Source organism: Aythya marila, assembly GCF_965140915.1.
Source record: "Aythya marila genome assembly, chromosome: 25".
NCBI classification, from domain to species: Eukaryota; Metazoa; Chordata; class Aves; order Anseriformes; family Anatidae; genus Aythya; species Aythya marila.
Window position 1 is genome coordinate 2410951 of NC_139066.1, and position 71301 is coordinate 2482251.

Below are 71301 nucleotides of genomic sequence, written 5' to 3' on the forward strand. Positions count from 1 at the left end.
CTTTTCTCTACGTGGCACAAGGATTCACTCAGGAGTCATCTCAGCCAGAGCTGCAAGGGGTGACCACCAGAGACTCTTTTAAAAGAAATGGGAAGCCAGCAAGCAATGCCTTTTATAAGAATAAAGTAGCACAGGGGAGAGATGGCTTACAGGGTTTTTGTTGAGAAGGCCAATAGGGTATAACCAATTCTGACAACCGAGTCAACACTGGTGGTGGGATTCAGCTAAGGATAAATGCAAGGAAGTTTGAAAGTCATTTGCTGCTCCACCTTGTGGAACAGGTTGTGGCTTTGAGCTAGCATCAGGAAAGCAGAGGTAGACTGGTGAAATCAGTAGGCTTTTCATGATGAGTGCTCAGGTAGCCGCAGGGGCCTTGAGTCAATAAGCCTGTGAGTATCCTCATTCTGCTTCCCACTGACAGTTCTTGTTCTCTTTCAGTCATGTAGGAACACATGAGTACAACTAGTGTCCAGCTCAGGGTATTTCTTTTGTTCCGCTATCCTAATCAACCCTTTCCAAGTCCCCCAGGAGCTACCTGTAGCTGAGCAGAGAAGGCTTGTTCCTGGCTCTGACAGCCCCTTTGGTGTCCATGTGCTTTCCTGAGCTGAGCTCAGCTGGACCCATATTCCTCAGATTTTTCCTTCCTGTTCTACAAGCTGTTGACCAGCAGAAGGTTTGTCAGGACAGAGTAACGGGGACTGAGGAGAGGTGCAACTTCTCCAGTGGGGTATGGCTAGGCTTTTTGTAATGGGAGGAAATGCTGTGTGAATCTGGCTTCACCAAACTGACCTTTGGCTCAGGAACCAGGCTGTCCGTCCTACCAAGTGAGTGTGGAGCTTTCCATAGGTGTTCCATATGGGACTCTTGATACAGATATTGTTTCATTTCTAATCTTAAGCCTCACCTTTGTCAAGTGAAATGCTTTCTCTCCCCTTGTAGACTCTGAGACTACTCTGGGTGCAGTATTTATTCATTCTGCTCATTCTGCTCATTTATGCTCATTCTGCTTCCTGCTGACAGCTCCTGTGTTCTTTTTTTCATGTAGGGACACCAATGACTTGAACCCTTCCATTAAGAGATGGTGCTTTTGTAATATAGCCATGCCTACCTGTGAAATTTCAGGTAGGGCAGACAGCTTTGTCCACCAGAGCTCTGTGAGGCTGACCATTGCTCTTCTGAAGAAAGGCCAAAAGAATAATGCTCCTTTTTGCATCCAATCCTCTTCCCCCTTGTACATGAGATCCCTGAGGAGATTGGTCTTGGTAGCAGTGAAACTCGTGTTCGGTTCCTGTACTAGCTGTAGCTGTCAGTGTTAAAACTGCACTAATGGCAACTGTTACAGATTGCTGGGATGTGTGATTGCTTTTGTACTGTTTCTAAAGCCTATGCAGACTCTCTGCTCCTGCACATTTAAGCAGCATCATTGGTTTCAGCTGCAAGAACATGTATGCCTATCTCAAAGGACACAGCAGGAATGCCATGATACTGGAACAGCTCACGTTGTTTGAATGACCAGTGAGGAGGTGTCCAGGAGGGATCCCCTTATCCATAAGATGCTGGTCAGACTCCATCATGGCACAGGTGCAGGCGTTCCTTGTCTTCTTCCAGGTCCTGGTTTGTCAAGGCTGGAGATACTCCTGGCTTCAGTTCGCTGCTTTTGATGGGAAGGAGCTGCTCTCCTCAAGTTTCTTTGTAGAGTCATTGGGAAGAGAGCAGATGTTTTTTGCTGTGGTGTGGAAGGGCTCTGTTAAAACGTGGAACTACAGAGTACTGCTGGCAACAGGAAAACTCCTAGTTGTGCAGCCCAGTGAGTGCAACTGGTGCCCAGCTTGGGATATTTCTATTGCTCCGCTATCCTAAGCAGTGCTTTCCAAGTCCCCCAGGAGTTACATTTAGCTGTGCAGAGAAAGCTTGTTCCTTGTTCTGACATCTCCAGGGGTGCTCATGGCTTTTCCTGAGCTGAACTCAGCTGGGCCCTTATTCTCCAAATTTCCCTTCCTCTTCCTCAAGCTGTTGATCAGCACAAGGTTTGTCAGGACAGAGAAGCAAGAACTGGTGAGAGGTACAACTTCTCAAGTGGGGGCTGGCAGGGCTTTTTGTAATGGAAGTGCTGTGTGACTGGGTTCAACTACAAGCTGACCTTTGGCTCAGGAACCAGGCTGTCTGTCCAACCACGTGAGTGTGGAGCTTTCCATAGGTGTTCCATATGCGATTCTTACTACAGATGTTGTTCCATTTTCATCCTTTACCTTCACCTTGGTCAAGCTGAAATGCCTTCTTTCCCCATGCAGGCTCTTAGGGCTCCCTAGGCGCAGTATTTAATGACGTTTTGGTTGGTTGGTGCAAAGCTCCACTTGAGGTCTGCATGCCCTTGGGAAGAGAAACCTGTGTGTTGCTGGGAAGGGTCTCTGCCCACCACACAAAGGGCTTCCTCATTATGGGGGTATGAGAGCATTAGTGTAACGGCCTTTGGTGCTGTGAGTAATGTTTTGAACAGGCTCATCCTTGGAGCTGGAACAAAACTTTGTGTAAAACGTGGTGAGTACAGTTACAGGGCACTTAGCCCTGTATTGGGAAGAAATACTGTGTGACTAGCTTCACCAAGCTAGTTATTAATTAGCCTTGCAGGGGAAGGAAGAAATAGCCCAGACAGTAATGTTGGAGTGTAAGTTTTGGTCTGATTTCCTATGAGTGTGCACAAGCCTGTGCCTTTTCTCTGGGTATGGCAGTGCTGCAAGATGCTGTGGGAAGAAGGTACATCAGAGCAGAAATTTGTCCCTGGAACAGAGGGGAAGCCTATTTACAAAAGCATGTCAAGGACAGTTAGTTGCTTTGTGGCATAGACAGTGCATGCTCGGTGGAGCAGGGGCCTGAGCCAAGTCCTGGTGTTTCTGAGGCAGCAGAAAACCCTGTTTATATAATGCAGCAACTGGAAAGATGAGATTCAGTGATGGAACGTCACTGATTGTAAAACATCACGAGTACAAGCACCGAGCACACAGTAGCACTTTGTAGCAAAGGAGGCTACCAGGAGTATGCTTTCACTTGACTTCTTTTAATCAAACTTGTGTAGATGCTGACCAAATGCATTGTTCACAGCTCTGCAGAGCTGTTCATGAGATGCTATCTGAACGTGCCTCAGTCTGCTGCGGTTCTCAAACCTTGTGCTTTTGCAGTTGCAGGGCCACCCGTGATGTGCTTTCCATCAGAAAAGGCACATCAGAAGCAGCAGTCCTGACATCTCACGGCTGTCTCTGAAATGCATGGATTGCCTGACATGATGGTTTTCCACATGCTTTGTGCACAAAAGCAGTGCCACACACATGGTCCCCCTGATTCTGGGCAAGAGTTACTGTAGGTGAGATTTGTTGCTTGTGGGACTTAATAATTACAAAATGAGGCATGGAACGCTCCTCTGAAAAGTGCAATTGAGCTAGGGAACAGATTTTCCTTTATTGCAGGTAGTGGCCCTGCACTTGAGCCTGTTGTGTCAAGGAGCTCTTCTGTGGACTGGTTCCAGGTGCTTTGTTCTTGAGATCACATGCAGGGCTTGCAGAGACATTTTTTGTAATGAGACGTTCCACAGTGTATACGATGCGGGCAAAGTCACTTTTGGAAAAGGAACTGTGCTTTCAGTTGTACCAGGTATGCAGAAAATCGTTCTGAAAAACAGAGCTGCTTCAGTTTTGCCTTGTTCTTCATTTTTTTGGGGGGAAGTTTGGAAACGCAAATGGGCTATTCTCCAGGAATCCTTAGGACTTGGTTCCCCACATGTCCCAATGCCTTGGGCCCCCTGCAGTTCTTTATGGCACCTAATCTCCTTTACATGCCTGTTTCTTTCTTTCCCTTTGCACTGTCAGACGGGTTTCCATGCACCTTGTTGTGGATTTGCCTTTGTGATGACAAAATGAGCTGGGCTTTTTGTAATGGGAGGAAATGCTGTGCGACTATGGGAACTACAAACTGACCTTTGGCACAGGGACCAGGCTGTCCGTCCAACCAAGTGAGTGTGGAGCTTTCCATAAGTGTTCCATATGGGACTCATGCTGCAGATGTTGTTACATTTTCATCCTTTACCCTTAGCTTTGCCAAGCTGAAATACCTTCTCTCCCTGTGCAGGCTCTGAGAGTGCCCTGGGTGCAGTATTTAATGAGGTTTTTGGGTGGTTGGAGCAAGCCTCAACTTGAGGTCTGCATGCCCGTGGGAAAGGGTGACCTATGTGTTGCTGGAAAAGGTCTTTGCCAGCCATATGAAGGTCTTCCTTGTTATGGGGAAATGAGAACATTTGCTTAATGGTCTTTGTTGTTGTGATTGCTGACTGGGAGAGGCTCACATTTGGAGCTGGAACAAAGCGCTGTGTGAAGTATGGTGAGTACAGTTACTTGCAAGGCAAGGCAGATGTAGCCCAGATGGTAATGTTGGAGTGTAAGTTTTGGTCAAGCTCTCTTTGAGTGTTCACAAACCTGTGCCTTCTCTCTGATTACAGCAGAGTGGTGGGGTGTTTCGTGAAGAAAATTTGTCAGAGCAGAATTTTGTCCTTGAAACAGAGGGAAAGCTATTTATAAAGGCATGTCAGGGGTGATTGCTTTTTGGCCATGGGCAGTGCATGCTCAGCCGGGCTGGGTCCCAAAGCAATTCCTGGTGTTTCTGAGGCATGTGAGAACACTGTGTGTATAATGCAGTAGTTGGAAAGATAAGAGTCTGTAATGGAATGTCACTGACGGTAAAACACTGTGAGTACAATCACTGAGCACACAGTAGCACTTTGTAGCAAAGGAGGCTACCAGGAGTATGCTTTCACTTGACACCTTCTTTTAATCAAGCTTGTGTAGTTGCTGACCAAATGCTTTTTTCATGGCTCTTGCAGGGCTGTTCATGAGATGCTATCTGAACGTGTTTCAGTCTGCAGTGGTTCTCAAACCTTGTGCTTCTGCAGTTGCAGGGCCACCCGTGATGTGCTTTCCATCAGGAAAGGCTTTGGCTCTTGACAGAAGCAGCAGTCCTGAAATCTCACAGCTGTCTCTGAAATGCATGGATTGCCCGACTTGATGGTTTTCCACATGCTTTGTGCACAAAAGCAGCGCCACACACATGGTCCCCCTGATTCTGGGCAAGAGTTACTGTAGGTGAGAGTTGTCACTCATGAGGCATAAAAATTACCAAAGGTGACAGGGCATGCTCCCCTGCAAAGTGCAATTGGCCTAGGATACGGATTTTCCTTTATTGCAGGTAGTGACCCTGCGCTTGAACCTGTTGTGTCAGGGACCTCTGCCATGGCCTGATTCCAGGTGCTTTGTGCTTGAGATCACATGCAGGGTTTGCAGAGACATTTTTGTAATGAGATATGCCAGTGTGTATGATGACCGCACAGTCACTTTTGGAAAAGGAACTGTGCTTTCAGTTGTACCAGGTAAGCAGCAAATCATACTAAAAATGAAATTGTCTTTTCCTTTTTGATGGCAAGACAGTGGACTGCGCAGCAGTACTGTAGAGTCAGGTGGAGTGGGGGTACCGGGGAGATGCTTCTCAGTTTTGGGCCCTGTTACATTCCGTGAAGCCAGACTCTTAACCTCCACTTGCAGCCTAGGATCCTTCAGACCCATCTTACCCTCTGCTGCCCCTCCTAGCCTTGACACTGTTTGGCTCAGCCTTGAGGACAAGTGCCACTTCTGCAGGAGCTGCCTGGGCTTTTTGTAATGGGAGGAAATGCTGTGTGGCTCTAGCTCTGGATATGTCAAACTAAACTTTGGCTCTGGAACCAGGCTGTATGTCCAACCAAGTGAGTGCTCAGCTTTCCTGTTTATCCTTTGTCAGATGTCCATACATATCCTGTGTTTCATCTTGTAGACATCCTTGTGGTATCCACACCTCCTTACAGAGGGGAGGGGGTGTGTAGACACTATTTCATTTGTTTTTCCATTGCAAGCCACTAAAGTGTCCCTGAGATAATGATCTTTGATGATATCCCCACACAAGTGGGCAATCACCATTGAAACATGCTTTTTTGCCTCAAAATCTAATTATCAATTTTTTGTCTCGTTCTTCATTGTTTTGTGGGGAAGAACATTGGGAACACAACTGGGCTATTCTCCGGGCATCCCTAGGACTTGGTTTCCCCATAGGTCCCAGTGCCTTGGGCTCTCTGCAGTTTGTTATGGCACCTCATCTCTCTTACTTGCCTGGTTCTTTTCTTCCCTTTGCTCTGAGCATTGATTGCTATGTGTGTCTTGGATAACTGATGCTTCAGACAACTTTGGTGTTGTACTTACATTGTTCCTCAAGCTCTCCAGGAGACTGCAAAAATAAAAAAAAAAAAAAGTGCATGCAAGTGGTGGGTGTCTATCTCTGTAACATCTTAGAGGTGTTTCAATACCTTTTAACTGTAATGTAACATAAAGGTAGGGTTTGGGAGGAAGACAGCCCCTATTGCCAGTGTTCTTTCCTGAGCTGGGCTCTTCTGGTCCCGTCTTTTCCATCTTCTCCTCCTCGCCCCCAACAAGTGGAGTGGTGCATGGTTTGTCAGGAGTGTGCAGCACTGAATGGTAGACAGAGGATCTTGACATCTGCTGAGACAGTCAGGACAGGGAAGCAGGGACTGAGGAGAGGTGGTGTTTCTCAAGTGGGGTAGGCTGGGATTTTTGTAATAGGAGGAAATGCTGTGTGACTATGGGAACTACAAACTGACCTTTGGCTCAGGGACCAGGCTGTCCGTCCAACCAAGTGAGTGTGGAGCTTTCCATAGATGTTCCATATGGGACTCTTGCTACAGGTGTTCTTCCATTTCCATCCTTTAACTTCACCTTTGTCGAGCTGAAATGCCTTCTCTGCTCTTGCAGGCTCTGAGAGTGTTCTGGGTGCAGTATTTAATGTTTTTTTTGGGTGGTTGGAGCAAAGCTCAACTTGAAGTCTGCATGCTTTGTTCCCTGACAATCCCCCAGTACTGACTTTCCTGAGGTCATATCATCTGTTCAGAGCTTCCCTCTGTTGTGTGTGGTTCCTTGTCAGTTGTGGGGCTTAACAATTTTCTAAGGCAACAGGGAACACTCCTCTGAAAAGAGCAAGTTGGCTAGGGAATGGATTTTCCTTTTTTGCAGGTAGTGGCCCTGTCCTTAAGCCTGTTGTGTCAGGGAGTTCTGCCATGGCCTGACTCCAGGTGCTTTGTGCTTGAGATCATGTACAGGGCTGGCAGAGATATTTTTGTAATAGGATGTGCGACATTGTGTATTATGCGGGCAAAGTCAGTTTTGGAAAAGGAATTGTGCTTTCAGTTGTACTAGATACTCAGAAAATCGTGCTGTAAAACGGAGTGGCTTCCCTTTTACCTTATTCTCCTTTTTTTTTTTTTTTTTTTTTTTTTTTTTTTTTTTTTTTTTTTTTTTTTTCCTGGGGTAGAACTTCTGAAAAGTAACTGGGCTATTCTCTGAACATCCCTAGGACTTGGGTTCCCCACATGTCCCAATGACTTGGGCTCCTTGCAGTTTTTTATGCCACCTTGTCTCCCTTACATGCCTCGTTCTTTCCTTCCTTTTGCACTGTCAGACTGGTTTCCTTGCCTCTTGGTGGGGATTTGCCTTTGTGATGACAAAGCGAGCTGGGCTTTTTGTAATGGGTGGAAATGCTGTGTGTTTGGCTACAGCAAGCTGACTTTTGGCTCAGGGACCAGGCTGTCTGTCCTACCAAGTGAGTGTGGAGCTTTCCATAAGTGTTCCATATGGGACTCGTGCTACAGATGTTGTTCCATTTTCATCCTTTACCCTCAGCTTTGCCAAGCTGAAATGCCTTCTCTCCACTTGCCTGCTTTGAGAGTGTCCTGGGTGCAGTATTTAATGAGGTTTTGGGTGGTTGGGGCCAAGGTTATCTTGAGGTCTGCATGTCCTTGGGAAAGGGTGACCTGTGTGTTTTTGGGAAGGGTCTCTGCCAGCCATACGAAGGGCTTCCTTATTATGGGGAGATGAGAGCTTTTGCATAATGGTATTTGTTACTGTGAGTGCTGACAGTAATACGCTCACCTTTGGAGCTGGAACAAAGCTTTGTGTAAAGCCTCGTGAGTACAGTTACAGGTATTACTTATCCTTGCTGGGCGAGGCAGAAATAGCTCAGACAGTAATGCTGGAATGGAAGTTTTGGTCAGGCTTTTTATGAGTGTGCACAAGCCTGTACGTTCTCTCTGGGTATGGCAGAGCTGTGAGGTGTTTTGGGAAGAAGAGATGGTAGGGCAGAAGTTTGTCCCTGAGTGGTGGGAAAGCTATTTACAAAGGCATGTCAGGGGTGATTGCTTTGTGACTGTGAACAGCCTTAGATGAGCAGGGGCCTGAGATGAGTTCTGGCATTTTGAGGCACAAGAAAGCCATATGAGCTGCTTGGGTTTTTTGTTATGGGAGGAAATGCTGTGTGGCTATGGCTCTGGATATGGCAAACTGACCTTTGGCTCAGGGACCAGGCTGTATGTCCAACCAAGTGAGTGCTCAGCTTTCCTGTTTATCCTTTGTCAGATATTCTTACGTATCCAGTGTTTCATTCTGTAGACATTCTTGTGGTATTTACGTCTCCTTACAGAGGGGAAGGAGTGTTTAGGCACTATTTCATTTGTTGCTGCCAAAGTATGCCATCAGAGGTGTCTCTCAGATAATGATCTTTGATGAAATCCCCACACAAGTTAACAATCACCATTGAAAGATGCTCTTGTGCCTACTAATTTTTTTCTATGTGGAGAACTTCTTCTATTGAGATAAAGATGCTGTGAACATGGTGCTCTAGGCTGCTGATAGTCTGGGAGGGTGCAGAAAGTGTGGTGTTGTTTAGGGAGATGGATAGGTTGACCGTCTTGTTCATTGTGCCTGTGTATGGCTCATGGGGAATGCGTAATGGAATTCAGTTCTATTCCTTACTTGGGTCTTTTAGCTATTTTGGGTAGGTCCAGGCTGTGCATGATCCAGCTGTTTCCTGCTAGTCATGCTAACTAGCTCTGATAGGTAGACTGTTGTTCTGAGTGTAACCAGAGAAAGAAAAGCTGTGGATTAATATGATAGTAGTTTTCAGCCTGGATATCTTGTGGGCAGTGAAAGTAGGAACCTTATGTTTCTGAGCAGATAGCTTGCAGTGAGAGGACTCCTGAAAAAGCCAAGCAAGTGAAATTGCACACCATAAATCCACACTGCAGAAACCAGCTGGTTTCCAGCTGAATCTCAGCATCCCACTTGCCTGGAATGTAAGTAAAGAGTCTACGATACAGCCTGAGTGGTGGCAGTGTCATCTGCTGGAATCTGAACCCTCTGGGTTTCTGTCAAGTGCTGTGCTATTGTGACAACACCCTCAAATTCACTTTTGGCTCAGGGGTTAAGGTTACCCTCTTGCCAAGTAGGTGGGTTAATCCCTGTGTGTTGCAATTTCACTCCACAGTCATGTCCTGGGGGCTGTGTTCCAGGAGAGAAAAAGTAACTTCAGCCCTCAGGAAATGCTGATTTTGTTGCTAAGTAGATGTTAAAAATGCTTTTTTTTTTTTTTTTTTTTTTTTTTAAATGTGTTTGTGTGTGTTTTTGTGTCCACACTGCTATGTAACTCTTTAAATTGAGAAAAATCAAGAAGTCTCCTTAAAGATAAGTCCAAATGTAGTTGACAAATTCCTGCCAAATTTTGTGCATGCTCATTGTAAATTTACAGGTGCATAACTCCTAAAATACTTAAACATGGGGAGGGGAAGGATAAAAGGGAGTAAGAAGGAGATGTCTCCATATATCAACCTTCATGAAACCAAGAGCTGATTTGCTAAAATGTCTTAACTGTCTTGAAAACATGGGCCAAAAAAATAATAAGAATAAAAAAAAATGACATGATATGCAGTATCAAAGTGGAAATTAGTGTTTATTTATTCATTTATTCTATTATGTTAGGTCATTACCAGAGCACTGCTCTCACCTAATATAATGGATTCTAGATGTGTTTGAAGCACTGTCTTACTTCTCTTACCTTCATTTGAAAATCCCAAGATGCAGAGTATCCAAGAGAGGAATAGCAGTTTGATTAGGCATTTAAATTCCCATAATCCCATCTTTCCATGAAGGAAGTGCTGTATTTTGTTTTAAATTTCCTGTGATTAGATCACATAACCTATATTTGTAGCCATGGATGTGATGGCTGCAGGGATGGTTTTTGTTGGCTTGTTTTTCATTGTGTGAATGCTGGCTATACCATCATCTTTGGAAAAGGGACAAAGCTTCTTGTGAAACCAAGTAAGAAACATGGTTATATGTATTTGCAGTTTTTATTGTAGATTTAGATTTGAATAGCAGAGTGGCTTTTAGCATCATGACTTGGCAATTAAAGGAATGTTAGTTGATGATAGAACTGATTTAAATTACTGTAGTCATTCTTGCATTATCTGCCCATTTGATATATCATAGAAAGATACAAACAAACAAACAAACCATAGACGGACTGATAAGAAGATGGTTTTCATCAGTTACTCTGACCCTAGACCACGGTCATGTTGTTCATATCCCTTTTTGCCATTCCAGCAAACAAGGCTTTGTGGTGCAGCTATTGAACCACATCTAACAGTGAAGTCACCAGACCTTTTTTTGTCAGTAGGGATCTTAAACAGCTTCATTACTAATGGTCTATTAGCATGGCTCAACAAATTACCATACTTTAGTGAATCTCTGTAACTATACCTGTACATGCTCTTAGCAAGCAACATGTGAGGTTTTTTTGAAGTTTAGTGTTCATAAAATCACAAAATTTGGGAGGGACTTCTGGAGAACATCTAGTCCAGGCCCTTTGTCCAAAGCAGGGTCAACAAAAAGAAGTTTCTGTTGACATGGACATCTCTGAGTGGAGATTCTGTAACCTCTCTGTGAAATCTGCTCCAGTGTTTAACCATCCCCTCAATTATATCTTTTTCCTTAAGTTTAAGTGGAATTTCCCATTTTTCAGTCTGTGCCAATTGCCTGTTGTCCTGTTACTAGGCACCCCTGAGGAGAGTCTAGTTCTGTTTTCTTTACTTCTTCCTATTTGGCATTTATACCCATATAACACCTCCCCCTCCAAGCTCTGTCTTTTCCAGGCTAAAAAATCCCAGCTCTCTCTCTGTCTCTTTCTATGGCAGATGTTTCATTCCCTTAATCATCTTTGTGGCCCTTCACTGGACTTGCTCTAGAAAATCTGCATCTTTCTTGTACTGGGGATCCCTGTCAATCACATTAGTGTTGTATTAGATAACCTCAAGAGGTCCCTTCTAACCTAAGTGATTCTATGACTCTTTGGGCTGCGGCAAATTCTCATAGTTTCCCTGAAAAAAAAAAAAAAAAAAAAAAAAAAAAAAAAAAAAGCCTTATCAAAATGCCCACAGTATTAATCATATCAAAGGGGGAGGAGAAAGAAAGAAAATTCTGTGCAGTGTTTTTTTCTGATCTTCATGATGCATATCTGAAACCTTAGATGGGAATAGAACAAGACTGGAATTTGTGAAAAATAATGTATATGAATGCATTTTTTTCTAGGCAGAGAAAAAGTGAACATTGGCTCCAAATTCCAATTTCACAACTGCAAGTAGACAAGACTGTTTTTTTCAAAGGCTGTTTTTTTTTTTTTTTTTTTTTTTTTTTTTTTAATGAAATGAGATGCTAAAGTAAGGGCATTTTTTTCCTTCTGAATTTAGAATAATCTGTAGGAGAAGATGAAAAATATGGAATATCTGCTGTTGTGCTAGTGAATGTGTCATTGAGGGCAACCAGTTATGCAGTTGTCTTCTCCACTTCTCTTGATAGTTGGACTGTTACCTTCATACACTAAGTCAGTGCTCACAGATCTTGCTGTTTGTGCTAGAACTGGATAAATACTATGTGACCTCTTGATCTGGTGGTCAATGCTGCATTATTCCATTGCATCCAAAATGTGAGGATTTTGTGTCATGCAGGTATTACCTCTATTAAGTCTCAGCAAGAATGGCCTGAAAAAGACATAATGCTCTCTATTATCTTGTCTGTCTACTGGTTGTATAGTTGAAATGCCTGGATGGCAGGTATATCCTGCCAGGCTCTCTCATTCTTTCCTTTTCACTGTTGGATACCCTGAGCTCTTGATAAAGACATATGGATGTTGGAGGGTCCTGTCCTACAGTTAATATGATTCAATTATTATTATGTAGGATAAATGTTCAAATAAACCAAAGTAAGCTGACTTTTATTTTTCATTTTATAATCTCACTAACAGATTTATTTATTTATTTATTTATTGTATTCTTCACCTTAGATTTTGGTTGTATCTCTGTAGGCTGGAAAAGAACAACAAAACTCCACTGCCTCTATCCTCATGCAAAGACTAGCAATGTTGTCTCACCTTGCTGGTCAACTGTTGAGAATCTGTTAATAAGTTGCTTAGTGCCACTGTAACATCAAAGCTCAAATTTCTCTCTCCAAAAAGTGGAATTTAGAAACATGCATACAGGGATGTTTTGAACCTCTTTCTTTGTCCCTTCCCCCCCCCCCAAAAAAAAAAAAAAAAGAAAAGAAAGAAAGCATGTGTATGTCGAACTACAGTTCTCAATCTGTTGAAAGGTGATAATGGTGCTATTTAAAAACTCCAGTATATTCTTTCCAGCATCAGTAGAAGTGTGACACTGTATCCCAGCTGACATTTAGCTGAAACTAAATTCTTTATGATTTTCTGTAAATGACAACCAAACAATGAAACGTAATAGGTTACATATTCATTGAAATTTTGTTTTTCCTCAAAATATTGGTGTTAGTAACTATTCATATTTACTTAAGAAAGTAAGAGACAAAATGATCTCTGACTTGTAGATTGAGAAGGAAACAAAGAATTTGGCTTGGAAAGTATGTTTTTTTTTGTTGTTTTCTTTCCATGTATGCTTGTGTGGGAAGCTTCATATAACTATATGAATACTGGGTCAGGAAATAACTTCATTTTTGGTAAAGATATAAAACTGTCATTAAAGCAATAAGTATTTGGACCATTGCATGGAAAAATGATGACAATGGGAGTCCAGTTGTCTCAGCGCTTGTTAATAGTTAGATAATCACCATGATGTAATGAACACACACAATGTTCTTCAGCAATAAAAGATGATGAGGAAGTAAAGAAGGATGGGTGGGAAGACCCAGATACTGAGAAACCATATGCAATGACTAACAGCAAGCATTATATTTCGGATATAACAAAGGAATCTACATACAGTGTTCCCTGCTAACTAAGGAGTAGATACTCCAGTCTCTGACGCCTGAGGTGACTGTATTCATAGCTAATTATTCCCATGCATGTGAACATAGGGAAATGTATTTGGCAAAAAGAGGCTGGAGAAGATCTGTGGAAATGTGTCTAGGTGTCGATAGGTTTTCTCAGAGGTAGAGACATGGCTGAAAAGATTATCCCATGCCTTCTCCATGTTGCTTGCCCTTCAACACCCACCTAGCTGAATGAAGAGAGCCATTTTGTAAGGACCTGTCACACAGTGCTGATTCTGGAGGATGGGGAAAATACACATGGGGGAGTGGAACAAAACTTCTCGTTGCACCAGGTGAGCTGTCTGATCACTGTTTCAAGAGGGACTCATAACAGGGGATACTATAATATAACTTCAAAAATAATGGTACAGTGGCTCTGTAGAGAAATTTGGGATGTTATACTATTCACTGGAAAGAAGTTGGAGACTTTCTGTTTAATCACTGTGCACTAGAAATGCATCTATTCTGGGGAAAGAAAGCAAGTTGAAAATGAACAAACAAACAAACAAGTGAAATACAAGAACAGAGATGTGAAAAAATATAATGGCCTTTGCTGAGTGGTGCAGGTTTGGGTTTGTCAGGGATGGAGGTGTCAGGGCAATTGCCTTGTGGCTCTTCCTTTCGGTGTCAATGAGACTACAGTGTGAGGAGGAAGACGAATGAGTAAAGGGCACAGAAGTAAGAAAGAATGCATGCCAAGTGTGTGGGGTGAGAAATTAAAGGAATATAAGGATAAGTGCTCATAATTTGTGTTCCATTCTTTTTTCTTGAGAAACTAGGACAGGGATGGATACAAAACTGCAAATGGTCAGAGTTATTATTCATTGTGTAGGAATATATCTTTCTTGGAGTTAGCAGAAGATACGACATGTGAAGCAAACATGATAGTCTGTGACATATAGGAGAAGAATCTGGTCCAAGATACTGATACTGTTTTCATGGCACTTCCTTACAATATATGAACCTGGAAGAAAAACTGAGTCTCATGGTCTATTGAAGCAATCAGGGCAGAGAAAAATTATTTACATGGACTGGGGTTGATAGGAGTGTACAAAGATTTTTGCTATGGCAAATAACACAGTGTGTCTCTGGATACCTACAAGCTAACCTTTGGAGATGGAACAAGGCTCATGGTAAAACCAAGTAAGATCTCTGAGTTGTTTAGCGGTCTGAAAAAAAGTAAATGTTCACTAAAAGAGTAATGAAATGCAGTTCAGATGCATGTTGTTGCCCAAAAGTAATGATAATGAACTCACAGTTACTATAGTATCTACTGGATACTCTAGGAAGATAAAGATGGTCCTCAGTGCAATTATTAATTATTATGATAATTGCTTGAATTTGGAGACATACTACACAATATTAAGGAATGAAATTTTAATAAATAAATCTTTCCTCCTTTGAATATTGTGAATGCGTATACTCATAACTGACAAACTTGTCTGAGCATTTTAATCAGAAAACTCAAGGTGGTTTTTTTTTTTTTTTATATTTTTTTTGTTTGTTTTCATTAGTAATTAAATCTTAAGCAAATTTTCAAGTACTGTAGATTTTTCAGGAACTTTTTACTTAAAAAATAAAAGCTATTTAAGAAAAGAAAAATACTTCTGGAGAAAGACTGTCAAGACTGCTTTCCTCCTTCTCCATAGGAAGAGAGTGAAAAGAATTAAAAATAGTTCACCTGTGTCTCAGATATTATCTCTGCTTTCTCAGAAGTTAAATCTCATTTTCTACTTGGGATGGAGAGCAAACTTAATTATGGTCTAGGTTTTGCAGGAAGAATGAGAGTGTGGTGTCACTAATTATTGGATTTTGTTCAGATATTAAGCAATAAATTAATTATGATCTCATTCTCAATTTAATTTGCAAGCTCCTTAGCAACAGAAATCTCCTATGGATTGTGTTCTTTAAGGAGGGATTCTGGGCTTGACATTAACCAGTGAGTGAGGTTACAATGCATTTTGATCCAATATCTATTTTTATATGAATGCATTTTTCTAGTTATATAGAACCTGGTATACAGAGCTTTCACCATGCTTAGCCAGTTTTTGTCAGGTAAAACTAGCTAATCCTACAAACCGGGAGCATGCATTTGGACACTGACAGTTAAATTACCCAAGTTCGTCTCCAACTGCTCAACTGCTTTCTTGTTGTGATATTCCCTTCCCCACTTCCTACTCCCTTTTATTTATTTATTTATTTATTTATTTATTTATTTATTTATTTATTTTTAGCTCAGGTGCAAGCGTCCATGAATTCAAGTTCTGATATTTAATGTTTCTGCATTTTTTTTCAACTCTTCTCACAATAGCCATATTATCCAGGTTCTTCTGATATCAAGGGCAATTTGGGTTGTCTCTGGTTCTTAGCCGTGTTCACAATGTAAAACCTAAGAATTTCCTGAATACATACTGAAAGCTCAGTGATCGATGGTAGAACAATTTCCCTACCACAAAGAAATTGCATACTAAAAAGCATAATTTCTGCTTAAAATCTAAATGGCAAATTTGCTCTGACATCACTCTTGATTAATCTAGATGGCAAATCCAAGAGAATGTGATGATGAAGTTTATACTACGCCATCAGTCACTAGGTGAGCTGTGAAGTAAAAGTATTTACTTTTTAGAGATGAATCTGGTGACTGTGAGACAAAGTAATTGATGGGGAATGAGGTGAAGAACAGATTTGTGATGCATGTGGTTTTCCGGAAGCAACTGGATAAATATGATATAGGGGAATATTAAAGAAGAGGAGTTTGAGAGTTTGAAAGGTGCAGTACATGATAATAGTGCTTCATAAAGGGAATGTGAAAAGAAGGTCAAAGGGAAGTAAAGTCCTAGATAGGTGGTTCTGTCTAACTATACCAATAAATGGGATTTCCTTTGGTGGAATATTTCATGGATGAAGGTTCCATTCAATGCCACTCTGGATATTGTAGAGGCCTGTGCCATTGTGTAACTACGGAAGTGGTAACAAATTTACATTTGGATCTGGGACAAGACTTCTGGTTCTGCCAGGTACATTCATCCAGATTTTTTGCCTAATTTGCAAACTAGTTGTTGTTACACATTAAAATCTGGGAAATGGCAGCTCTCAAATTTATGGTAGCCAGAGGTTTCACCCTAACTGGTTGAAGTTGTTCCAAGGCGGCTGTCCAAGAATTATTCTTTGTGCTTACAATGATCTTCATTCAATTGCATTCCTATAATAAGCTAAGACAAAGACCAGTTTTGGTGTTCTGTCAAGTCACATGCATTTCTTCTGTTCTAAGGGTAAATCCATTTAAATTCCATTGGCTTCAAGCAAAGTCATGGATTATGTGTCTGGTGTACAAGCGTTGAAATACAAGAATGGCTATAATACTTAGAAAATACCTACTTATTGTGACTATCACCATTTTATCTGGTCTTTACTTGTAGCAGAATCCCATCAAGAAACAATATACTCATAACATTTTTAAATATTAGTGTTGGAATGGGAACTGAGCTGTCTTTTAGCTGGTTACTGTGATATAAAGATATGGTGTTATCCATACATTCTGTAAGTGTACATGACTGGGACTTGAATCCAGATTTATCAAGTTGTAACAGCTACAAGTCCATACTTAATCCTTACTTCTGCTATTACTTATCTTACTAAGTGAGGGTGTATGAATCCTGATCTGGTAAGATTTAGAAGGCTCAGATACTTTTGCAACTCGCTGTGAGGTTCTAAGATCTGGATAGGATCTCAGTGTGCTGTTAATTCCAGGGAGAAGATAACTATAAGTACAGTCAAAGGCTTTCTTGTAAAGTTTTCCTGGATAAATAAAAGATAATTCCTGTGAATTATGGGGGTGAAGAAGGATACAAGCTGACATTAGGAAAGGAACCTTGTTGATGATCAAACCAAGTGGGTAACAAACAGTGAAATGTTAAGGAGAAACATTGGACTGACAGGAGATGGTCCTAATTACATGGCACACTGAACAGGGATTTTAGGTGATATTACTGATGGAAAAAAAGCATATTATTCTACTATTGTCCCACAAAGTGCAATACACAATTCTAACCAATGAATGAGTGATTTTTCACTTTATCCCTCTGTTCCTGATTATTTTGTTTTAGATTTCTGTGGTACTTTTAGAGTGACTTAAATCAATGTGCTTAGCTACTGCTCCCTCAAATTATTCTCTGCTCTAGAATGGCTGTATGATCTGATTGGCAGTATGAGTTGGGAAAATCTGTCTACATTTTTGTAGTGATTGGCATCAGTGTGCCAATCAGGGATATGTGAAACTGGCGTTTGGAGCTGGCACCCAACTTCTTGTTATCCCAAGTAAGTTTCAGCTTTCTGTATGATATTAACACTGGGATTGGTAATTACTTTTAGGGTAGGTGGACTAGGGATTACATGGAAGCACGTTCCCAAATTATTTTAGACTTCCCCTGATGAAAATCAGTTGGAATAGAGGTGCTGCCTTGGAATCCAAGGATTGCTTGTGTATGGTGTGGCTGTGAACTGCTGCAGTAAAGACCAGCTAGAGAAGACTGTCATATTTTCTATAGTTTTCTGTTGCTAAAGATTTTACACAGGCTTAGTAGTCACAGCATAGTGCAGTCATGCATAGAGAGCTGCAACACATTTTACATGCTGCCAAATGCTGCAAAAGAAGTTTAACACATTTACAGACTTTCTGGCTACTAATTTCAGACTTGATTTGTGCATCTTTAAAATAATAATTATATGGTGTCTGGGAGTTATTCTGATTAGTGGCCTAAAAATTGGATTTTCTAACTCAGCCTATGTCAATATTTGTTAGTTTTAAAATGCAAAAGTGAAGTCCCTTCCATATTCATATAAACTGATACTGCAGTGTGAAGTCAGTTATTAGAAAAGGGACTGAACTTCTTGTGATGCTTTGTAAGTCTTCGTCCTTTTCTCAGTAACATTTCAAAATGCTTTAGAAACCTGAGAATACATAATGAAGTTTCATCTAACTTTGTGCGTCATCTTCTAGTAGAAAGTTTTCCCACATATTTTGGATGAGGAGCCATTGAAATATGCACCTGGTAGGCAAGAATTTATTGCAAAGGGTTAATATTGAGTGGAAAACTGAAAGATACAGTATGTTTGTCTTTAGAAGAGGGACTAGATTACAAGTCAGCTCAGGTGAGTAACATCTGGAGGACAGGCTATAAAGATGGAAGCAGTGACTACCAGTTTGTGTTTCTAAATAGATCTATTATGGAAAGATATTATGGAGTCGTTTTGGAGGATGAACATAGACTCTAGATGAGGAGGAAAGGGACTAGAGAAGGCTGAAAGAAAATTAAACTAGGATTATTTCTCAGCATGTTAGGCAAAACAGAGTAGGAACCTGGGAATACTGCAGATGAGACAATCATCAATTTCTTAGGCTAGTGTCATCAGCATATCATTGATCTTAACTTTGGAGTCTTGTAAGACAGTTTGAAGGTTTATGCAGTAAATATGAAAAGGAAAATATTAGCTTGACAGGGCTAACATTGTTACACCGACACCGGTCTACATGTTTTCCTTAGATTGAAGGGAAAAATTCATACACCCCTGGTTTCATGTTGAAATCATAGTTTCACATTGCATCAGGAGTAAATTTCCCAGGTGACTTAGACTATGTTATTTTAATGATTTGAACTCAGTGTCTGGGATATCAGAGCTAGGAGAGTAATTTTTGGAAATGGCACAAAGCTATCTATCTGTGATCCCAAGTAAGTTATCTGATTAAAAGTGAATTAAATAGAGTGATTAAATAGAGTGATTAGGGAAGGTTATTATTTAGGTGTGAAATACACATCTATATGTGAGGCATCCACAAATATAAGATTGAAAATTCTTCTGACTCTCTGGTAACAACATAAAAAATTATCTTCTACCTGTGTTTAGGCAGGGATTTTCGGCTGATACTTTTTTCTTACTTACTAAACATTTTTTATTTCCTGATACTACATGTATTGTTATTCTATAATTCAATAATGTACTTGTTTGGAGTTGACATTTGATTTTTCTTCCAGAAACTACATCTCTAGAATATAAAATTGAAAACAGTTTCCAACAGTTAAAATTTGTGCTGGCTTTGAAAGAAAAGGCATGAAAAGTATATGGTGAAAAAGACAGAGGCTCTCAGGAAGTTAATGAAAGCCTCTTCAAGTCTTCATGTTTTCAAAGACAATTATTACACAGATGGGCTAAGCCATTGCATTCACTTGTGAGCTTTAAATGATCAAAGACTCTCTGTCAAACTAATTCCAGTCTGGTCAGCAATTGAGAGAGTCTTCAAGGGAATGGGTAATTAGATAATTCTCTATACACAATAGTGTGTTAAACCAGTTCATGATTTCTAATGCATCCTGTTTGAAAAAAGAGGCACAGGTCTTCGTCTGATTGGAACAGGCTTCTACTGCTCTCTCCCTGAAATCTCCCGATTTCTGGAGTTGGCTATCTGAGTAGACTGGGCGGGAATAGTACTCCTGATAGCTCCTGTTCTTCCACACAGAAGATATCCTTCAGTAAGGATGAAATTAGGCAGGGTGGACAGCTCAGAATATCATTATTTACTTCTCAATATTTTCTGCAAATAAAGGTAATAGACATCAATGCAACGTTTCCAACATATCCACCAATGCATTAAGACAATGACATGAAACGTATATCACAGTGCTGTGGTTATAATAGCTTATATTTACCAAGACTGCTATCTGCAGACTTTCATAATGGTGAGCAAATATGCAAAGGAATGTATTGGGAAAAAGCCTCCAGTTACGGAACAAAGTGAGCAACCTCTCTGAGCAAGAATGAGAAATGAGCATTTTTCAAAGTTGGTGCTGAAGCTGCCAGCAGAAACAGATGTGCTTTTCATAATCTGCTCAAGATAAAAGCATAACACAGATAGTGAGAAAAAAAAAAGCACTAATTTGGAGAGTGGTGCATAAGTAGCTCTTCAGAAAGCAGAGCACTCACTATGAGAGAGAAGAACATCTATCAGTTCCTCTTTTCTTTTGTATCCCTGTACTCCATGGTAATGATATATCATGCTTCATCTGTATTATTATTATTATTATTATTATTATTATTATTATTATTATTATTATTATTATTATTATTATTATTATTTTAAACAGGAGTCTCCCATACAGCTTATTATCTGATTCTATCACTGAAATTTATTTTCAAAAGAATAACTGTATTGCATGGGGATTATTGGGCAGGTGAGTTGAGCTGGGGAAGTCAGAGTATACACTAGACCATATTCTGCACTGCTGGGAAAGAGACAGTCTCACTGGGTTTTTCAAAGCCTGGACAAAGCCCATACAGATGAACTGCAATTCAGGAGAAGACTCAGAGAAAAATACCACTGGGCTTTGTGGATAAGGTTTTTCTGAGGTGGTATTAATAAAGTACAGACATTTTTTTAAGGTGCTGCCAGCTGGCAGTTGAACAGATCAGAACAGTTTCTCTCAGTGGTGGAACAAGAGCCTGTGCTTGGATAAGATTTTGAGGTGGTTTCTAAAAGCCAAGATTTTAGTCTAGATTTCCCCAAAGGGAAGAAATTAAAACTTCTTCATCTGGGACTAATCTATCTTTACTATTTCTACAATACTTAACAGTGTGGTGTGAGAGCAGGGACTAAGCAAATGTTAATCTAAACTCTGAACCTTATCCAGTAACCCTTTCTCAGTTTACAGATGTGGTATGAAGCTCAGGTTCAAACTTGTGGTCATAGAGTCCAACAGAAAATGCATTCAGAGGGCTACTGAGAGACCCATATTTACATGTTGGCTACAGTATCTCTTTAATGATGTTTTACTTGTTCATCACTAGAGTACTGCAATACTATTAACATTTTATTATTATGATTACTCTTCCCCAGACACATAACTTCTCATAGCAGTGAAGCAAGAAGAGAGAGAGTGCTCTCTGCCTGTTCCCAGAACACATCCCCCAGTGCAGTCAGGCCAAGATCCTAAAGGAATCCCAGGCTGCAGAGTAGAGTTGAACAAGCTGTTACAGAGAGGAATGCCTAGGTTAGATATCAACATCTAGGCTGTGGGTGGCCACATGAGTATCATTTGAGATGCTCTAAAGATCCTGTCTGACTCCCTATCTGTGGCTCTAAGACAGCATAAGTCTCATGTAGCTCCTGCATTACCTACTATGGATGCCTTCATTTTCTAAAGATGTCCTAGCGCAAGGTCCTTATGATCAATCTCCCAGTGGAATCATGTAGTGACCTCCATACTTATGTGTCTGTACATCAAGATTCAAGGAACTATGACTGTGTAATCTCACCTAATGTCTCTTCTATTCTTCACTTTCAGAGGTTGTTCCATCTCCTTCGGTCTACAGGCTGACCACTAAAGATGATGAGGATTTGGAAATGTGCCTTATCACAGATTATGCCCCTGAAAACCTTAAGGTTAAATCAAACTCAGATTATAGAAAGACTCAAGCTGTTGTGGAGGTGGCAACATCCGAGAATAAACAGGAAGCAAGCTACCTGACAACCTACTGGGCCAAGAAAGATAAAATGGAGTGTGGTGCAGAGGATGACAGTGCTGGAAAATTAGAAGGAAAGGATCCTGAAAGCGGTAATGTCACTGTTGGATGTGCATTCAGGGTTAGAGGCAATCTGGTCTCTGTCTCTCCAGTATGAACAGGACTTGTTCACATCTCCCAACCCTGCAAGCAGTACTGAACTATGCTCCCATGCTCTAGAAGAATCTTGTCTTGTTGCATCTGTTTTCTTTTGCCTTCTTGATAGAAACAAGATTAAAGCTCAGTATGCTGGTACAGTCACAACAGAGAGATTTCAAAATCATGCCATGGGGGATATAAAGCTTGAAATTCTTTTGTCTGGTGGGACACTAAACTTTAGATCATATTAAATGCTAACCCTGAAAATAGCAGACATTAATATTTATTGGATGGTTTAAAGGCTAGAAACTATAATTCAGTTCTTCTAAGTAGAGACATCTTAATGAACTTCTGAAGTCAATTCCTGTTATTAATTTAATATATTGTTACTATTTGCAGGTGCCAGCACTGTCTGTGTAACAGGGATGTCACCACACTTCAAGACAGGTATGAACACAGCATTTTAGGAGTAAAATTTAATTAAAGGAACTGTCTTCCTCCTCCCTCCCCCCCCCCCCCCCCCCCTTTTTTTTTTTCAATGTTCCCTGTTTTGAGCAAAAATCATACACTGGGAATTTTTTAAAGGGCTACACAGGATTTAAATACAAAGGCTGGAAGTCATTGGGTTGATGTAGACTTCCAGATCTGAATCGGTAATTTAAAGTGACCTCTGTAGCTGGTACCTACATGGTCTTGCAAGGTGTTGCCAAACAGACACTGCTCACCCTATAATGGTTTAAGGCACAGATACATCAGCTTCACTGAAAGTTTGCTGCATTTCAGATTTCAAAAGAGTTGTTTGTAGTTTTGGGTGTGCAAACACCTAATGAGCCAAAAGATAAGCAAGTGGTTTCTGCAGTATGTGTGCACTGAGCAGGCTCTGCTACAGCTTGTGGCTATGGGAGTACGCTACGCTGCACTGGAGCCCAAGCAATTGCTGTTTGTGCTAGTTCAAAGGACCTGAGCCTGCCTCTGCTCTGCTCTAGCCTTGTTTGCAGAATAGCTGTACTTTTGCAAATATGCAGCCTTGCTGAAAGAGAGGGAGAGGAAAAACAAAACGAGAGGAAAAAAAATAATAAAAAAAACACCGAAAAACAGTTAGCCAAATGTTTCCAAAACACTACTTCAGAAAAATACTCATCAGTAAACTTGGCTGATTTGACAAGTTGTTTCAGAGAGGTTTTCAAATGACTTTTTGATAACAGCTCGTTGCTTTTCCAATATAGAACAATATTTTTTTCTGATGAAAATGACTTTGTAACTATGAATAATAGAACATTCTGATAGACTCTTTTTTCTATGGATAAAATTTAACTTGTTTTCCTACTGCCCTCAGAAAATTGGGAGAGAGAAAGGAGGGACTCTTCCTGCATCTGTGGTTCATAATACGCTGTTATTTAAAAACAACTAGATGGTTAGCAGTCATCCTTACTGGAGAACTAATGTTTGCTGAATGAAAGCCTGGCCCTTGAAACAGTCTGTCAGTTAAGTAGTCCTGCTCACTGTCTCATTAGGTATCCTATAAGCTAACACAATCATGCAAAGTAGAACAGCTTCATTAAGAAGTATTTACATGTCTGTCTGGAAGTCAGGATATCCCAGTGCTCTTGTGACTCTCATTCCTTGTTTTACAGATGAAAACCTGAACATGCTATCTCTCACACAGCTGGGCTTGAAAATAATTTTAATGAAAGGAGTAATTTTTAATGTGGTGATGACAATCCTTATGTGGAAGAAAAAAGTGAGTATGCAAGGGAAATGGTAAGACTTCTGACAGAAAATACCTGTATCAGTTCATTAGCTATGAATGTTCCCTCTGTATTTTACACACTCTGTTCATACACCTTTTATCTATCACCAGTAAAATCCCTCCAATTCTTTGCAACTCATTACTTGGACCTATCATTGTTTTCTCCACTACATGAATCTATTTACCCTTCCTTATCCACACACAGATTTAACTTTTGTCTTCTTTCTAGACATCTCTCTCTCCTATTCCTACAACCTTTTCTTCCCTTGTCTGCACTCATCCATCAGATTCATCACCTGGCCATTCTCCAGCAGTGAAAGTTTGATGGTCATTGACTTTAAGACCTAATATGTTGCTTCAGGTCTACAATTATGTAGTTGTGACTGTACCCCAAATTTAGTATACCTTTATTTTTTGTTACAGGAATGAAAGTAACCAGTGAAGACCTAAGTACCAAAAAATCTGCTGAGAATCTTTACAGGAGCATCGGGTGCAAGAGGGAACACAGGCCAGGCGTTCCTCTTGCAAGAGATATCACATCATGTTTTCTGTACATCAAACCAGTCATTATAGTCTAAATTGCTTTATTTGCATTTTTAAAAAGCTACGCAGAGATATGCTTACAATTTTCAGCATTGTGCTCTCTCACAGATCTGATTCATTTAGCATGACGATGACTTTTTTTTTTTTTTGGCTGAAGAGCAGATTGCTTCCCAGAGTATTCATTTGCAACTGAAATGGCAAAAGGAGTCTTAGTCAGGGTGCTATGCACCATTTCTTTTCTGACTTTTGCTGTCCGAGCAAGGTGTTCCTCCCTCTAACCCCACCCCATCCCCCCTTAAATTAAAAAAAAATGCTGCTAGGTCTCCCAGAAGTCCTTAAATTAGTAAAATTCTTGCTTCTCTATCACAGAATAATGCTTTTTGCCATTTTTTTAAAGTCTACCTGGCCTTTGGATGCTATTAAATAATCATTATCAATAATAAGAAACTTGTTTGTCTTTTGTATCTCTTGTTGGAGGAATTTGTTTTGCCCTTCAGATGAGTTTTAGGATGAGAGATGGCTTTTGGGGTGAAGGAGGGAAGGGGTGCCAGGAAGAGCAGAACACAGCTTAGCCCCCAGGGACTGCTTGCAATAATGGGCTTGATCCACTCCGGAGGAGCATCTACAACCTCCCTTTTCAGGACATCCACTTCCCTGCTGTGTTGGGGGAGAATATCATGGCTGGCTTAGAGGTGTGTGTGGGGGAACAGAAGCGTGCACATCCCCTCCAAACCTAGGCACTGTGCTATGTGAAGACAATGGTGAAATACAGCTTTCCAACAGTGAGAGGACTAGGAAGTGGACCAGGTTCCTGAAGGCACTTGTCTACTCCTACGGGAAGCACAGCAGTCTGTAATATCCTGCCCCTAAATGTCCTCTGTTCTCAATTTTCATGGTAGAACAAGGTATCTGCTTTGCATTAATGACATTACTGACATTGGTCTGAGTCTCCAAATTCGGGCTCTCAAAGTCAAGACTGGAAAGCAAATGTTCTCCCTTTGTGACAACAGTCTCTCCATATTCTAAAGCAGCAAAGATTCCTCTGGAGAAAGAGACATGAAAGGTGCTTGGAAGGAAACATAACCTCCCTGCAAATCTTGAGCTTTGCTTGTACCTCACACTAAGCCCAAACTAAGTGGCAGGGAAAAGCCTTGCTATGCTGGGTGGCATGATTCTCTCTCAGAATATTTCTCACCTCAGTGGATTCACAGCCATTACAAGGACCTCTGATTTTGGGAAGGTTCATACTTAAATGCATTTAGTCAAAAGTCCTGGTGCTTCGTATGTTAAGGGCCTCTCTGTGCAGATGGTGTTAGCACTTCTGCCGTGGTATCTGAATCCACAGTTCCGAGCAGCAGCAAAACAAAGTCTCCCTGAGCTCCTGCTGTGGTGCTGCCACCTGACCACTTTGCAGACGGCCTGTTGCTGGGTGACCGTTACTGACTTCTCCTGTCCAGGAACAACTTCCAATATTGCAGGTCTAAAACTCTGATTATCTTATAGAAGAGATGTTCAGGGACTCATTTGTTTGACTCCTTCACAGAACAGTCATTCTCATTTTTAACCAGCTGTAAAAAGCCTACAGCTATTTAAATCCCAGCCATGCCTTGAACATTGCATTTTGCCTATGATGAAAGCTGCTGCATCACAGAGAAACAGCACTTAATGAAGCTGCCTAAACCATTTTTGAATTACAAAGCAAGACCAGTACCATGTTCACACATTTCCAATTGACTAACCTCATTCTGAAAACCTTTAGGGATGTGGAAAATAAATTCTTCACACTCCTTTACCTTTAACATCACTTTTAAAAATATTAATATCTGTCTCAAATCTTTTGTATTGCATTTCAAACCCTTTCCTAGCTGTAAGGTGAGGGGATGAGCATATAGCTAAAGCCGTGTTTTGACTGAAGTGACCCTTAACATGTGATCTTCAAAGCATTGAATTTGTAGGTCTCGTTCAAAGATGCTCTCTGAGATTAGGGTTTTGATCCTCTCCCACCACTGATGCTTACACCCTCTCCCCCGTGTGGTTTCTTGTTTATTTCAAGAAAGAAAAACCACAGTGCAAAGCAAAGGCAGGAAATAACACGGTAAGTAACAGGATGTGGAAGAGGGGGTCTCATGGCCCATTTGGGGCAGGAAAGGACACACCACTAGTTCCATGACGCCAGTGCTGAGATCTGGGTCACCTTTTGATAGTCCCCTACGCCTTACCGCAGAAACCTCTTCCTCTGTAAAGTAGAGTGCAAAACAGGGGTTGGGTGTGGGGGGGGCAATGCTGGTGTGGCACGTGGCAGGGAGGAGAAGCATGTGAAATAGGACAGCAGACGTTAGACCACAAACCAAAGTAGAATGAGGTTAAGACACCCTCCCTTCCTGCCTCCTCACTGTAACCTTATCTTGGGTGTGTGGGGGGAGTTCTGGGTACAACAGGAAAGACTGAGCTATGCAGAGCACAGGAAGGGGAGAAAATAAATAATTGGGGGGAAATTGGGGGGGGGGGGGGGGGGAGGGAAGGCAGCAGCAGGGAAAGATCTTACAAGCATATAAGATTTCAGAATGTGCTGATATGATACATCTCTGCACCCTCTTATACAGGCAGTGACTCAATGCAGGAAAATCCTTCCACTTCTGACCCAAAAGACAAAGGCAGAACATGGCAGAGCCCAGAATCTTCTCATATTGGCAGAGAAGATGGTGCCATGGTCCACCTACGCCCTCCTCTGTGCCAGCTGATGCCCCCTACTATCTACTGATGGGTAGGACGTGAATTTGTATCTTTTCTTGGGATCTTGTTGGAGAAAACACCCTGCCCTGTGCTTCTCATCCCTCACTAAACATATCCCTGTATAAGAAGCAACTTTCTTTCTTGCCGTTTTCTACATAGTCCACAAGGACCTCTGGTATCATCTTTCTAAGGAGCAGAGTTTGAAGACATACAGACTTGTTGAGGCTCATTCAGGCATGGAAGTACCTCTAATAAAACTTGAAATCTTGGGCTAGTTTATGGTAACTAGAGGCACTGAAAACCACTAAAACTCAGAGAAAAAAAAAAAAAAAAAAAAAAAAAAGAAACCCCACAGAACAAGGTTTCTCTCTTTACACCACCACGTACTGGCCACAGGAGGGCCCCAGCCTCAAGCTCTCCCTGAAGCCAAAGCATGGGTAGACCACTGCAGAGACCCCACAGGGAGGCACTCGTGGCTTGCGAACAGCAGCAGCTGCTCCAGTATGTTCCCTGCGCACGTTCCTCCTTCTGTGAACTCGTTGGCTCTGTCTGCCACAGGCCTGTTTCAGAAAGGGCTCTTCTTACAGGAAAAAGCCCAGTGGCTCATTTACAATTCCCACATGCTTTCGAGTCTTCTGTGATCCCCATCACCCTAACATCAGAACATAGTTGGTATCATCACCATAAATAAGCCCAGCCTAATGCCTGGGGGGCTGTGGGTCAGAGCTGGCATGAATTGTTCCCACCACAGACCCAGACAACACCCTTCAAGACAGTAAAGACCCTGCTTCTTCATACCTGACTACTCAGGACTATTTGGACGCCCGTGCGTCACACTTCTACTGTTTTAATGGCTGCAGCACAGCTGGAAATGCTAGATGGAAAAAGGTGGTAAACAGGTGCCATAATCCAGTGCTGAGATGTTGAAGCTATTGAACCCCATGTTTTAACTCCTGGATGCCAGCAGTCAAGCATTCCTTTGTAACATCATCTTGTATGTGTTTTTGCTACTGTTTCAGCTGCTGACCAGACAAGACAAGCATGAGGCAGGATCAGTAAAATGACAGAGCCTCAAGCTTGAAGCTAACCCAGGTTAATTCTTCATCCAACAATCAGGAAGGAATAGCTAGAGCTAACATCCTACCCTGTGCCTATAATTTGATCATCACAGGGATCTAATTTCCATCACAACTAAAAAGCAATTGGCTTCAACCAGATGCTAGCTGAGGCTTGAGAAGGCAATGCTCGAGGGCTAGGGCCATTGAGATTAAACATTTCACAGTACCTCAAAAGAGAAACGAATTTCAAGATTCAATCTGAGGAAAACCTTCTCCATTGAGCCAGGACAGCTCAAGTGCAGCTCTGTCCCAGACACTGACATAGCCTAGCAGCCCCTTCCAACATCCTTGGGTTTATCAGCAATTCAGGTTGCAGAAAAACTAACTTTGTCTTAGGGTGGTTGTATTACTACCAAGCCATAGTGAGCCTGTAAGCCCAGTTGGTGCATCCAGCTGTGCCCCATGTGATGCTGAGGGATATTGGAGGGCCCACGGGAATCACAGAATGGCCTGGGTTGAAAAGGACCTTAAAGATCATCTAGTTTAAACCCCCCTGCACTGGGCAGGGTTGCCAAAATGGATACAGGTGGGGATGGCTGAATGACACCCCCAGCTTCCTTCCGTTCATCTCTAACCACAGTCTAAACAAAGTTTTCTGCAGCTTTGAAGCCTGGGGTTGTGTTGGCAACATACTTTCCATAAGATAAAGGGCAGATGACATCTGTGTTTCCATGACAACTTGCTTCCAGTTTCCCCCAGAAACTGGGGCACAAAATAAAAGCCTAGGGGGTAGAGAGGGAGAAATGGAGAGAGAGAGAAGGAGGGAAAAACAGGAAGCCATGACTGAGGGAACTTGGGCATAGGAAGAAACTCTGTATTTGTCTTCAGCAAGGAAAAGTGTGCAGTACTATGAAGGGCTTTATTGAACTAAACGATTACAGCAACTGAAATGAGGCAGTAGACCCTTCCATAGAACAGTCTGTAGCAAAAACTTTACTCCCTGCTTCCCCTTCCTCACCATGGAAGCAGTTACAAGTCTGATGGGGAACAACACTTCCCTATGACAGGTTTTAACATCAGAACCCCAGAGGAATTCGAGACCTGTAAAGAGAGAAAGACAACATGAAGAATGCATCTGCAAAGGGACAGAAAATGCACCACACGCTCCAAACAGCTTGTGGCCTCTTTGCAACTATAACAATAGAACATGCTGTGCACTTTCTAGCATCAAACTCTCCCTATTCTTAACTTTTTTCTCAGATCTGCTGAGAAACTTCAGACTCGGACAACAGCCATACTATGGCCTCCAAACAGGACAACCATCAGGGACAGATACCAGAAGTCCCAGCCCGCAGAGACCCTCCTTCAAGAAATAAAGGCGTATTTCTCTTATAAAAGAGAAAGATGGGTAGATTTCTGTGGCACACCTAGCTAAGCTGCCTTTTAAATGTGGAAAGACAAAAAATAAATTCACAAAATCAAAAGGCACTAAATTCTTGCTCTATAGCACCGTAGAGAAAAATGGCTTAACTGTTCCTGTCCTGGAAAAAGCCAGGAGGTAGACTTCTGGTTTCACTATCTTTCTATTTTTTCCCCTACTCTACAAAAATAGAGAAATCGTGTGCTGGTGTTGCCCCTTCTGTGGCCCCACAGATCAGTACCTTACAGTCTCTTCAAGAGTTCAGCCAACAAAATTAATAACGACAAGGTGCAGGATAGTGTTGGCAAAGAGAAAATCGGCGAATGCCCGCTCTGGTGAAATGCCTTGGAACTCGCCTTTGTTCTGCGGGTTTATCTGGATCCGGAGGCAAACTGTAGAGAGAAAATGAGAGATCAGAGGTCACAAAGAGAAGCCATGGTGGGAAGTATAGCCTTGTTGGGGCAGTCCACAGGTCGCTGTTCCACCAGCATACAAGAAAAGTCGACTCTATCTTTCTTATGAGACAAGATCACTGCCAGGGGATTTGCATAGGCTGATGTGCAGTCAGCACTACACAGCACTACAGGGGGTGTCCAAATGAGACCTGAGTGGAACAGACTTATAACAGGATGGGACAGGCACAAAAATGGGGAAAGCAACACTCTACTGGGTACACTGGGCAGGGCTGCAGGGAAGAAATGTGCTTTTTAGGGTGCATTATCAGAGAGCAACATCTTTAAGCAGTCATTGCTAGGTTTTGGTTCACCATAGGATGGTTGCTACAGAAAAATATCAGTACAAGAAAGCAACCCTGCAGAAAGGGACTTGGGGATTCTAGTGGACAAAAACCTCACCATGAGCCAGCAGTGCTGCAGCCCAAGAGGCCAACTGCATCCTGGGCTGCATCAGAGGAGTGGCCAACAGGTCGAGGGAGGTTACTGTCCCCTTCTACTCTGCTCTCACAAGGCCCCACTTAGAATCCTGAATTTAGGTTTGGGGCCCCGAAAATGAGAAGGATGTGGATCTGTTAGAGCAGGCCCAGAGGAGGGCCATAAGGATGATCAGAGGATTGGAGCACCTCTCCTATGATTAAAGGCTGAGAGAGCTGGAGATGTTCAGCTTGCAGAAGAGAAGGCTCTGGGAAGATCTCACTGTAGCTTTTCAGTACTTAAAGGGGGTTTATATAAAAATTATGAACAACTTTTTGCTTATATGGATAGGACAAGGAGGGAATGGTTTTAAACAAAAAGAGGAGAAATTTAGATAAGGATGAAATTCTTCACTCAGAATTCACTCAGGGTGGTGAGGCACTGGAACAGGTTGCCCAGAGATGTTGCGGATGTCCCATCCCTGGAGGTGTTCAAGGTCAGACTGGAAGAGGTCCTGGACAACCTCATCTAGTGGGTGACATCCCTGTCCATGGCAGGGGGGAGTGAAACTAGATGATCATAAAGGTCCCTTCCAACCCACTCCATCCTATGATTCTGTGATACAAGATGGTAAAAGGGATGAGTCCCTGATCAACACGGAGAATGAGGGACACCCTGTGGCTGGTGAGGAGCTGGGCCTTGTGGTGCCCATGGGCAGATCCGTGCAGGCTCATCATCTGCTGAAGAGCATCCTCCTGTGACGCACAGCATCAGGCCTGGCCCGCTGGGAGAGGTCACAGCTGAGGGTGCTCTCAAGATGCAGCAGCTGCAGGGGGACAAGCCTGGAGGTTGCCAAGAGCAGAGCTGTGTGCTTTAACATCAACAGGGTGCACCCATGGCTGCTAAGCAGTATGGAGCTCTGCAGTTTTCAGATAGCTCAGAACATTTTATGTTGCTATAGCAACTTCCTGGTTGCCAGAAAGAATTGATAGAAAAATACCGAGTACCAGGACTCAACAGCTGCCAGAAAAGGCTCAGAGGCTGCTGCAGAGGCTCCCTGGGCTGCCGGGGTTCATCTGGGGATCTCTAAGGGGCTACTACAGTCAGTAAAAGAGATTTGTCCGTTTCTAAGAGAACTCCGAGCTCCAGGGGGCTTGGCACATTGTTTGTGGCTCTCAGGTTGCTGAGGGACCTTAAAACATCACCATGGTGAGTGAGCAGAATCACAGAAATATAGAGGTTGGAAAGGACCTCAAGAGATCATCGGGTCCAACCCCCCTGCCAAAGCAGGTTCCCTTGAGCAGGCTGCCCAGGTAGGCATCCAGACGGGACTTGAATATCTCCAAAGAAGAAGGTTCCACAACCTCCCTGTCAGCCTGTCCCAGCGCTCCATCACCCTCACCATGAAGAAGTTCTTTCGCGTATCGGTGCAAAACTTCCCGTGCTCCACTTTGTGGCCATTGCCCCTTGCCCTGCCCCCACAAACCGCCACTGCCAAGGGGACGCCCTGGCTGCCAGGGGAAACCGCGCAGGGGCCGAGGCGAGCGCAGGGGCCGCACTGACCGCCGAGAATGAAGCTGCCGACGGCGGAGATGAAGCCGCTGAGGAAGGAGTTGAAGGGGAAGGTGCCGACGCCGAGGCAGTAGCCGAACTGCAGCGCGCCGGTGAGCAGCACGTAGAGCAGGTAGGCGTCCAGCACCTTGAGGCGACTCGGCGTGCCGCTGCCGTACTCGGCCAGGAAGCGCCGCACCACCGAGCCCACCGAGCCCGCGGACCCCGCGCCGCCCGCGCCCGACCCCGCCGCGCCCGACATGTTGAGGTGTGAGCGAGCTGAGCTGGCCGGAAGCAGCGCCGGGAAACACTTCCGGGACACAGCTGAGAAGCGCAGGCGTGTGGCCTCCCTGCAAGCCTAGTTCTGCCCAGGGAAGGGCGGAAGCGAGGTGTCAGCAGACAGTGTACGCATGCGCACCAGTCCACACGGTAGGTCGGGCTGGGGGGGGGAAGTGGTTCTCAGCTGGCGCATGCGCTGAAATCTTATTGAGCCCAATGCCCTGGCGGTTTCCAGGCGCTAATGAGAGCCGACGGATATTTTAAATAATAATACTAACAATACTAACAATACTAACAATACTAACAATAATAACAATAATAACAATAAAGACAAGCCCTTGGGGAACATACCCGGGGCAGCAAGCACATGAGCCATATGGGAGCAAGTGCCCAAAGACTCAGGCTGCCGGAGCCATGCCTTGGTGTAGCTGAAGTGACACAAACACACTTGGCAGAAGGCAGGGGCTTCCTGCGTGCCCCTCTGCTGCTGCGGCAGCCCCTTAGTATCAGCTGTCAGAGCACCCCTGCTTGGGTGTGACAGGGAAGCTGGAATGAGTAAAATAGCAGAAAGACTTGGCAGGAAACTTCTCTTTCTGGCCTCTTGAAAAGTTGCTTTTTTTTTTTTTTTCTTTTTTTTTTTCTTTTTTTTTTTTCTTTTTTTCTCCCTTCTCAAAACTAAAAGAAGCTGTCTTGTTTTGCTCTCATTTGTCTCATTTTTGTTCTCTCCATCATTGTGGTTCCTTCTCTTTTTCCAGGGGGAAGAAAAACGTAATCTAAAGAAGCCCAACCCCGAGACCTAGACATTTAATCACAACTGTTAAAAGCTAAATTAACTAAACTAAACTACTAAACTAAACCCTTGCAAGGTCAGCAATACAGAGCAGAGGTTTCTTTACCAGTCCAACCTTAAATTACCATGTTACAGCCTATTCATCCTCCTTTCTCCCAAGAATCCCCCTTTCCTCGTCATGAATTCCTTTGATAAGAAGACTGCCTGTTTCCTTATTTCAAGTGCCCCAACACAAAGCCCATCAAAGAAATGAAGAAATGATAGAAGTGAGCAGGAAGACCAGCAGCAGATATCTCCAGCACCTATGCAGTCTATGCCACCTCACAACCAAAGACACAAGCTATGATACCGCTCCTGCCCTATCGACTCCTCAGCCACAAGTGACTTCACAAGCACCGGCTCAAGCCATGTGCATATGTTTTGGTTTAGGTATTGATTTGACTTATTATTTTTATTATTTCTAGAATGCTCTGTAGTTGTTAAAGAATGTATCTCCTTGTAGCCTAGCTTCCGTGGTCATCACCCCTTGTTATGACAGGAAGGTAATAATAAAGTTTGTAGAGGTTGTATTTCTGCTGATCCGAATACTTAAACTCCAGAAGTCTGGTGGCCCAAATACAAATAAAATTGTAGTTGTAACTGGAGGCAAGTGCTGATATTTGTCATCTGTAATAAGAATCATAGAATCATTAGCGTTGGTAAAGACCTCCAAGATCATCTGGTCCAAACATCCCCCTACCACCAATATCACCCACTAAGCCATGTCCCTAAGCACCACGTCCAACCTTTCCTTAAACACCCACAGGGATGGTGACTCCACCATCTCCCTGGGCAACCCGTTACAGTACCTGACTACTCTTTCTGACAGGAAATGTCTCCTCATTTCCAACCTATACCTCCCCTGGAGCAACTTGAAGCCATTCCCTGTACTATCATTAGCTAACTGAGAGAAGAGGCTGACCTCAGCTCCACAACACTTCCCTTCAGGTAATTGTAGAGAGCAATAAGGTCTCCCCTGGGATCCTCTTCTCCAGACTAAACAACCCCAGTTCCCTCAGCTGCTCCTCATAAGACTTGTGCTCCAGACCCTTCACCAGCTTTGTAGCCCTTCTCTGGACATACTCCAGGGCCTCAATGTCCTTCTTGTAGTGAGGGGCCCAAACCTGAACACAGTACTTGAAGTGCAGCCTAACCACAGCTGAGTACAATGGGACGATCATCTCCCTGGTACTGCTGGCTGCACTATTCCTGATACAAGCCAGGAAGCCATTGGTCTCCTTGACCATCTGGGCACACTGCTGGCTTACGTTCAGGCGAGCATTGACCAACACACTCAGATCCTTTTCCTCTGCACAGCTTTCCAGCCATTCTGCTCCGGGCCTGTAGCATTGCATGGGGTTGTTGTGTCCAAAGTGCAGTACCTAGCACTTAGACTTGTTGAACCTCATGCCATTGGCCTCTATCCAACAATCCACCCTACCCAGGTCCCTCTGCAGGGCCTTCCTACCCTCTGGAAGAATGACATCTCCCCCAACTTGGTGTCATCTTCAAACTTACTGAGGGTGCACTCCATTCCCTTGTCCAAACGATGAATTAAGATAGTAAAGAGGATGGGCTCCAATGATGACCCCTGGGGAACACCACTGGTGACCAGTCACCAGATGGATTTCACTCCGTTCACCACCACTCTCTGGGCCTGATCAGTTTTTAACCCAGCAAAGAGTGTACCTGTCCAAGCCATGGAAGGAGATGAGGTTGGTGAGGCAGGACTTGCCTTTCACGAATACATGCTGATTTGGCCTGATCCCCTGGTTGTCGCACATATGCCGTGGGATTGCATTCAAGATGACCTGTTCCACCACCCTTCCTGGCACCGATGTCAGGCTAACAGGCCTGTAGTTTTAAAGTCCTCCTTATGACCCTTCTTCTACATGGGCATAGCATTAGCAAGTCTCCAGTCATCTGCGACCTCTCCAGATGACCATGTCTGCTGATAGATGATGGAAAGTGTCCCAGCAATCACATCCACCAACTCCCTCAAGCACCCTCAGATGGATTCCATCTGGTGCCATGGACCTGTGACAGTCCAGGTGGAGCAGCAGGTCTCTAACTGCTTAAAAAGGCAGGGATCTCCTGGGAAGAGTCCAGCAGAGGTTCACAAAGATGATATGGGGCATGGAGCATCTTCCCTATGAGGAAAGGCTGAGAGACAAAGGTCAGTTTAGCCTGGGGAAAAGAAGACTGAGAGGGGTCTTAATAATGTTTACAAATATCTTAAGTGTGGGAGGCAGAGGGATTTGGGCAACCTCTTTTCAGTGGTTTTGAGGACAGGACAAGGGGCAATGGCCACAAAATAGATCACAGGATGGTCCGCACGGTCACAGAATTACAGAATCACAGAATTTCTAGGTTGGAAGAGACCTCAAAATCATCGAGTCCAACCTCTAACCTAACACTAACAGTCCCCACTAAACCATATCCCTAAGCTCTACATCTAAACGTCTTTTAAAGACTTCCAGGGATGGTGACTCCACCACTTCCCTGGGCAGCCTGTTCCAATGTCTAACAACCCTTTCGGTAAAGAAGTTCTTCCTAAGATCCAACCTAAAACTCCCCTGGCGCAACTTAAGCCCATTCCCCCTCATCCTGTCACCAGGCATGTGGGAGAAGAGACCAACCCCCACCTCACTACAGCCTCCTTTAATGTACCTATAGAGAGCAATAAGGTCGCCCCTGAGCCTCCTTTTCTCCAGGCTGAACAAGCCCAGCTCCCTCAGCCGCTCCTCGAAGGACTTGTTCTCCAGACTCCTCACCAGCTTCGTCGCCCTTCTCTGGTCTCGCTCAAGCACCTCCATGTCCTTCTTGTAGCGAGGGGCCCAAAACTGAACAGTACTCGAGGTGCGGCCATTGCATGATGCAAAATAACTTCTTCACAGTGAGGGTGATGGAGCACTGCAACAGGCTGCCCGGGGAGGTTGTGGAGTCTCCTTCTTGGAGATATTCAAGTCCCATCTGGACACCTACCTGGTCAGCCTGCTCTAGGGAACCTGCTTTGGCAGGCGGGTTGGACCCAATGATCTCTTGAGGTCCCTTCCAACTCCTACAATTCTGTGATTCTGTGTGATTCTGTAACTGTTTCCAACTGTACTGTGTGTGGGGGTTCTTATACTCCTCGTCCCAGACTTCCAGGTCAGGAGGCTTAATACCCTGAGGATAATTGGTCTGACTACAGAAGTCCTTCTATGTTTGTGAACAGTAGTTCTAGCTGGGAAACCTCTCTGTTAGGCTCACTAGCCACCTGAGTCAGGAAGCTATCTTCCACGCACTCCAGGAACCTTCTAGACTGCTTCCTCTATTTCCAGCATATGTCCGTGGAGTTAAAGTCCCCCATGAGAACAACTGCTGGTGATTGCGCGACATCCGCCAGCTGCTTATAGAACACCTCATCTGTCCCTTCATCCTTGTTTGGCTGTCTATAACAGACCCCCAGCAGGATGTCTGCCCTGTTGGCCATCCCTTTATCCTTATCCATAGAAGTAATAAACAAAGAAAAAGAAGAGATATCAAAGTCAGGAAAGATAACCAAATCCACTGGCTAAGAAATGTAAAGACAGTAAACAAGCTTTACAGGAGAAATTACTGATGTTACCAGTCCAAAAGGATTCAGCTCTTGTTAGGGCAAACATAAATCTACCTTCTCACCTAGCTGTATTTAAAGAACCAAACAGGAAGAATATCTCAAAAAACAAATAAACAAACAAAAAAGTGCCATCCCCACCTCCACCACTAAAAAAAAAACCAAACAACAAACACACACACACAAAAACAAACAAACAAACAAATAATAATAAAAAAAAACACAACAACAACAACCCTCAAATATACAAACAACACACGGTGTTAACTTGTCTATATGTTACATCACAGTGGTTGTTACACATTGTTATGATCTCTTTATCAGCGAGTGCAGACAAAAAACACGGGGGAGTGGCTTTAAAGCAAAAGAGGGTAGGTTTAGATTAGATATAAGGAAGAAATTCTTCTGCCCTACACTGGGCAGCTGGGAGCGAATTTGGTTGTTAGCCAAGGCTAACCCACCAGAACCGAGTGGAAAGAATGCACAGGCAAAACCAAGTGCAGGTACTGGTGGACTGGAAGACCCTGCCTGTGTTGGAATATCTGGGTTTCTAATAGAGAAAGGTACTATGTAACATGCATAAAGCATAAACCACTTGAATTCAGAGTCATTCATTCATTTGCACAATGCTGATGCATCTGGGCAACAATTCAGTCACTTGGAGGGTCTACTCCAGCTCTCATGGGTGCCTCCAGGAGCTAGAAAATGCCTTTGACATGCTCTCCTTCAACGCTCGTTTGACTTGATTGTTCCTGAGTGAGTAGATGTATGGGTTAAGCATCTGAGTCACCACGGAGAAGAAGAAAGAAAGAACTTTGTCAGAGCCCTGCCCACCCCATTGCGCTGTGCGGTTATACCTGTAAATAGATGTGCTGTAAAATACAGTCACCACCACAAGGTGAGCTGAGCAAGTGGAAAATGTTTTCTTCCTTCCTGAGGAAGATGGCATATGTAGGATGGTGATAATAATGCAACCATATGAAATGACAGTTATTGTTAAGGTACCTGGCACAATGATAATTGATAGGATAAACAGCAGTCCTTCAATGAACCACGTGTCTGTGCAGGACAGCTGCAACAACTGTGAAGCATCACAGTAAAAGTGGTTCAGGACATTGGGACCACAGAAAGGCAACTGTAGAAACATAATGGCAGGAGAAAGCATCAGGAGAAAACTCACTGCCCAGCAAGCCAGGACCAGTTGGAAGCAAAATCTGTTGTTCATAATAGTCGTGTAGTGCAAGGGGCGGCAGATGGCAACATACCGATCAAAGGACATTGCCGCCACGTGGAAGAAAGTGCAGGTACCCAAGCAAAAGAAAAGCAGCATCTGAAGAAAACAGCCAGGCAGGGAAATTATTTTCCTCTCTGTCAGAAGGCTGTAGAGGGTGCTAGGAATGAATGTGGAGGTGAATGTGATTTCCAAAATGGCAAAATTCCTGAGGAAGAAGTACATTGGAGTCTGAAGAAAATGGTCCACAAGAGTGATGCTGATGACAGTAACGTTTCCAAACAGGATCAAGAAGTAGGCAATCACCAGAATCAGAAAGAGGATGATCTCCAAATGGCGGCTGTTGTTCAGCCCCAAGAGGACAAATTCCACTACTGTTGTGTGGTTCATTGAATCTTCATTGCTAGCAGAACATGAAATGACCCGTTTTGAGAACTAGTGGAAAACAACAGGACACAAGTCAATATGGTTTTACCATATACCAAGCCTCTTAGCCCTAAAAAGAAATGTGGAGCTAGTTTTGCACTCAGATCTCCCAGATTTTATCTTGTGTCTTTGAATCTGGTTTCACACTCATTTCAGACTCACTTCAGCTATTTCTGAATGATTAAAAGGAGTACCAACATGAGTTTACGGGGAAGGCAAGCACATCTTAGACAACAAATAGCCCATACCAAACTTGCCATCTGGTTTTCTCTTTTCAAGTGCAACTTACAAAATATTCAAGAAAAGGGTAAATCTGAGTGAGAACACTATGACTATCCTGATCACACTACTCCCATCAGTTCTTTCTCCTTTGGTGCACTTGGTGTCAGCAAAACATGGGCGTTTATTAGCTGCATCTCATGGCTGTTTCTCCAAACAAACAAACAAACAAAAAAAACCACAAAACAAACACACACAAAAAACACACACACAAAAAAAAACAAAACAAAACAAAAAAAAAACACACATGCAAACAGAACACCCTCTTCCCCCACATTATCACATAAAGTATAGGACATCCTTTTTTAATACCACAGATGGACAGACATTATCTGGAAGCTGAGCTTGGTCCCTTAAAACCAGAGACTCCCTCAGTAACATCTTAAAGCTTTTACTTGAGTTTTAAAAATGAGCCAGTCATTTTTCCAAGCCCTTATCCATTTCTTCTTTCCCTATCTCCAAAACAATCACACCCAGTCTCTAAGAAGTGCTCCAAAGAGTTACCAATATATCCACAGCAAGCCAGAATGCTTCAAAAAGAAGTCTAATTCTGATGTTTCTCCTCTATGTAGTCTGACTTCCAGCAAATAAATTTCCTCTTCTCAGCTCCTTCTTATAATGCTGTCAGTATTTTACACTGTTGTACTTCCTCACTGCGTCAAACCTCAGGGACCAATTTGGTATCGAAATCTGCCAAATACCTTCTGGGAAAACACTTCTGAGAGTTTAAAGAACAGCAAGAACATAGTCGTTCCATAGAGAAAATGAGGTTAGAAAGCACCCCTGGAGGTCCAGTCTCCTGCTAAAAGCAAGCTAACTTCCAAGATGGACAAGGTTGGTCATGACTTTATCTACATAAGCTTGGATATCTTCAAGTATGGGGATCCCCCAGCTTCTCTGGGCACTGCCCGTGCTTCACCATTTTCATTGTGAGGTGTAATTTCCTTCTGTCCAGTGGAGGTTTCCTTGTTTCAGCCGTGACTCTTGTTCTTTCACTGTGCACTGTGCACAGGCATACGTAATCTTGGAGGCTGCGGTAAGGAGAGAGAGATGGCTTACCCATTACTGCAACAGGCAAAACAGACCTGATTCGGGGAAGATTACTCTTATTTATTGTCAATTAAAAATAGAGTTGGCTGGCAAGAAACAAAGACAGTACTAGAACATCTCTTGTAGAATCCCGTGCCCCTCTTCTTTGCAGGTTCTGCTTCACTCCTTCAGTCCTGACTCGTCCCTGCCAAGTGACGGAGGAGGGGTGGGAATGGGGATTGCGGTCAGTCCATAACAGCTCCCTGTCTGCCTCTTCTTCCTCACACTTTTCATCTGCTCCAGTGTGAGGTACCTCCCACAGGATGCAGTTCTTCATGAACTGCTCCATGAGGTGCAGGGGGGCAACCTGCCCCATCCCTGGATATGTTGATGGTCGTGCTGGATGGGGCCTTGGCCAACCTGATCTTGTGGGTGGCATCCTTGCCCATAGCAGGGGGTTGGAGTTAGGTGATCCTTATGGTCCCTTCCAACCCAAGCCATTCTAGGATTCTAGGATTCTATGATCATGATCCTCTCCATGGGCTGCGGGGGAATCACTGCTACATCACCTAGAGCACCTCCTCTCCCCTCTTCTTCACCGACCTGGGTGTCTGCAGAGTTGTTTTGCTCACATTTTTTCTCACTTCTCTCACACATGTGCTGCACAGCAGTTTTTACTCTTTCTTAAATATTTTGTCACAGAGGTGCCAACAACATTGCTTATGGGCTTACCTATGCTTAGCAGTTGGTTTGTTTTGGAGCCAGATGGAAATGTCTGTGTCCCCAACAGGGACAGCCTTGTTCTCTTCTCACACAGGCCACCCTTGCACCTTCACATCACTGACAAAACCTTGGCACATAAACTCACAACGCTCAGTACACCCCCTTTTAGAAAATTACGCAATAGCTTTGGAAGCAAACTGGAGCAGTTCAAGGGTTTATAACTCCAAGCTGTCTGCATCCATGCTCCAGTCTGAGGTAAGTGCCTACCACCTCCCAAGCAGTCATTCCGGTGCATCATTTCATTGCTCCATAAGCCATGTCTGCACAAAGTCTGTGCAAGCTCTGTGCAACCGACTGAGCTTAAAAAGTCTGACTTTGACTCATCAAAAAGGCAACCTTTCAAACAAAGCTATAGTGTGCCTCTATTTTGAATCATTCTTTAAAGCAACCATTTTTAAAGCTTTTCCTCTATTTGTCTGTTCCCAGAACTATATTTGAGTCAGGGCTCCCTCATCATTTTCTGGAGGGCTTCTTCTATGTCAGTCAGTCCCCAGCTTCTACTGTTATATTTCCTTTTTTTTTTTTTTTTTTTTTTCCAGAATATATACCACTCAACTTGGGTTTACATATACAAATCTCCCCAAAGATGCTTGACTCTCTCTGATACTGTGTACACAGTACACACTGCCTGCAAATGGTGCTTGAATGGACACTGGAGCAGGAAAGTAAGATACCAAATAACAGAGAGTTTCAGGAGTGCATGTAGCAGAGTTTTAAAATCCACATGGTAAGATTTTTGGTTATCATCTGAACTAGAAAATGGTCATTGTGCAACCATTGTCTTTCCTGTAGCTGTTTAACTAGACTAACATTTGTGACGATGGGTGTACATGATGATGGGGAAAAACACCATGCAAGTAGAAAGTCTTCACATCTAATGTTGTTTCCCCTGCCTGTCCAGATGGAGGTGGCTTAGTCTTTAGTCTTCTTGGCTGGGACACTTTCTAGTTATTTTTTCTCCAGGGTTGTACTTTTTGAGATGCCATTCTGCAGCCGGGATGCCCTGAACTTTTTCTAGCTATTAGGCAATTGTGAGGACTTGGCATTACTCGGACTTCCCGACAGGAACAAGGAGCTCCTGACCTGAGTTTCACGACAACAGTCTCGTCTCCTGCATATACTCATCCTCACTTTTGTGCCTTCAATGAGCATAATTGCTTCTGTAACAGACGTGGCTTCAGGAAGGCAAAACTCCCTCAGCCCCTGTACCTGTCAGCTCACTCCCATTTCCATCGCCCATGATAGCTGCATCTTCATGAAAATTAAGCTGACCCAGAGCAGAGGAGCACCACAGTGAAGCAGTCTCTTACAGCACTGCTTCTTATCTCCTTTTCAGTCATTTTGGCATTGACAACAAACAGACTCCAGCTATGCAAATGTGGCTGGTTGGAACAGAGGGAAAATGGCTGCTGAGAGAAGGGTTTAATGCAGAGGTGAAAAATGATGATTTTCTTATGCAGAAAAGAGATTAGTTCAGAGAGCAGACATTTCTTTACCAGTCCAACCTTAAATTACCATGTTACAGCCTATTCATCCTCCTTTCTCCCAAGAATCCCCCTTTCCTTGTCATGAATTCCTTTGATAAGAAGACTGCCCGTTTCCTTATTTCAAGTGCCCCAATACAAAGCCCATCAAAGAACTGAAGAAATGATAGAAGTGAGCAGGAAGACCAGCAGCAGATATCTCCAGCACCTATGCAGTCTGTGCCACCTCACAACCAAAGACACAAGCTATGATACCGCTCCTGCCCTATCGACTCCTCAGCCACAAGCGACTTCACAAGCACCGGCTCAAGCCATGTGCATATATTTTGGTTTAGGTATTGATTTGACTTATTATTTTTATTATTTCAGGAATGCTCTGTAGTTGTTAAAGAATGTATCTCCTTGTAGCCTAGCTTCCGTGGTCATCACCCCTTGTTATGACAGGAAGGTAATAATAAAGTTTGTAGAGGTTGTATTTATGATGTTCCAAACGATAAGGTCTCCCCTGGGATCCTCTTCTCCAGACTAAACAACCCCAGTTCCCTCAGCCACACACTCTGGACTTTTGGTCCGGACCCTTCACCAGCTTCATAGCCCTTCTCTGGACACATTCCAGGGCCTCAATGTCCTTCTTGTAGTGAGGGGCCCAAACCTGACTAACATTTGTGACGATGGGTGTACATGATGATGGGGAAAAACACCATGCAAGTAGAAAATCTTCACATCTAATGTTGTTTACCATGCCTGTCCTGATTTAGATGGCTAAAACAGACTATGTAAGTGTTGAGATTATGAATTAATGTCTTAGGAGAGATTTATCTAATGTGTTTTTGGTGTTCAGGGAGACATGAATTGCATCCTCATCTCTCCTGCCTGTATTTAAGTATTTTAAGGAAATTTAGGAGGGATGGATGCATCCATGACACCATGATGCAGGCATTTCCACTGCTAGCATGGCTGTCTGGTGGCTTTGAAATAAGATCACTGGAATGATTTCCTTGTGGTTTATAATATAATAGAGTATACAACAGAAACTGAAGCATCAGACTTACTAGGTGGATGAATGAATAGGTAGAATCAAGGTGGTATGGTATAGAGGAAGGCAAGAGATGGAGTCTCTCTTTAAACATTATTAATGCGTATAGTAAGAATAGTGGATAATGTCTTTATTTTTATTCCTTGGAACAAAAGGAAGAGTTGGACAGAACAACTTAACGATTTCAGCTAACTGTACACAGTAGACCTGCCTATGAACATGATAGAGAATAGTTCCCAAATGACCCCAATAAAACAAGAATGGGATTAGTTGTCTTGTGCTCCCCAGGTGAACACATTAAAATTGAAGTAGTAGATTTAACAGGCCTTCTCATAGCACTGCATATCAAAAAAATACAGAAGTAAGGAAGGATCTGGAATTCTGTCAACATCTGAATTAAATAAAAATTTGTGTAGGATTTCCATTACGTGCATTGTGCTTCATTTGACCTTAGCTTTTCAGTTTACATATATACCATTCGTTGGGAATTTATGTGGTTTATTTTCAAATCAGGAGGCAGACATATCTTAGCATTGTGAACTTTAGTTTCAGGCAATGACACTTTTGCATGCTGCAGTGCTGGGTACCATAATGCCTAAATGCATTTTTACAAGGTTCCTTTTAGGTCAGAGTCCCAGTAGTGTTTCTCTCTCAAACTTGGAGAGATGTCAGTAGGAAGCAGCATAGGCCTTACACTTTTATGCAGTAAGGATACTACAGGCCGTTTCCTTCTTTAGCTGTAAAAGATAATTATTCGTTGTGGCTGAAAGTAGTTGTCATTAAGCACTTTGCCACACAAGTCATGCAGAAGGACCATGGCACCTTCTGGACAGTGAAGAAGGACAGTGAAGCACCAAAAGGTTGGTTGTGGTTTAACCCAGCTAGAAGCTAAGCACCACACAGCACCACGCCCCGTGGGATGGGGGAGAGAATTAAAAAAAATAAATTAAAATGAATGCTTGTGTGTTGAGTTGTGTGTTGTGTGAGATAGTTTATTAGGACAGAAAAGAAAGGAAAATAATAGTGATAATAGTGCTACTGGATACCCAGTACCCTGAGCTGGTGGAAGGGGATGGGGAGCTGGATGTGGCCATCACTATCCACGAAGAACTGGTTGGTGACCTGGTACGGCACTTGGATGTGCACAAGTCAATGGGGCCGGATGGGATCCACCCAAGGGTACTGAGAGAACTGGCAGAGGAGCTGGCCAAGTCACTTACCATCATTTACCAACAGTCCTGGCTATCGGGGGAGGTCCCAGTTGACTGGCGGCTAGCAAACGTGATGCCCATCTACAAGAAGGGCTGGAGGGCAGATCAAGGAAACTACAGGCCTGTCAGTTTGACCTCAGTGCCAGGGAAGCTCATGGAGCAGATTCTCTTGAGAGTCATCACGCAGCACTTGCAGGGCAAGCAGGCGATCAAGCCCAGTCAGCATGGGTTTATGAAAGGCAGGTCCTGCTTGACGAACCTGATCTCCTTCTATGACAAAGTGACGCGCTGGGTGGATGAGGGAAAGGCTGTGGATGTGGTCTACCTTGACTTCAGCAAGGCTTTTGACACCGTCTCCCACAGCATTCTCCTCAAGAAACTGGCTGCTCTTGGCTTGGACTGGTGCACGCTTCGTTGGGTTAGAAACTGGGTGGATAGCCGGGCCCAAAGAGTCGTGGTGAATGGAGTCAAGTCCATTTGGAGGCCAGTCACTAGTGGCGTTCCCCAGGGCTCAGTGCTGGAGGCTGGTCCTCTTTAATATCTTCATCGATGATCTGGATGAGGGTATTGAGTGCACCCTCAGTAAGTTTGCAGATGACACCAAGCTAGGTATGTGTGTCGATCTGCTTGAGGGTAGGAAGGCTCTGCAGGAGGATCTGGACAGGCTGCACCGATGGGCTGAGGTAAACTGCATGAAGTTTAACAAGGCCAAGTGCCGGGTCCTCCACCTGGGATGCAATAACCCCAAGCAGAGCTACAGACTGGGAGATGAGTGGTTGGAGAGCTGCCTGGCGGAGAAGGACCTGGGAGTGATGGGTGATAGTCGGCTGAATTCGAGCCAGCAGTGTGCTCAGGTGGCCAAGAAGGCCAAGAGCATCCTGGCTCGCATAAGAAACAGTGTGACCAGCAGGGCTAGGGAGGTGATCGTCCCCCTGTACTTGGGTCTGGTGAGGCCACATCTCAAGTACTGTGTTCAGTTTTGGGCCCCTCGCTACAAGAAGGACATGGAGGTGCTTGAGCGGGTCCAGAGAAGGGCGACAAAGCTGGTGAGGGGCCTGGAGAACAAGTCCTTCGAGGAGCGGCTGAGGGAGCTGGGCTTGTTCAGCCTGGAGAAAAGGAGTGTCAGGGGCGACCTTATTGCTCTCTATAGGTACATTAAAGGAGGCTGTAGTGAGGTGGGGGTTGGTCTCTTCTCCCACATGCCTGGTGACAGGATGAGGGGGAATGGGCTTAAGTTGCGCCAGGGGAGTTTTAGGTTGGATCTTAGGAAGAACTTCTTTACCGAAAGGGTTGTTAGACACTGGAACAGGCTGCCCAGGGAAGTGGTGGAGTCACCATCCCTGGAAGTCTTCAAAAGACGTTTAGATGTAGAGCTTAGGGATATGGTTTAGTGGGGACTGTTAGTGTTAGGTCAGAGGTTGGACTCAATGATCTTGAGGTCTCTTCCAACCTAGAAATTCTGTGATTCTGTAATTCTGTGATTCTGTGATACTACGCATGTCTACAAAACGTCGTTCTGCAACAATTAAACTGTCAGCGTGTTATCAACATTATTCTCATCCTAAGTCCAAAACACAGCACCTTACCAGCCACTAGGAGGAAAATTAACTCTATCCTAGCCAAATACCCAGGAAAACAACAATAAATCAAAAGCAGAAATATCCTTGGGAAAGAGTGATAAGGAGTACACCTAAAAGTCTCTTCAGGAAGAAAAACATATCAAATGTCTTTGGATCAATAACAGGATCAATCCATGGATTTCTTCCTACCTTCCTTTTAAAAAATGTGTAGATTACATCAGGAGTCTGTCTATTGAGGAAAAAATGTCCCCTTGAAAGCTTATTCCAGGAATTTCTCCACATACGGTTGATGGAAGGGCTGAGGAAAATTATTATCAGTGTCATCTGAGCAGCAGTAACTTTCCTCAATTCCAGGGAGCAGCTTTGGTTGTGTCATACTCTAACAGGTATAGAATAACTTTGTTAAGGCCTTCATATATGGTGATATTGAATGATAATGATTAAAAACTAACCATTGTCTCTCTGTTTTATTAATGAACATGAACCAAGTTATGCTTTGTTTTAAAGTTTAAAACAGGCCTAATTTATCTGTCATCTAAACACTCCAATGACAGTGGTCAATAATTCCTTAGTGTGTGGACATATACATATTGATTTATTTATTTTCAACACAAGCTGACTGATGCATACATGGACTGATCTCTGCTCCAAAATATATCATGTTGTAGATGAAATGCTGTGTCTCTTGTGAACAGAAGTTTAGCTTGGTTTACATGATGGTGGGGCTGAGTGCAGACTGATATGTCATCATTCAGTTAAGGAGGAATGTGGAGAATGATCAGCCATTCAAATTGACAGTGTAGTGCAACAGGTTGCAAGTGACCACTAACAATTAAAATACATCAATTGAAGTTGTATGAAGGCAGCTGAAGGATGTCCATGAAGATCATATACTCACAGAATATCCTGAATTGGAAGGGACCCAAAAGAATCTTTGAGTCCACCTCCTGGCTCCACACAGGACCACACAAAAATGAAATCATAATTCTGACAACATTGTCCAAACACTTCTTGAACTCTGGCAGGCTTGGTGTCACTATCACTTCCTTGGGGAGCCTGCTTCTTTGCCCGACCACCCTCTTAGTGAAGAACCTTTTCCTAATACCCAATCTGAACTTCCCCTCTCACAGCTCAATGCTATTCCCTTGGGTCCTGTCACTGTCCCCAGAGAGCAGAGATATCTCCTGCCCCTCCGCTCCCCTCATGAGGAAGCTGCAGCTGCAGGCCTCCCCATGAGGCCTCCCTTCAGGCTCCTCTAGGCTGAACAAACAGAGTGACCTCAGCCACTTCTCATATGTCTTCCCCTCTAGACTGTATAACATATTTGTTGCCCTCCTTTGGACACTCTCTGATAACTCTATGTAGTGGGTTTATGTGGCAAGGCTTTGGTAGCAAGGGGCTGCGGGGGTGGCTTCTGTGAGAAGAATCCAAAAGTTGCCCTATGAGGGTCCCACCCCTGGTCAGAGTTGAGCCAATAAGCAATGTTGTTTGCACCTCTGTGAAAGCATATTTAAGAAACAAAACAAAAAAAAACAAAACTGCTGCACAACAGCAGCTGGGAGAGTGAGGAGTAAGAAACGGCCCTGCCGGCACCAAGGTCAATGAAGAAGGAGGGGGTAGGAGGTGCTCCAAGAGCCAGAGCAGAAGTTCCCCTGCAGCCTGTGGAAAGGACTATGGTAAAGCAGGTTGTCCCTCTGAAGCCCATGGTGTACCATGGTGGAACACATTTCCATGCTGCACCCCATGGAGGACCCCATGGTGGAGCAGGTGGATCTGACCTGAAGGAGGCTGTAGCCCATGGAGAGCCCCCACTGGAGCAGATTCTAAGGCCGGACCTGTAGCCCATGGAGAGGAGCCCACACAGGAGCAGGTGACCTAGCAGAAGCTGCTGCTCATGGGGGACCCAGGCTGGAGCAGTCTGCTCCTGATGGATGGACCCTGTGGTACAGACCCATATCTGAAGCAGTTCTTGAAAAGCTGCTGCCTGTGGGCAGCCGCCTCAGGATCAGTTTGGGAAGGACTGCATCCCATGGGAGGGACCCCATGTAGAGCAGGGGCACAGAGTGACCATATAGGAGCAGCAAAGACCAGGTGCTATAGTCAGACCACAACCCCCATTCCCCTTTGCCACTTGGGGGGAGGAAGTGAAAGAGGATGGATGAGGGGAAGGTGGTTTTGGTTTCTTTCCTTTGTTTCTCACTTCTCTAGCTTATTAGTAATAGGCAAAAAAATATAAAATAAAATACTAATCTCCCTACTCTGAGTCTGTTTTTGCCCATCAAAATAATTTCTGAGCGATCTCCTCATCCATATCTCAAACCACGAGCCCTTTACAATGTATTTTCTCCCCCTTTCCCTTTGCATAAGGGGAATGAGAGAGCAGTTGTGTTGGAGCTTGGCTGCTCACCTGAGTAAAACCACCACATGCTATTAACTTTCTGTTCTAGATAGTGTTGTAGAAAGCACAGAGAAATAGAATGATCTACATGGACAGAAACTGGATTATTTTTTAGGATAGCAGGTATGTCTTTTTTTTTAATGTCCTTCTTATATTGTGGCGTGCAAAGCTGCACACAGTCCTCAAGGTGAGGTTGCACCAGTGCAGAGCAGAGCAAGATAATCGCTTCTCTTGACTAGCTTAGTAATGCTGTCCTTGATGCACCCCAGGATATGATTGGCCCTTTTGGATGTCAGGGCACACTGTTAACTCATATTCAACTTACTATCAACCAAAATCTCCAGATACGTTTCCATGGGGCTGCTCTTCAGCCTCCCATCCCCTAGTCTGTATGAATATCCAGGGTTGCCCTGTCCCAGCTGCAGAATCCGGATGAAGGAGAAGATTGAGAATCATGAGCAGCCACCCCATCTTCATTTCCAATATAAGACTGACAAAGATTTTTGGGGAATTCACCAAGGTGAATATCAAAGAAGAAATATCAAAGAAGAATATCAAAGAAGGGCAAGTTGCTGAAGAAGAAATACTTTTGAAGCATGGAACTGGTGGTCAAATGGTTGTGGAAATGATGACCATGCTCCCCAGGTGAGTGAACAGCTAAATCATCAGGAGCAGAGTGAAGATTTGTGTCTTTCAAGTGGAAAGGACAATAGAAAGGATTCCCTGTCCTTGGTCCAGTTGGGAGGATTCATCTGACTGCCCAGCCTGCTGAAAGAACTACATGAAAGGGGGAATTAGCAGTCAATTCAAACCAAAGTTACACACAATGTGTCTGGGGAGATGACGTGAAGGTGTTGCTTAAAAACCGCAGCTGCTAAGGAAAGTGTCTGGAGGTGCTGACTGCAAAGGTATTTGGAAGGTGTGAGCCTCTGCTTCAGTAGGGTTACCTGATCTTTTCAGTGCTTTTCAGTGCAAATATGTTAAGGGGGACATGACAAACAACATTATACTGCTATCACTAACCATGCTTGTGTGCAGCTACATTTCTGATAGGTATTCACTGACAATTATCAGAATTAATCACAGCACAGTTATATTGTAGTCACATGCTGACAGATTTCATCAGACTTAACTGACCTAAATGTATTTGCTATTGCTGTGATTATAACACCACTGTGCCGTGGTTTATGTAAGCTGTTAAAGATCATTAAGTATGTTCTTCATAGAGTCCCAAGTTTCTTTCTTCACTAGCTAACGCTTCACACTTTCCAGTAACAATAAATACTTCACATGCTCCCCAAGTGATGTCATATCGTAACTGATGTCCTTTTTTATATCAGTAGAAGAACTGGCACTGCATTTATCGGCTGTTTTGTCCTGTAGGTTTGGGGCTCTATGTTCAGGATTGCCAGTAGGTGACTGAGTGATGGTTAAGTGAGCAAGGAGCATCACCTAGCGCATTCTTGTAGTAAATACCCAGAATGTGCCTCACTGTCTGCCCAGGGAAAGTCCATGTCTTGAGTGTTGTGGTTTAACCCAGCAGGCAGGTAAGGACCACACAGATGTTCACTCACCACCCTCCTCCCACCCCACCCCCCTTCCAAAAACGCACACAAAACACACACACAGTAGGATGGGGGGTAGAATTGGGGAAAAAAATGATAAAAGCTTGTTGGTTGAGATAAAGACAGTTTAATAGGACAGAAAATGAAGGAAAAATAATAATAATAGTAATAGTAGTAAAAATAGTATTAACAAATATAAATAATAATGATAAGAGGATATGGAAAGCAAGTGATGCACAATGCATCACTCATCACCTGCTGACTGATGCCCTTCCCATGCCATCCCCAAGCAGCAGCCCCAACCCTCACTCTGGCCAGCCATCCCATATTTATTATTCAGCGTGACATCATATGGTATGGAATATCCTTTTGGCTGTTTGGGTTAGCTGTCCTAATTCTGTCCACTCCCAGCCCAGTTTCTTGTGCACCCCCAGCCTCCTCAATGGCAGGCTAGAGTGAGAAGCTGAAAAATCCGTGTCTTAGTATAAGCACTGTTCCACAACAACTAAAACATTGTTGTTTTATCAACATTATTCTCATCCTAAATCCAAAACACAACACTATACCAGCTCCTATGAAGAACATTTACTCTGTCCCAGTCGACACAAGGACACAGAAACGGGCCCCTTCCTAGGGTTTTCCCAGCATTGCAGATGAGCATAATAATAACCCTGATGATTCCCTCCCCATGACTGTAAAGACTTTAGAGGGAAATGAAGATGAAGGAAAACAACTAGGTGGTCCATAGAAATCCTGGGATGGCTAGGCGACTCAAAATGGTGATTCACCCACACTCTAACATGTTTCTGTTAGCCCACGATGGACCATGTCTGGAGATGCTGATGACAGGCACAATTAGAAGAGGCTATCTCCAACTCTCACTCCCACCCAAACCAAACATGCCGGAGGCTGTGAACTGTTCAGGAGTTCAGCATGCTACAAATGCAGCTCACCTAGTAGAAGATATCTGAAAAGCAGTGAGGGTTCATCTGTTATGTAAAACCCCAACTTACATCAGCAGTGGGATCCCAGCATGGCAGGTAAATTTAAGCTGTGTTTTGTGGTCCTGTTTTATTCCACAGATGCTGATGGTCTGCAGCACAAGGCATGTGTTGTGCTCAGAGCCTAAAAACACTCAGCTCCTGTTGAGGGATTTTTGAAACAGCAAAGATCCCGTGGCTTGCTGCAGCTGAGCAAACCAAGCTACCAGGACGACTATGAGAAGTTCCCATGACAGTGTTCCCACATCACCCAGCTGAGGAATTTAGAAAAATATTGTTGCCAGTAGTTGGCTTCAAGGACAAGGTCTACGTGACTGCTAATCACAAGGGGGTTGTTTTCTTGTAGTTGTTTGAGTGCTTTTGACCAATAATCTTGTGTGAGACACTATCTGCCCCTGTTAAGTTCACTATAAAAGTCAGGCTATTCAGGTAATAAAATGGAGCATGATCCGACCATACTAGTGTCTGTCATGTTTTCGGCCGTTCTTCCTGCAACAAGCTCCACGCTGCTCTCGAGGAGGGTGTTGGCTGCCTCCAGGCATTTGTCCAGCTGGGACGCTGCAATGAGGGAGAGATAGGGGCACCATGGGAGTAAGGCAGGAAGAAAGGTCCACAGGCAGAAAGAAGAAAGGGGACACAGGACTCCCAGGAAATAGTGGTCCTGAAGAGGTCCACTATTAGGCCTCTAGCAGGCCTCACTGGAGAGAGCAGGGAGGAAGCCATTCTGTGGAGATCTGGAAAACAAGACTCACCAGCTCGGCTGCACAGCCAGGTCACAGCCTTGGCCTCCAGCAACTCACATAGGTCTTGATAATACCTGTTTTTCTTCTGCAGCCAGGTCACAGCCAGTACTGTGGCCCAGATGCTTGGCTCTGTGACCTGTAGAAGAACAATGACTCAGACCCGCTGACATTGTTGAGCACCTCTTCCTTTGTGACTCTGGTTCCTGACCCCTTCACTCACCTCTGGATGCCCTGGGATTCCAAGGGGTTCCACCAGCCAAGGTGTTCCCACTGCCCCAAGTCTACACGCTGGCACCACAAAGGATTATCTCCTTACCTCACCAGGCATCTTTCCCTTGATTTCAGCCTCATCGACTTGCAGTGCAGAAGCTAAGCTTGAGCTGAGGGTCCAAGAGCCATCTACATTCTGCAGTGCGACCAGCTCCTGACACTCATCAATGGCTTTGCTGACCCATGGCCCAAAAATTTGAGAGGACAAAACAAATTTGGGATCCACACACTCGAGAGAATAAATAGATGGTGGCGGTGGTTTAGGTGCTGTGGGAAAAAATGTAAACTGGAGGGTTTAAGGAATCACAGGAAAGCTGGCCCCTCTCTACTCCCCTGTGCTCTGAGAAAATGCCCAAAACACTGTGCTCTGAGCAATTACCTGCAGGCTGAGGACCTCCCTGCATATCTCCAAAATATTCCTATCATCAACCCTTTCTGGACGTCCCTAATTCATCCTTATTCTCCTAGCTTTCCTGCCCAGCCATGTCTCCAAACCCTCTCTTGATATCCTTAGAACATCTCATCCAAATGTGCATTCATGATGCAGCACTGGTCCTGACCTGTCTCTGGGTGTCCCTGACCTGGGTCCCATAATTGCTGAAGGACTTTAAGCTTTAAGCATGATTAGGGGAAAGGTTAAAGGCAAAATTCATTAGTTTTCAGACCAAGAGCAAACATGGAGAGTAACAACATAACCCTCTTGTCGGACATTTAATTAATCCCTAAATCTCCTGTCTGGATCAAGATCCCATACCTTTTGAGTGAGCCCCATTCTGAGCCAAGGCAGCAATGTCATGGGTTAGACGCTGCATGGCAAACCATGACTCCTGTACTGCAGTCAGCCAGCCAGGTGGGATGAAGATGCTCTTAGGAAAGCAAGAAGAGCTGCAAGTGGAGCCACGTAGCTGAAGGATCTGGCAGGCAACCAGTGACTGGTGGGGTGGCAGCAGTGCCAGGGGCCCTTTGAAGGAAACAGGGAAAGAGACTTAATTAAGCCCATGGGAAAGGAGTACCTGGTGGTGATGGGGCCTACCCCATGAGACTGGGGGCGCCCTGTGGTTGGGGTTCTGGCTCCTGTGGAATGAGAACATCCCATGGAGAAACCCCTCCAGATCTTTCCCCCAAGCATCTTTCCTTACCTTGGTACCAGGTAACCCACTGAGATGTGCGAACCCCCACATAACTGGTGAAGGGGCAGATGATCCCTGAAGTCAGGCTGATCTCGACTGCACGTTGCCTTGGTTCATCCCCTGACCCACTCACAACGTCTGCCAACAACATCCCGAGCAAGCACCTTGCAGCCAGACGATGACCTGCCAGCCTGGGGACAGAGTGGGGTGAGGCCCAACTACCTGGCTTTTCTCCGTGCTGGAGAAAGGTGGACAGAGATTGGTCCTGGACACCTAGGTTCTCTCCCTTCAGGGGTAAGAATGGGCAGAGGGAAGATGTGGATGCATGGGTCCCCTGTCTGCAGTGAAATGAGGTCCAGGTTCATGGGTCCTATCCCTGTGGGTTCCAAGCAGGGAAGGAAAGCATGCTTGGACACTTGGGTTCTCTCCCAGTTTGGGATGGTACTTGGAAGGTGGGAATGAATAAACAAGCTATCTGTTTCCTTTCTCAGCTGGAGTCCATGTGTAGGACAGGCTCTCACCGGCCATCTCCCTGTGGGCATAGTGGGAACGGGATCGTGTGAACGACATTCTGGCCATTCAGGCTGAACTGCAAGGTCAAGACACCGGTGGCCACTTTCGTATCCTGGTAACACATGGAAAAGTACTGGAGGTTACTGGAAATACATGATTGCTGCTGGGAGGTACTGGGAAATTACTCAGAGATTACTAGTAGTTAATGCAAGGTTATTAGGAAGTAACTGGAAATAACCATAGTGGCAGCTCTCACCTGGGCTTCTCCACGGATCTTTGCATAGAGATGGACGTGTTCACCCTGAAAGATGGACCGAGGTGTGCCTCCCAGCACCTCAGCCTCCAGGCCAAGGGGCAGAGTCCAGCTCAGAGAGACTCCCTCAGCTGCTGGCTTAAGGGCTCTTTTCAAGCAGTTCAGCACCTGGGTAGAAAGGGCAAGACACCACACTTTGGCAGCTCCATTAGAGTTCAGCATATGGCCCCTCTGTCCGAATTCCTTGGATAGCACGGGGATGTGTGGGGTGCCAGATGGCTTCCCTGGTAGCAGTCAGGTCTGTGAACCATGGGGGGGAGAAGTTCAGGCATCTGGGTTTTCTGTGGGGTGGGGCAGTGGGGTAGAGAGTTAGGGGAAGCCTGGGTGCCTGGGTTCCTTGGGGCAGCTGGGTCTTGGCTACCACAGGTGGGCAGTCCAGGTGCCAGGGTTACTGGAAAGTAGTATATCTGTGGAAAGAAGGGCACGAACCAGGGCTCCTGGGTTCCTACCACAACTACCAGTTCTTTGTCAGATTTGACGTAGGTAGCTTCACCCCTTGTCTCCCTGGCCAGAGTCATGGCCAGGGCAGCACTGTCCTCAGAGAAGCAGAAGGAGAAACACCTATGGTGGAAGCAGAGAAAGGTGTCAGAAATAGGAGCCAGAGATGGATGCATGCATGTAGGAAAAGAGTTGGAGAAGACAGGATGGAGTTTTAGGCAGGGGAACAAATCTAGGGTGCAGAACAAGGGGCAGGAGGAAGAGTAAGGAGTGGAGTGAGGAATTGGGGTTGGAGCTGGGGTTAGACAGGAGGTGGCAGGGAAGAGCTGGAGCTTGGGGCAGAGCTGGGACCAGTATGGTGGGGCTGGGGCAGAGCTTGTGGGCACATCAGGGTGTACAAATCCCTCCTCACTTTGTGATGGGTGCCTTGGGTGTGGGAGTATTAAGTAAAGACTCCCCTGTGGAGGCTTGACACAGGACAGAGCTGCGCAGGGTGGGAAGGGTCTCTGGGACACTGAAGGGGTTCAAGGATTCAGACAGGTGAACAGGGGCCCTCATCAATGATGGGAGGGGATCAAGGGATGACTAAGGACTGGGGGCAGAGAGTTCCAATTACCGGTGGCTGTTGTGATGATGGCAGACCTCAGCAGCAATGGCTTCCTTGTCAGGAGGTAGCCCAGTCATGAAGATGAAGAGCTGGGAGATAGGAGACATAAATGAATGGTGACACCTTGCACAAGACCCCAAAATGGGGACAGCAGGTCCCCAAAAGGGACCCAGGTGAGAGAGACCCTGTAGAGAGACTACCCCCAAGGAGAGATACCCATTCTCTCAGGGGACAGAACCCCCCTGAGATACGGACCCACCTTTTTTTCCTTTCCCCCACATAGTCTGTTCACCTTGGACCAGCATGCCCCTTGTGTCACTCTTTCCCCCCACACTCTGTGCTCCTCGGGGACACCTATCCCACCACTCCTCCATGCTCCTGTGCCCAGACCTGTCGTGCATGTCCGTGGGGCTGGGGCGTATTGTAGATTGTGCGAAGAGTTCCGAGCAGGTCAGCATCACCCAGACGAGAGCTGGTGGACGGGATGCGTTGCATTGCCTTGGTCAGGTTGTCTTGGGTATATTCAACACTTTGCCTACAGCAGGCACAACATGTTTGCAGAGCACATCACCCTGTGCTGGCCGTGGTGCTCCCCGAGACTCACCCCCATAGCTATATCTTCTGCAAGATCCTGCCCCATAGGAGGTCTTAAAGAGACCTTGCCTCATAGTTCCTACAACATTTTGCTCAACAGAACCCCAATAAATTCTCTCCCATGGTGCCACAAAGATCCTGTCCCCAGAATCCAGTCCTGCCCTCCAGCACCCAGCCATGCACTCCAGTACCCAGCCTTGCCCCATACCAATCTGCCTATTTCAGAACATCCAGACCTATCCTCCAGCATCTTGCTCTGCCTCACAGCAACCGGTCAAGCCCCACAGCATCCAGCCCTACTCGCCAGCATCTAATCCAGACACATAACACCCAGCCTGCCCCATGTTTGCTCACGGATAGATGCCCACAGATGTTGCTCCATAGCAGTAGATGTTGAAGTAGCAGCCCAGGGGGAGGCTTTTGAGAAGGAAGAGCAGGGATTCCTGTGGAAAGAAACTGCAGGCAGGTCTTAGGAGGTACCAGTGGTGGATACAGATGCCCTTGCCCTTATCTTGGTCTGGCTAAAGCCTCTGGACTCCTCTGGATGACCCCAGCCAGTGTCCTGACCTCTCCTAGGCACCCAAGATATTCCAGGACCCTTTCAGACCCCACCATTGCCCCTACCCACCCTGTTTCCCCCTGTCTCCCCCCCTCCCCCCCCCCCATGTCTGTGTCTCAAACACCTGCCCTGGCTTTGTTCCCTCTCAGCTTGCTCCCCAACTCGAGTTTGGTCCCTGCTCTGTGAAGGTACCTGCGCACACTCAAGGAAAGTGGTGTCCAGAAGGAAGATGAACTCCCCAGACAGGCACTGCCCAGGCACTGCATCAGGGATGCTGGGTGACAGAGTCACCAACACGAGGGGGTCACCAAGCAGGGAGCCTGGAGGAGGTATAGGGTGGGGATAAAGCCCAATTAGGCCCAGTTAGAGACCCCTCTCCTCATCCTAGTTCTGATCCTCATTGTGCCCTCAGCTTACACCATCCCAGAGATCCTGATAACCCACACTGGTGCCTTGTTACCCTACTGTAATGTACACAAGCTGCACAACACATTGCCCCCAGTACTCCAGCCCAGTGGCTCCAATACAGGTTACCCAGTAAGCCCTAATATAGGGGTCCTCATAGCCATCCTGGTACATCTAATACCTCATCACAATGTCCCCAGCACCTCACTGTGGAACCCTAGGACACACACTATCCCATCTGAATGCCTCCTATCTTTGTCCAGTGAAGCCTCTCACCCCACAGTCCCCAGTGTCCTCCTGTGCCTCAATGACTCCTGTTACTCAGAGGTGCCCCCATGCTCCCTCCCCTGATGAACTCACCAACGGGGGCCCCAGGGTCTCCCTTCTCCACCACAGCACTGACTTCAGTGGGGTCTCCATAATACACGAGCAGCTCAAAATCATCTCTTGGAGGGGTCTCAGCCAGTGAGACCTAGAGAAGGGATGCCTGGTCATAAACAGGAGGAGGAGGCCCAGGCCCAGCATTAGGCCAGGAGCACAAGCACCAATCCCAGTGCATCTCCTTTTTCTCAGTGATGATGCCACTTGCCCACTATCCCCAGGATCCTGGCCCTCAGGAGGCCACCAGTGATGACGCCACTTGCCCAGTATCTCCAGGATCCTGGCCCTCAGGAGGCCATACCTGTGCAGCGCTGTGGTCCTGGGCAGTGTAGATCAAAGGAGTAAGAGCACAGTTGGCCTTGGCATTGACCACACCACGGGGTGACTGCAGGCTGGCGGTGAGCAGCAGGCTGTAGTGAGGCTTGTTATTGAGACAATTCCAGGCTGCAAGGAGAAACATGGTACTGACAATGACACAGTCTCTCTCTTGAGTGCATGTGGGATTTGGCATCTATGTATAAGACATATGGGGATAACTAGGGATGATCGATAAAGTGTACGGAGGGGTTCCAGTGTCTGTTTATGTGAAATGTGTGGGGAAGGTGTGGATCTGTTTCAAGGGACACAACAAGAGTGGATCTGTTCATGGGTTGCATGGGGGAAAATTTGTGTCTCTTTCTTTGTGGGTACAAAGAAAGGTTGCATTAGATCTGCTTGTAAAGTATATGGGGGAGCTCTGGTCCTTCTGTAGAGTGTGTGACTGGGAGGGAAGGTTCCTTGTGGGGTTACTCACTGTAGTAGTTCCAGTGAGGATGCAGCGTGGCTGGCAACAAAAACTGGGCTGCTCCACCTAGCTTCCGTGGCAGCTCTTGGACATAGCGTAAGGTCACAACCATCTCCTTGCCAGGGGACAAGGAACCCAGGAAGCAGGCAAACACCTTGCCTGACTGCTCAGACTGATGCTGAAGGTACTCCCAGTTCTCCTGGCCCTTTGTAGCCTTGTGCAGCTGCTGGGTCTGGACGGAAAGGGGAGGGACAAAAAGCTGATCCCCAGGCAGACCATGGGCTGCTCATTCCATGCCCGTCTGGTGTTTCCCCCCATTCCTTCCTGAATGCTGGTACCTCATCCTGCAGCAAGGCCTGAACCTTGGCATCCTCATTTAAGGCCTGGAAAGAGTAGATGGTCATGTGGGGGGCGAGGGGGAAGACAAAGATGACTTCTGAGGAGGTACGACTCTTGTTCTGGTAGATCAGTTCAGAGGCCACATCAGCCACATAGTCCTGGATGGCAACATCCACCACTGCACTACAGAGAGGTACTGGGCACAGGGGTATATGGAGATCCTTCCCCAGCAAAAAGGATGCTGGTGCTGTTGGGAGAGATGCAACCTTTCCATCAGCACACATGAATGACACAAGGAGAGGGTTGGAGCTGCTTCAAGTGTGTGTTCCCACCCAGGAAATTAAAACTAGGTGGCCAATGAATAGCACACAATGACAGATTCTCCCCTCCCAATGGCAAAAGGGCATCCTAAGTCTTTATCCATGGATCATGTTTAACATTGTTGAAGGTCTAGCATGAGCCTGCCACAGAACAGTGTCCACTTCTACATTTCAGCTTCCTTTTTCCTCCATACCTCTGTCCCCCACCCTGATCTTGTAGACCCCTTGACCATTCCAATCCTTGTTTCCCTCTGGGAAGATCCAGCCTACCCTCCCTCTTTCTTTACCCTCCTTTGGGAGCATTCCCAAAATATCCCTGTCTGATCCACAGCTCACCGCCACTGACGTAGGATTTTTCTAGAAGTCCAAAGCTCTCACGCCACATCTCTGGAGACCTGTAGACAGGAAGGGGTGTGTTGGGTCTGTCTGAGCTGGAGTCACCTTTTCCCTACAGCAGCCTACACAGTGCTGTACTCTGCACTCGTAGCTGGAACAGCACTGATATCACTCCAGTGTTGTGTCTATTGCTGCATAGTGCTGGCACAGCATCAGGACTCCTTCCAAGCCCCCAAGAGCCAGCAGGCTGGGGGTGGGCAAGTGATGGGGAGGGGACATTGCTGGGGCAGCTGACCTAAACCAACCAAAGGGATATTCCATAACACCTGATGTCACACTCAGCAATAAAAGGGGGGGCTCTCGTGGGGGAGGGGGCTGTTCCTCCTGAACAACCACTACGCGTTTGGGGCCCTGCTTCCCAGGACGTGGCCGAACACCGCTCGCTGATGGGAAGTAGAGAATAATTTTTCCTCTCTCTGTGCTTCCGCGCGGACTGATTGCTTCTTTTGTCTCTGTTTTTTTTCCTCCCATTCCCTTTCCCTTTAATTAAACCTTTCTTATCTCAAACCTCGAGTTCTCTGTGTTGTATTTTCTCCCCCTTCCTCTTTGAGGAGAGGGGGAGTGAGAGAGCGGTTGTGGTGGAGCTCGGCTGCCCACCTGAGTAAAACCACCACAGTCCTTTTTGGCGCCCAACGTGGGGCTCGAGGGTTGAGATAATAATAGCATTGATTGAAGTATTTACAACTAACATATTGGTAGTCATAATGCTCGGTTTTCTGGTAATACTTTTCTGTGTGGATATGTTGTATATAGCCCACTCTCTGTTTTCTTTTTTCCTTTACATCCGATCGGAGAAAGTGTTGAAGTCTGTGCTTGTTTTTTTTATCATGTTGTGCTGTAACATACTGGCCTTCAGTTTTGTTTGGTATTCAGACCTGGCATTGTTATCCTCCTGGTCTCCTGGAGATTATCTTATTGAAAATATTAGGAATTACAGTGCCTTCTACTTTTCTCCCTGTGGGCTAATTACAGCAGCCTTTCAGTATCTTGGATACCCCTGGTCAGATATTATCCTCCTATCACTAGGTCTAGTGTTTGTCATCTTCCCCAAAGTAAAGCAATTTATTAAGAATATTATTCAAGGACCTGTCCCCAGACAAAGTTGTGGGTGGCAAGGTGTGTGGGGGGATTTGGGCAGGTACCTATCACGGTTTTCTCCTCCAATGGTTCTAAATTTCACCCCTGAACAAGTACAAAATCCAAGAAAACTGGTGGAATGTTTGAAAGACGTATGCCCTGACCCTGGCAATACTAGAGAACTCCACCAGCTGGCTGCACTCTGCTGGGGTCTGGCTTACGCCTATCAGATGTCAATTAACATTGCCCAGCACCCTCAAGGGGATAGGGAGGTTCCTGAATTTGATAATGAGACAGCACACACTGTGACCACCCTAGAGGACCGACCATCTATGGTATCAGTCGCCCCTGTAGTGAAGACGAAACAGTGGAAACGGAGATCAGGTCGTTTAGTAAGGGAAGAAGCTCCTTCTACGGATGAGGGAGAAGAGGAAAAGGCAAGTGGCTCTAAAGCAGCGTTATCACGGCAACATCGCGAAGAAGAGACTGAAATCATAGATGAATCAGAAACTACTCGGTCTCTATCTCTGAGTGAGCTGCGAGAAATACGGAAAGACTTCAGTCGCCATCCAGGTGAGCACATCCTCACTTGGCTGCTTCGATGCTGGGATAGTGGGGCCAATACCCAACAGCTAGAAGGCAACGAAGCCAAGCAGCTGGGATCCCTTTCTAGAGAAAGACTCATTGATAGAGTAATTGGAAGAGAGGCACAAGTTATCAGCCTCTGGAGGCGAATCCTAACAGCAGTGAAAGAAAGGTATCCCCACAAAGAGGATATTGTCTACCAAGTAAACAAATGGACCACTATGGATAAGGGCCTCCAGCAGCTGCGGGAATTAGCTGTGCTGGAGATGCTTTATAGTGATTTAAACAACGCCCAGGCACCTAAAGACCCCGATGAAGTGCAATGCACAGCGTCCATGTGGCGGAAGTTTGTACGAGCTGCACCCCCAACACATGCCAGCACACTGGCAGTCATGGGTTGGGACGAGGGGATGGGGCCAACTGTGGATACCGTGTCCAACCAGCTTCATAAATATGAAGAAAATCTCTCTCCCCCAGTACGGGGCTGCATTTCAGCTGTGGAGAAACTGTCCCAACGGTTAGATGAACACATAGCTTCGTCCTCACCTAAACGGAAAAATCTTTCGGCCATCAAGCGCCAGCAGTCCCCGGCTCAAACAAGGGAGAATCCGGGACGCACACCGCGAGGTACCTTGTGGTTTTATTTACGTGACCACGGGGAAGATATGAGGAAGTGGGATGGTGAACCGACCTCGGCCCTAGCTGCTCGGGTACGTGAGCTACGGAAAGATACAACAGCAACAAAGAGGGCCCCTAGGAAGATTGCTGCCCCAGTTTCTGTTGAACAGTCCCCCAGAGGCAGTAGAAGGAATAGTATTACTCCTGACCCTGATGAAGAGATTTCTGCTTCACGTTTGGAAGAAATAATTGATAGATACTCCGACCAGGATTAGTGGGGCCCTGCCTCTGGCCAGGTAGAGGAGAGGGACAACCGGATTTACTGGACTGTGTGGATTCGATGGCCTGGCACACCGGAACCGCAAAAATATAAAGCTTTAGTGGACACAGGTGCACAGTGTACCCTAATGCCGTCAGGCCACCAAGGGGCAGAACCCATCTCTATCTCCGGAGTGACGGGGGGATCCCAAGAGCTAACCATATTGGAAGCTGAAGTGAGTCTAACTGGGAATGAGTGGCAAAAGCACCCCATCGTGACTGGCCCAGAGGCTCCGTGCATCCTTGGCATAGACTACCTCAGGAAAGGGTACTTCAAGGATCCAAAAGGGTACCGGTGGGCTTTTGGCATAGCTGCCTTGAGCACAGAGAAGATTAAGCAGCTGTCTACCCTGCCTGGTCTCTCACAAGACCCTTCTGCTGTAGGATTGCTGAGGATTGAAGAACAGCAAGTGCCAATTGCAACTACAACTGTGCACCGGCGGCAATATCGCACCAACCGAGACTCCCTGATTCCTATCCATGAGTTAGTTCACCATCTGGAGAGCCAAGGAGTGATCAGCAAGACTCATTCACCTTTTAACAGTCCTATATGGCCAGTGCGGAAGTCCAATGGCGAGTGGAGGCTAACAGTGGACTATCGGGGCCTGAATGAAGTCACACCACCACTAAGTGCAGCAGTGCCAGACATGCTGGAACTCCAGTACGAACTAGAGTCAAAGGCAGCCAAGTGGTATGCTACAATTGATATTGCTAATGCATTTTTCTCTATCCCTCTAGCAGCAGCATGCAGGCCACAATTCGCTTTCACTTGGAGGGGCATTCAGTATACTTGGAATCGACTGCCCCAGGGGTGGAAACATAGCCCTACCATCTGCCATGGACTGATCCAGACGACACTGGAACAGGGGAACGCTCCTGAACACCTGCAGTATATCGATGATATCATCGTATGGGGTAACACAGCAGAAGAAGTTTTTGGGAAAGGGAAGAAAATAATTCAAATTCTTCTGAAAGCTGGATTTGCCATTAAACAGAATAAAGTCAAGGGACCTGCACAGGAAATCCAGTTCTTGGGGGTAAAATGGCAGGATGGACGTCGCCACATTCCGACGGATGTGATCAACAAAATAACAGTTATGTCTCCGCCAACTAGCAAAAAAGAAACACAAGCTTTCCTAGGTCTTGTGGGATTTTGGAGAATGCATGTGCCAGGCTATAGTCAGCTTGTGAGTCCTCTATATCGAGTGACTCGAAAGAGGAACTCTTTCGAGTGGGGCCCCGAGCAACAACAGGCCTTTGAACAACTCAAACAAGAAATAGCTCGTGCAGTAGCCCTTGGGCCTGTCCGTACTGGACCAGCTGTGCAAAACATACTGTACACTGCAGCTGGGGAGCATGGGCTCACCTGGAGCCTCTGGCAGAAGACCCCAGGAGAAACTCGAGGCCGACCTTTGGGGTTCTGGAGCCGGGCCTATCGAGGATCAGAAGCCAATTACACCCCAACTGAAAAGGAAATATTAACAGCATATGAGGGGATTAGAGCAGCTTCAGAAGTTGTTGGTACAGAAGCACAACTTCTCTTGGCCCCACGGCTACCTGTGTTACATTGGATGTTCAAAGAGAAAATCCCCACTACACATCATGCAACCGATGCTACGTGGAGTAAATGGGTAGCGTTAATTACACAGCGGGCTCGAATGGGGAAACCCAATCGCCCGGGAATCCTGGAAGAGATTATGGACTGGCCAGAGGGCAGGGATTTCGGAGCACCGACAGAAGAAGTAACGCGTGCTGAAGAGGCACCACCATACAATGAGTTGCCAGAAGACAGAAAGCAATATGTGTTGTTCACTGATGGATCCTGCCGTGTGGTAGGGAGCCATCGGAAGTGGAAAGCTGCTGTGTGGAGTCCCACACGACAAGTTGTGGAGGCCATGGAAGGGGAAGGTGAGTCAAGTCAGTATGCAGAAGTGAAAGCTATACAACTGGCCCTAGAAATTGCTGAAAGAGAAAAGTGGCCGGTACTGTATCTCTACACTGACTCATGGATGGTGGCAAATGCGCTATGGGGGTGGCTGCGACAATGGAAACAGAACAACTGGCAGCACAGAGGTAAACCTATCTGGGCTGCTACCCTGTGGCAAGATATTGCTGCCCGGGTAGAAAACCTGGCTGTAAAGGTACGTCATGTAGATGCCCATATGCCTAAGAATCGTGCTACCGAAGAACATCAGAACAACGAAGAAGTAGATCGAGCTTCAAAAATTGAAATAGCTCAGGTGGACCTGGACTGGGGACGTAAGGGTGAACTGTTTGTAGCTCGATGGGCTCATGAAACATCAGGACATCTGGGGAGGGACGCCACATATAGATGGGCTCGTGATCGAGGGGTGGACCTGACCATTGAGGCCATCACACAGGTTACCCATCAGTGTGAGACCTGTGCTGCAATTAAACGAGCCATGAGGGTAAAGTCTCCCTGGAACAGGGGGAGATGGCTTGGATTTCGATATGGTGAGGCCTGGCAGATTGACTACATCGGACCACTTCCACAAACCCGCCAAGGCAAACGGTACATACTCACCATGGTAGAAGCAACTACTGGGTGGCTGGAAACATACCCTGTAAACCATGCCACAGCCCGAAACACTATCTTGGGCCTGGAAAGGCAAGTGCTGTGGCGACATGGTACACCGGAGAGAATAGAGTCCGACAATGGGAGTCACTTCCGAAACAATTTGATCACTTCCTGGGCCAAGAGACATGGCATTGAATGGGTGTATCACATCCCTTATCACCCACAAGCCTCTGGGAAGGTTGAGAGGTACAATGGACTGTTAAAAACTATGCTGCGAGCATTGGGTGCTGGGACATGGAAACATTGGGATATAAATCTACCAGAGGCCACTTGGCTAGTTAACAACAGGGGGTCTGAAAGCCGTCCTGGTCCTGCTGAAACAAAACCCCTACACACTGTGGGAGAAGCTAAAGTCCCTGTAGTGCGTGTGGGGAAGTGGATGGGGAAGGCGGTGTGGGTTGCCCCTGCCTCGGGAAAAGGCAAACCCACTCGTGGGATTGTCTTTGCCCAAGGACCAGGGTATACCTGGTGGGTAATGCAGAAAGATGGGGATATCAAGTGTGTGCCTCAAGGAGATTTAACACTGGGAGAAAATTAATCTGTCATCCAAGTTATGTGTTGTAGGAGGACACTGCAGAACCAATGACAGGTCAACTTTGCAAGGAACCGGGCAAGTGCAACACTGATGTGAGCTAAGCTGGTGCTGGTGTCAAGAAAACCAACTTCGCCTGCCCTGAGTGACCACTTTGACAGATGAAGGCGAAACCATCAACAGTTCTTATGAGCATTTTGGGAAAAGACCTATAGAATAAAGAGAAGTACAGACATAAAAATGCTTCAATGAACAGAAAACAATGGTGATGAGAACATCTATATACTAAACTGTACCTGATTGTGACACAAATGTTATGGAATAAGGGGTGGAAGTTGTGTTGGGTCTGTCTGAGCTGGAGTCACCTTTTCCCTACAGCAGCCTACACAGTGCTGTACTCTGCACTCGTAGCTGGAACAGCACTGATATCACTCCAGTGTTGTGTCTATTGCTGCATAGTGCTGGCACAGCATCAGGACTCCTTCCAAGCCCCCAAGAGCCAGCAGGCTGGGGGTGGGCAAGTGATGGGGAGGGGACATTGCTGGGGCAGCTGACCTAAACCAACCAAAGGGATATTCCATAACACCTGATGTCACACTCAGCAATAAAAGGGGGGGCTCTCGTGGGGGAGGGGGCTGTTCCTCCTGAACAACCACTACGCGTTTGGGGCCCTGCTTCCCAGGACGTGGCCGAACACCGCTCGCTGATGGGAAGTAGAGAATAATTTTTCCTCTCTCTGTGCTTCCGCGCGGACTGATTGCTTCTTTTGTCTCTGTTTTTTTTCCTCCCATTCCCTTTCCCTTTAATTAAACCTTTCTTATCTCAAACCTCGAGTTCTCTGTGTTGTATTTTCTCCCCCTTCCTCTTTGAGGAGAGGGGGAGTGAGAGAGCGGTTGTGGTGGAGCTCGGCTGCCCACCTGAGTAAAACCACCACAAGGGGTCTCTTGTAAGAGGAGATACCACCAGGTAGCCTTTATCTGGTGAAGTTTCCTTGCTGTTTCCCCAGTCCTATGTGTGTGGCTGAAGGCCACCAGGTACCCACCAGGTACAGCCAGAGCAAACCCAGGGATTCAGAAATCCCTGTTTGTAAAGACTGTGCAATGACTCTGCAGTGAAGAGGTCTGCATCCCATTCCCATCATAGGAGAATCTTGAAGAGAACTGAGGGATAGCAACAGGAGACAGAGGAAAGCAAGAGTAGCTGTCTGTAATTTTATTGTGATGAACAATCCATGTCTGGATGAACAGGATGGCAGATGGGATCCATTTTGGGACAGACAGATGAAGAGATGGACAAAGAGAGACAGGAGATTTTTTGTTGAAGTAGATGAATAGATGGAACAATGGATGGATAGGTGGAAGGGTCCATTTTAGAAGGGATGAGTGCAGACCCACCACAGGCAGTATTGTGTGAATGCTGCTGCACAAGAGACAGCACCTGTGAGGGTATATTCATGGAGTAGCTTGCAAGGACAGGCTGAAAGGCCAGGCAATGTGGGGGGAAATGGCAGAGAGAGAAATGAAGGCAGGGTCAGGTATTCCATGGTGACAGAGCAAATCCCAGAAAGGCATTGGGGGGAGTGTGCAGGTAAGTTATGTTTGGTTGCCTTCTGCCCAAGTGCCTAGAGGTGAATGGGACTCCCCCACCTGTATCCCAAAGCCACCCATATAAGTTTCTCTGATTACAATACACTCGCCTCACTTTCTCCTGTTCTGGGGTGGCAGGGTCAGCAGCATCAGAAAAATCCCCACCCCACCATTATGCTGACAGTGTGGACAAAGAAACCAAATAGGGTGTTTTCTTTCTTCTTCCTTGCGGAAGTAGGGCTGAGTGATGGGCAGAGGGATGGAATGAACAGGAGCAAGCTCTTCCCAGTGATGGAGGACAATGAACAGACAACAGGGAGCAAATAACAAAACGTAGAACAAACAAGCAGGCACTCACCAGTGTCGTGGTTTAACCCGGCCGGCAGCTAAACACCACGCAGCCGTTCGCTCACCCTACCCCCTCCCTCTCTGGGACGGGGGAGAGAAATGGAAAGTGAAGCCCGTGAGTTGAGATAAAGACAGTTTAATAAGACAGGAAAATAATAATAACAAAATAATAATAACAATAATAATAATAATGATACAATGGTGATAATAGGAAAGTAATAATAATATGTACAAACAAGTGATGCACAATGCAATTGCTCACCACCTGCTGACCGATGCCCAGCCTAACCCCGAGCAGTCTGGCCCCCTCCCCCCGGCTAGCCACCCCTATATATTGTTTAGCATGACGTCAGATGGTATGGAATACCCCTTTGGCTAGTTTGGGTCACCTGTCCTGGGTCTGTCCCCTCCCAGCTCTTACTGCACCCCCAGCCTGCCTGTTGGCAGGACAGAGCGAAAGGCTGAGATGTCCTTGGCTTGGTATAAGCACTGGTCTGCAACAATTAAAACATCGGGGTGTTATCAGCACTCTTCTCATCCTAAGCCAAAACACAGCATTCCACCAGCTACTAGGAAGAAAATTAATTCTGTTCTAACTGAAACCAGGACACCAGAATAACAGCCGGGGTCGTCAGCTGGGAGAGACAGACAATCAGATGCACTGAAGAGATAGAAGAGGAAGGGGAAGAGGCAGTAAGAGGCAAACAACAGGCAAACGGAAGGGATGGAAGAGGAAGAGATGGAGAGACCGAGCAAGAGATGTTCAAGCAAATGGGAAGATGCAGGGCTACATAGCTGGAGAAGTGTCTGCAATGTGGAGAGAGTCGGAGGGACGCAAGGGCGGATGGACAGGCAGGGGAAGGCGGGCAGGGGCGGGGAGAGGCCGTCGGGGACGCCAAGCTCCTCCTGTGCGGCCGGAGGGTCTGGCTGCCCTGGGGGTGGTGGGGGTCACATGGGCCGTGCGTGTCGGGAAGCCTGGGGGGCTGCGGGGTGAGGAGGAGCGTGGGGACATCCCCGGTGGACGGCACTTAGTGGGGGCAGGGACCCCCACTTGGTGGGACCCCCACTTGGTGGGACCCCTCTCCCGCCAAGTCCCACCTCGGAAGTGAAAGTGGTGGTGGGCAAGGAAGCGTCTGCATACAGACTGCGTTGCTGCAGCCAGTGCAGCCTCCACGCCTTGTTCCCAACAGCGCCTGAACGGGAAGGGTAAGTGGGGCAGGGAGCATCATCCCTCGCCACAGGCTTGTATAGGCTGTGCCCAGCACCCGCTGCCCCCAAGGACAGTGCTGCAAATCCCTCAGCAAAACTGCTCCTGCCCAAGCAGTGTCTGCCAAACCTCCCCACACTACCCAGCTCTTCAGCTCAGTCCTCACTTCTGGTGCAATGAGCATTAGCTGCCAAAGGCCTCGTGCAGCCAGGCTGGTGTCTTGTGTGCTCCTGAGGTGGCAGCACTCCTCCCTCCACGGTCCTGTCCCACTGCCAGGCCAGCAGAACTGGCTGCAGATTTAGAGGATTGTCTCAAGTCCTTACATGGATTAGTGGCAGGCTGTTAATTGGGTTAGAGATTGTGAAGCCTCAAACGCAACATTCTGGCCAGCCGAATAAGGGAGAGAATTGGTAGACAAGCTCAGACTCACACACCTCCTTTTCACTGGTATGTTTCCTCTGCAGGATTGGAATACTCTGACTCCACCTTCCTCTCATAATATAGCTCCATGCTTATATGACCCAGGCAGCAGTTTGAGACAACACACCTCATTTGTGGTCTATAGATGCCTAGGAGGCCAAATTACACTTGATTTCAGATGATCCTGCAGCACAACTCTCAATTGTCAACCAAACCTGGGCAGTTTTCTTCAAACTGCCTCTATGTATTGGTGTGCTCCTCAGACAAGATGACACCAAGGGCTATGCTGATGGTGTCACAGCCTTGATCATCACAGACAATTCTAGTTGCCCTTTTTTCAAATTGTGCCACAGTGAGACCAGCCTCATTACACTTATAGAGATCAAGTCCTTTAATGAAATGGGTGAACATGCCATTGGGAGATGACTACCTTCAAGTACTGGTTGAACACCTCACGTTGTCTCCAATTGACTTGGTGCAAATGAATCATATAAAATATCCTGAGCTAGAAGGAACTCACAAGGATCGTTAAGTCTGATTCCTGGCTCCACACAGGACTCTTAAAAATTAAACCTTATCTTCCACCTGCATCAAGGTACTGCACCTGGGTTGGGGCAATCCCAGATATGAGCACAGACTGGGAGAAGAACTCATTGAGAGCAGCCATGCCGAAAAGAACTTGGGGATACTCGTGGATGAAAAGCTTGACATGAGCCAGCAGTGTGCACTTGTAGCCCAGCAGGCCAAGGGCATCCTGGGCTGCATCAACAGTAAATACGATGTAGAAAGTATAAGAAAGCCAAACTCTTCTGAATTGGCCAGGTGGGGCTCAAGGGCTCAAGGCCCTCATTGGCTTCATTGGCTCAAGGGCATCTCAAACTGTATACAAGCCTGTATCCTATTTTTGTTATAGGGTAAACTCAAGGTTTCACTCCAAAAGAATAAACAAATGCTGATGAAACAATGGTGATCAGAGGATTGTGATGTGTGAGTGTACTCAGCAAGTGGCAGGGAGAAGAACTTGTGAGGTAGAGGGTCAGTGCCAAGGAGCCATTTGTTTAGTCTGTTTCGTCTCCTTTGTAATGAGGAATCGTAGAATGATAGAATCAGAGTATGTTTTGGGTTGGAAGGGACCTTAAAGATCATTGAATTCCCCCTACCCCCCACCCTTCTACCCTTCTGCCACCCGCCCCCCCCAGGGGGGATGCATTCCACTAGACCAGGTAGCTCAAAGCCACATCCAACCTGACCTTAAGTGCTTTCAGGGCTGGGGCAGGAGATAAAGAACACTGTGTTCACTATGTTGCCATACCAGCCATAAAGTGAAATATTGTAGTTCCGTACTTGGAACATCCTCAGAAGTAGAAGGACATCAAGAAAAGCCATTAAGCCCATGGGTTTGGTTGCACCGAGCAGAGAAAGGGGTGTTTAAAGGCTTATATAACAGTGGACTGGGGCTGAGATGCAACATTTAAGCCCGTACATAAATCCAGAGATGACCTGGATCACGATGGAGGGGAGGGAGCTGTGAGTTAGGATGGAGCCTGTCAGCAGGCTTGTGATAAACGTCTCAGGCACATGTATTGCCATCAGAGTGTCTTGGCTGATCACTATGATGGAGGCCTGGAGAGCAGGTCCTGTGCATCTGCCAGTCTCTTGGAAACATGAGTTTGTGTAGGTGGATCCATGTAATCTCCTCTCCACATTCTGTGTGGGATGGATTGCTGACTGAAACAATCATGTTTCCCAACACCTGGAGATTGCTGTTTGACTTCTGTAAGGGAAGTTTGATACAGAAGAAGTCTATGACTTTCTGTTCTGTCTTTAATCAAAGCCTGTGAATTTCTGCTCTGATGAGCTCCAGTGTGAACATACTGTCCAACTCCATTTCCAGTCTTGCATCTAACACTGGTCTCCATTAAAAGTCCACGTAACTTTTCTTTCTGCTTCTGCCTGTCATTTTGTCAAGGCACCTTGCCAGATTTTACCAGAGCTGCAAAGTAACAGAGACTTTAGCACCACATTCCTCAAGGGACTCATTAAAATGCTGGCAGCTTTAATGAGTTCTGCATGTGGTTTCCAGCCACTTTCTTCAGAGTTGTAAACATTGTGTAGCTAATTAGGGAGCTCTCAGATGTGTTTCAGTGAATAAATACAGCATTACTTTTGTTTGTCACTTGTTTTAATTATGTATTGCAAGAATGGAAAATGAAGATATTTTGAAAGGAAATTATTCTGGTTTATGTCCTGGTGGGAATCAGGCAGAAAGAGGAAAGTATCTTTTGGTAGCCAGAGACACCCTTTGGTTCATGTTCTGGGAATAAAGCAATTCTTGTTACAGTCTCTTTTCTTGCTACTGCAGCCCACAGCAGGGCCACAGCTATTTGCAGAGTCTATGCCTGCTCTAATTACCCCGTCTTTATTTGTTGTACTAACAATGCACAGAAGCAGGAGGAATATTCATCACCATTACCCCAAAATTTCAAGTCTTGTGGCTTGTTTTAGTGAAAGTAAGAAAGTCTATTTTTAATATATTTTTTTAAAATGACATCGTTTTTCCTGTGAGTCTGACAAAATCCAGTTTCTTCTGGACATGAACCCTGAAAAGAGCTGGCTCAATAGAGAGGTGGACAGGTGATAGAAATTTTCAGGAGAAATTAGACTGAAAAATAATTAAATAAAAGAATGTACAGAAAGAAATTAAGAAGAGGTGAATACATATGCAGAAGAGAACGTCCAGCGAGGGTATCCAGCTCCCCACAGGGGCAGAGCCTGTAGATCAAGGCAATGGATTGTCCCCCTCTCCTCAGGACTCATCAGACCACACCTGGATTTAATGTCCACTTTTGTTCTCCTCAAAGACATAGACAAACTGGGGCAAGTCCAGTGGAATGTCACTGAAACTGCTGGGGCTGGAGCACTTGCTCTGTGAGGGTAATGGTATCCTGGGCTGCATTAGGAAGAGTGTTGCCAGAAGGACGAGGGAAGTGATCCTTTTGCTCTATTCAGCACTGATGAGTCAGCACCTGAAATACTGTATTCAGTTCTGGGTTCTCCAGTACAAGGACATGGAGCTACTGGACAGAGGGCAACAAGTGGCCACATGTGATTAAGGGACCGGAGCACCTCTCCTATGAGTAAAGGCTGAGAGAGCTGGGACTATTCATCCTGGACAAGAAAATGCTCAGGTGGAATCTCATCCATGTATAAAAATATCTGAAGGGAGGTTGCAAAAAGGCTAGAGCCAGGCTCTTTGCAGTCATGCCCACTGTCAGGACAAGAGGCAGAAGACACAAACAGGAGGATCCATCTGAACATCAAGATTTTTTTTTTTTTTCCTGTATGGATGACCAAGCACTGGCACAGATTTCTCAGAGAGGTTGTGGAGTTTCTCTTCTTGGAGATACTAAAAAGCCATCTGGACATGGTCCTCGCTATAGGTAGCCCTGTTTAAGCAAGGGGTTTGCAGCAAATGACCTCCAAAGGTCCCTTACAACCTCAACTATCCTGTAATTCTGTGACAAATAGAGAAAAATGATCCTCTTCCACAAGCTCATATAATTCCTTTATAATTTTTTTTTTCCAGGCCTTCTTTGGGATTTCTTTGGCCCACACATGAGATAAATGAATTAGATCTCTCTCTCTCTCTTTCTTTCCTCTCTCACCCCCATTT

General features: G+C 45.4%; 3 protein-coding genes and 1 gene segment (V, D, J or C); 1 reads left to right on the forward strand and 3 right to left on the reverse strand.

Annotated features, from left to right (window-relative positions):
• The first annotated feature begins 14325 nt into the window (after positions 1–14325).
• LOC309887436 (T cell receptor alpha chain constant-like) lies at positions 14326–26609 on the forward strand. The segment is given in 5 exons: positions 14326–14384; positions 21578–21847; positions 22293–22340; positions 23528–23634; positions 24067–26609.
• Positions 26610–28844: 2235 nt separating this feature from the next.
• DAD1 (defender against cell death 1) lies at positions 28845–32118 on the reverse strand. Its single transcript, XM_082778849.1, has 3 exons — positions 31830–32118; positions 29639–29789; positions 28845–29078 (listed from the first exon to the last, which is right to left on the reverse strand). The coding sequence occupies exons 1-2, from the start codon at positions 32077–32079 to the stop codon at positions 29659–29661; spliced, it is 381 nt and encodes a 126-aa protein (XP_082634975.1). The 5' UTR covers positions 32080–32118; the 3' UTR covers positions 28845–29078; positions 29639–29658.
• A 5084-nt stretch (positions 32119–37202) lies between these two features.
• LOC309887348 (olfactory receptor 6E1-like) lies at positions 37203–38153 on the reverse strand (the record flags this gene model as incomplete). The annotated part of the gene is made up of 1 exon (XM_082778971.1): positions 37203–38153. The coding sequence occupies exon 1, from the start codon at positions 38142–38144 to the stop codon at positions 37203–37205; it is 942 nt and encodes a 313-aa protein (XP_082635097.1). The 5' UTR covers positions 38145–38153.
• A 12345-nt stretch (positions 38154–50498) lies between these two features.
• Positions 50499–66745, reverse strand: LOC309887349 (von Willebrand factor A domain-containing protein 5A-like; the record flags this gene model as incomplete). Its single annotated transcript, XM_082778972.1, has 19 exons — positions 66613–66745; positions 58279–58337; positions 57622–57869; positions 57293–57515; positions 56801–56943; positions 56479–56590; positions 55906–56033; positions 55509–55597; positions 54951–55095; positions 54570–54649; positions 53968–54076; positions 53459–53623; positions 53211–53314; positions 52699–52880; positions 52314–52520; positions 51606–51826; positions 51299–51425; positions 51006–51104; positions 50499–50512 (listed from the first exon to the last, which is right to left on the reverse strand). Exons 2-19 carry the CDS (start codon positions 58325–58327, stop codon positions 50499–50501), a joined length of 2445 nt encoding a protein of 814 aa, XP_082635098.1. The 5' UTR covers positions 58328–58337; positions 66613–66745.
• Between the last annotated feature and the right edge of the window lie 4556 nt (positions 66746–71301).

Excerpts from the sequence above, each read along its gene's own strand:
- DAD1 (XM_082778849.1), bottom strand. The coding sequence starts at position 32,079 with ATGTCGGGCGCGGCGGGGTCGGGCGCGGGCGGCGCGGGGTCCGCGGGC. Across the intron at positions 29,790-31,829 it reads CGGCAGCTTCATTCTCGGCG|TTTGCCTCCGGATCCAGATA; the intron begins GTCAGTGCGGCC and ends TTCTCTCTACAG.